Raw genomic sequence first — 72,089 nt, forward strand, 5'->3', positions numbered from 1 at the left:
CTCGTGCAAGTCACGATTAATTTTGGTGGCTGTCCGATGGATGGTATATCGTGACCCATGGGCATCCTCTAATATTGTTTCCCCTAGGCCATCAACATCTGGTACATAGAACCTTCCTTGGTGCCTAAGAACCCTATCTTCTCCTTGAGAGAATGTTTTTATAGCTTTGTTGAGAACCGACTCTTTTAGATCCATCAAGATAGGTTCAACATGTTTCTTAGACTTCACATCAACAATAACGAATGACTTGGAATTATGACGGATCATTACACCTCCTTTTGAAGAATCTTCTAGTCGGACACCCAACCGGGTTAGCCTATGTACATCACAAGCTAACTCCTTTTATCTTCTTACACATGCGACACACTAGCCATAGGTACACGACTCAAGGCATCCACAACCACATTGGCCTTTCCAGGGTGGTAAAGGAAACTCATGGCATAGTCTTTCAAGAGTTTCAACCACCTATTTTATCAGAGATTCAATTCTTTTTGGCTAAAAACATATGAAAATCTCTTATGGTCGAGAAAGCAAAAAACTACGACTACTAGTTCAAGGTCATTAGTTTAATAGGTCTTCTCATGCACCTTGAGTTGTTTTGAGGCATAAGTTATCACCTTACCATGTTGCATGAGGACAACAACCCAAACCCACTTGGGACGTGTCAAAATACACTACAAGTCGTTGGGTAACATCCGACAAGGTCAACATTGGAGCGGTAGTGAGTTTATTTTACAATAATTAGAACCTTTTTCACATAATTACGACATTTCGAACTTAGTTCTCTTTGGTCAAGGTCATTGATGCAGATGCGATAGATGAAAATCCTTCAATAAACCTCGTATAGTATCTGATCAAACCTAAGAAGCTTTGGATACCGATAGGATTCAAAGCTCTAAGCCAACTTTTAACCACATTCGTCTTCCTCAAATCGACCTCTACACCCACACTAGAGACAATGTGACCAAGGAACGTAACTTACCTTAGCCAAAACTCACACTTGCTAAACATAGGAAAAAGTTGTTGATCTTTGAGGACTTGAAAAACAACTCTCAAGTGACTCATGTAATCATTTGGTCTCATGGAGTATAATAAGATACAATCGATAAAGACAATCACAAAAGTGTCAAGATAATATCTTAACACACAATTCATAAGGTCCAAGAAAGCCATCTGGCCATTTGTGAGACCAAAGGACATCACTAAGAATACAAAATGACCATATCTTGTTTGAATGACCATTTTGGGATCATCTACACCTCTCACCCTAAGTTTGTGATAACCCAACCTCAAGTCAATTTTGAAAAGTAACTCGATCCTTAAAGTTGATCAAATAAGTCAAATATCCTAGGGAGTGGATACTTATTCTTTATAGTGACCTTGTTTAATTACCGATAGTAAATACACATAGGTTGAGACCCATATGTCTTCTTCATAAGTAACACTGGACCACCTCATAAAGATATACATGGTTGAATAAAACTCATATCTATAAAATCCTTAAGTTGGGCCTTCGATTCCTTCAACTCGGTCGGGGTCATCCGGTAAGGATGGATCAATATGGATTGTGTATCCGTCAATGAATCTACGCCAAAGTCTATTTTCCTTTCTACAGGAATTCCAGGCAAGTCATCGAGAAAGATTTCCGGAAATTCCTTCATAACGGGGACTGACTCTAAAGACTAAATCTCGAACTCAAGATCCTTGACACTCACAACATGATAGAGACAACCCTTAGAAATACACTTACAGGCCTTTAGACATGAACTGATCCTACCCCTAGGTATTCAATTACAACCCCCCTCCTTCAATTCAAAAAAGGTTTCATTAGGAAATTGAAATTTAACAATTTGAGTCCTACAATCTATGGACACAAAACAAACATGAACCCAATCCATACTTAAAATTACATCAAAGTCCAATATATAAAGCTCTACCAAATCAACCAATGTGACTCTATTGGGAAAATAAATGGGAAAACCCCTATATACTCTTCTAGCGACAATGGGATCACTTAGTTAGGTAGAAACCATAAAGCGTTCATGTAAGACATCGGGAAGCATATCATATTTCATAGCCACCAAAAGAGTTACAATAGACAAACTGGTACCAGGATCTTAAAATGCATAAATATTAAATAAAAATACTTCCAACATACCGGTAATAACATATGGAGAGTTCTTTTGATCACCTCAGGATTGGAAAGCATAGAAGTTTTTTTTGTTAAGAGAATCGGGATTTGGAGCACTTGCTTTTGCTTGTGCTTGAGATTTTTCCTTCCTTGATACCTTACCATAGGAAAATCCCTCTTCATGTCGCCACTCTTACTACAACAATTGCAAATACTCGTGCCAACTAGGCATTTGCCTTCAGGTTTACTTGAGGTTTCTTTTGTAGTAATAAGTGTAGCGCATTTCACACCCATGAACAAAATTCTACTCAAAGTGGTATTTTATGACATCAATCCTACATTATTCTCAACCTTATGCTTTGATAACAACTTAGTAACGACCCAAGAGAATCCTCTAGTCGTCACTGGCTTCGACCATAAAGAGGTCTTATAAAATCCATTAATGTCACACCCTGATACTACCCCCGAGATGCGGACACGGGACCTAAGACCACAAGTGATACCAAGCTAACCCTTATGACATGACCATGAACATACAAAAGAATATAAATTATTATGGAAGCTAAATCATACTTAAAATGAAAAAGATGAGGAATATTCATATGCTAAAACTAAGATAATGAAAATTGATGAGTTCAATACAAAGATAATATTAACTCAATACTATGATAAAACTATGTCTAAAAGTAGCCTCTAAACTGGACTAGAAATATTGGGACAAGCCCCAGCTAAGTCTAGCAAAAACTAAAACAAAATGACTAAAATACTGAAATGAAACTCATGATTGTTTTCCTCGGACTCACCACTAAATCTGCTGAACTGGAGATCGGGAGATCGATCTATACATGATCTGGATGCTGAGAACCTGAATATATATCACGAGATGATTTAGTGCACGTATACTCAGTACTTGAAAGGTAGTGAGCATGTAGGATAGAATACAACTGAAAAAAAACATAATTGAACAAGCACAAAATCAAGTATAATGATCTGAACATGATATACTAAATTTCTGAGCTAAGTGTAACATGTTGAAACTGAATAGCAAATATACTGACAAATGGTCAATGCAAGAGAGTCTGACTAAATTGTGGGAGATACTAATAACCGATAGTATAACCCTGACAGAGGTATAAAGGCATGCTAGAGTGATCACTAAGTTGATGCCCACAGTGGAGACTTACAACCTACTTGGCTAGTAGTTCTAGGACTAATTGGGTACGCTAAACCCTAGTCCAACTCAGTATTATGCTACTCCCATTAATTTATGTAGTTAACTGATTATGTTTGAATTTCTGTAAAATTAGATAGCTCAAAACTGATCATACAAACTGAGAATGCAACATTTAATCTGATAATGATGCATTAAAAACTAAGGCATGTATAATTGAATAACTAGAATATCTGACCTAGCATGTGTAATTAAGGAACCAAAGAAATGCAAATATAGGGTTTTGAAATTCATGCAATAAACTGAATAATAAATTTACAATCTGATTTGGAACATATATTTAATAAATTCATGAAGTTTTATCGAAGTTCTTGAAACCCTAGGTTTAATCATGATAAGAGGATCAAGAATCTGACTGAAAACTAGGGACCCAATGGGTGAAAGGAATCAAATAGTGAAATCCCACATACGTGGTGATGAAACTCACGGAGAAATACTTAGATTTTGGGTCTATAACTGATGGAACCTTGCTGCATTCTTAAACTAAGGTTCTTGACATTTTTTCCTTTCTTGCTTCTAATTTTCTAAGTTTTCATTAATGATTTGACTTAGGTAAGTTTTAGTTATGTGTCTAGTCTTAAACTGACTAAAATATGATGATTTAGGATCAACACAATGTCTCTTAGAGTTTACACAAAGTGGGAAAAGACCAAAAGACCCCTGAGCTAATTGCTTTTGAACCAAACAACGACCTGGACTGACGGTTTGTCATTCAATCAACGGTCCGTCATTTGGATCCATTCGACAGGTCTTTACTGAAATGGGCATAACATTTTACTCGGAGGTTTGATTTTGCTAGGTTGGTGTCTATGGAAAGCTAATTCAATTATATATCTGTTTATATGTCATGGACACCTAATTCATTTTGTGCTAAGCGTTATGATTAATTGAAGTTGACCCAACTGCATCCCCCCCCTAACTAACTGCTAATTCCAACCTACAGACCGTAGATCGAACCACGGTCCGTGTTGGGCAACAGTGGTTTATAGTAGAAAGTGGGTAAATGGGATGTTGATCGACGGACTCAGACTACGGGCCGTAGTGTGACCTACTAATCGTAGGTCTGTCTTTCGTTTGACACTAAGTCAAATTTTCTTGATAATTATTTTGGGGAGTTTCTGACTCAATTGATGGATTTGAAGGACGGACCGTAGGTTAGGCTAAGGTCCGTCGGTGGCAACCATCAATGCACGTGCAGATTTTTCTGAAAAAAGGTTGTTGTTCTATTTTGGGTACGGGTGTTACACTTAACATTCGTCATAGCATGTATCATAGACTAAAAATGCAAAAATTTTAAATTTTTTACTTTGGAAGTTCAACTTCACTTCATATATGAAATATAGAATCTAACTATGTCTCAACATACCATCTAGACAAAAAAGTATAGCAATTTGAGACTTAGCCCTTACATCAATAAGAAGTATATAAATAGGAAACTAAAATAATATCTTTCAACATAACAAAATAACTAAAAAGCTAGAACATAGGGTCTTGTCCTCGTACTTGAGGACACACCAACTTGGACAAGAAAATCAATGTGTCTTGAGAAATCGCCTTGAAATCTTCTCAAAGTGCCGAACCTTCATTGTTTGGGGAAAAGGGAATAAAATATGGGTTAGTATATCACATGTACCAACTATGACTATTGTGCATAAAAGCCATTCAAACATGCAAAAAAGGGCATTTTAGTTAAAGACATATTTTTTTATAAACTAAACCTAATGTGCATATAAAGTAAGGATCAGAAACCAACCAAGATAATATCATTCCAACATGAAAGCCCAAGCAATTCTAGTGCAATGAAAAGAATAAAATCTTATAACCCTATTCAAAGCTAAGTATCACATTAAGCAATCCACTTCATACATACATTCATAATATTAAATTTTATCACAACTGGCCATATTAACAATGATCATACATAGCTTACCATACATAAGCCATAACCAACATAGTCTTAAGAGAACACTACTACAACTATCTCTTAGAATCTCACAAGTGCAATGTATAAGAGAAATCTCGGACCCTCTCTTTTGCTATGTAGAACCTCTTAACAAAGCCCTAGTGTGAGTTCATACATTTCGTTCATTCATTTTATTTTTACGTTAGGGAAAATTCTGCAACAATTGACGTAGACCATGTGAGCTACATGGAATCCAATTTCCTACTACCACACCATACAATCGTAAGTGATGATTTGAGTTTTACGTGTCATAGGAAAACAATCGTAAGTAATGATTTGATTTTGAGAAATTTGAATTTCTCAAGTTTTGGTCAATGAGTAGGCAGGACGAGTCACAGGCGGTCCTACGAGCTGTAGATTAGGTTCCATACAGTTGATCGAGACTTCGTAAAATTTGGACTCAAACTTGGATTTTAACAGAACGGGTCAACAAACCAGATAGTGATGACAAATTATAGGATGGTTTCATGGAAATTGTATGAATTTTTAGGTCCTATAAGTGATTATACGGTTGATCAGAATGGTCTAGAGGAAGTCCTACCACCGAGGTCACTCCGACAATTTAAATTAAAGGGGTTTTGGTCTTTTTCCATCCACTGTATGCCTGAAATCTGGCATTTTTACACCTAAATAAATTTCTAAATAATAGTAATCAACTATGTTACTCTCATTTCAACTTCTCAATCTTAGGGAAAAGATCAAGAGGAGAAAGCTACGATTTTCAAGCGTTCTTCCAGTTTTGCCAAGAACTTTCTTTTTCTAGGTATGTAAGGATATTCATAGTGATGGACTAATTAATTTCATTCTCACTCCCTACATCTTAGTTTGGTCAGTAAAAGATAATTATAGGGTTATACCCTTAGTTTAGAGAATCTCTTATATGAGTCGAGTTATTGTTCATGAATTCTAAATTCTTGATTATAAGTTTCACTATATTGTGCTTTGATATCTTTGATTTATTATTCATGTTGATGATCCCACATGAATTCTAATTTCTGAGTTTTGATTCAGAATCTTTAAAATACGGATTTTCCTTAAATTGATTTTTGAGAAGTTAGCATGAGTTCAAGAGGAAGTTAAAGTATAAACTTCTATTTTGAAAAGAGTTTAAGGGAACTAAAGGATTCCCAAATGTGACATTTTTATGTTGAAAAGAGGTTTTATAGTTTACAAGAAATTGAGTACATAGTAGTTACCTCTTGAAGAGACCGTATTGATAACTTATTTCAACCTAGAGAGATTATTTTTAATTAAGCATGTAATTATATATTTGTGGAGTAGTATTTGGTAGAGGTGTCAAATGGTGGGGGGGTGAAATTGGATATATTTAAATGAGTTGAAATAGAAATTAGGTTGGTCATGACACACCCAACTTACTTTGTGCTCAAATGGGCTAAAAAACGGGTTGGTCTTGACCTGTCCAATTTGACCCAATTAGTCTCAACAATTTTAACATAGTAATATTTAACTTTTATAATCATAATTCGAAATTGAGATCAAGATTTTTTTTTAAAAAGTAACAAGTGGAAATATAAATCCTAAAAGATGTTAAATAGATAATAATTCATACATTAAAGAAAGGAACATACCTTAGTAAAGAGTTTTAAAACGGGTTGAAATTGGAGATTGAGTTGGGACCAATCGAGGATTCTCTTAAAATTGGTTAGTCATGAATTGGTTGAGATTGAACTCAATTCAAATTATCTTGAGCCCAACACATAAAATTATGTACGGTTTGAGAGGGTTACCAATGTTTGGGTTCATTTTTTACGCCCCTAGTATTGGGCATCGATAGGGAGAAGAGTTTAGACAACTCATATTTCCCATGACCACACATAGCCAATATGGGAAAGGATCGTACCAATATAAGGGTGAATTTTCATTGCCTTTAAGAGGCCTATTAGATGGATCCATTAGTTGAGTATTTTCTATACCCCAAAAAGGTATGAGACATTTCTGACAGCGTTGGTGAGAAATTGTATATCATCATGAATCTCATAATAATGGTTTTTAGTAATGTACCATGAGCTTAAGGTATTATTGATTCTTTATACTTGAAGTTTGTGCCCATCTTAGGCATTTTTGTTATAAAATTAAATGTTGTTTCATCATTACAGGAAAATATTTTTCAAGCAGTAGACATGAAAAGAGCTGATATAGTAGGACGTTGGCAACCCACGAGCTTAACCACGAGTCGTCACTCTACAAATGAGTCATAAATGGGAACCGTGGGTCAGTGGTACAAGTAATTCTAACTAGGTGTGAAATAACGGAGGCAACCTACAACCTATGCCGTATAACTCGAGTGAATGATCATCGGTAGAACCTGTCATTTGATTGAGATATAGGAGTTTCAGTTCTTGAACCACGAATGTGCAGGACGAATCGTGATTGGACCTACTGACCGTACGTGGAAACCGTCGATGAGAAGGCCAGGAATATTTTCCATTTGCTGAAATACGTATGGAGTTGACCCAAGAACCATTGGCTGATCCAAGATCTGTTGTTGGCCACTGTCGGTTGAAACTGTCAAAACTAGAATTTTCCTTATTCAATTTCCTATTTTGTTTAGGACTTGTGTACTATAAATACAAATTGTAAGTCACGTTTTTAGGGGATAGACATTTTTGGATACTAATTTTTCTTAGCTTTTTGAGTTATTTTGGGGGGGAAATTAGCGATCTAATTCGTGAAGTTCATTTATGAAATTTGCTTTCGATTTCAATTCAAGACTTTGATGTTCGTCTATTGTAATCGTAAGTTCATAATTTATTCTATTAATCCTAATATGAATTATGAATCCTCAAGAATGCGTAGCTAAATCCACAACTAGGGTTAAGGGAACCATGAATAATTAACAAAGTATGAATAATGAATAAGTAATTTCTAGGATAGTGTATGCATGTATTGTTACACTTTTCGTTTAAAATGCTTTTTAGCAGTGCACAACGTTACAACATGATCATTCCTACTTGATAGACCAATAAGGTAATGAATGAGAAGGAATCAAAATAGAGATTTAGTTAAGTTTAGTTGCTAATAATAGCTTGGCCTTAATCATTTATGCTGTGATGTTTAATTCGAAGTTAAAGGTAAGAGTTAGTAAAGCACAAATCCATAGACGGGCCAAGTTGCGCGGTAAAATTCCCTACTTAGAGGACCAATCACGTAGGGATATCTAACTTATCAACCTTGTATGCTAGCACTAAGTAGAGTTACTATTATTAGGATTACTGCTTTAAGAGTTTGTGGGGAACATATATGCACTAGTTCTCATCTCATATTGATATTTCAAATTGAAAATCCTGTTTATTTGTTACTAAGTAATATTAATATAAAAACTGTTGTTTTATTTTTAAAAAACTCCTTTGTTACTTTTCTCGAAAATAATTTTCCTAATCGTAGATAATTGTAAGTTAGCCTAAATCTGAACCATGTTTTTCGTGGGATCGACTCTCACCTCAAAGTTTGGTTTTTTACTTGATAACAATCACTTACACTTCTTTCGGGAGATATAATTTGAGCTTGTCAAATTTTGCCGCCGCTGTTGGAGAATGTGGCTGTAATAATTTCGTTATTGAACTTTAGTAAAATATTTTCTGATTTTAGGTTTTTGTCTCCTTTTGTCTTGACTCTTATGTATGGAAAGTACACTAAGTCGAGGCAAACCCTTGACCACCTACGATCCTGAATTGAGAAGAACTTTTAGAAGAATGCAGATCTTGGGGTACGAAATAATCCAATTGGAGAGGGTGCAAGGAGATGGATCTGGTGTGAAACCTTCTGAAGTAGTGAATGTGCCGGTTCGTGGTCACGATGGTCATCTAGTTGAAAATGCAGAAAAGGTGCATAACCAGTAGGCACCGAGAGATCGTGATAACTACAGGGTTGATTGTCATTTGGTAGAGTCAACTGGTGCTATCGTTCACCCTCCACTGCCTCAGGAACATTCTTTTGTGTTGACTAGTAGCCTAATTATCCAAATGCTTACAACGAGAGGGTTGTTTTCTGGGTTACCTTCAGAATATTCATATACTCACATGACCAAATTGACCAGTGTCTGTATGAGTAGCGTGGAATGACCAAACTTTGACATGAACATAATAGGTTTTAGAGTATTCCCACTCTCACTAACAGGAGATGATGTTGTATAGTTTTCTGAGATTACATACTATTCAATATATACATGAGCAAATTACACAAGGTATTCATAGCGAGATACTTTTTGGGTGTCCAAGAAGTTGAATCTTAAGGATAAACTGAATAATTTCATGGGTCTGCCGAGAGAGTTGGTGAGTAGTTCTTGGGATAAGTTCACTGAATTTATGAGAAGTGTGTCTAACCACCACATGAATGATGAATCATTGAAGAGTACTTATACAGAGAATAGGATTACAAAGGAAAGGTTGTGCTATATATGATTGCTAGAGGATGTTATGACGAATGCATTTTCGAGGAGATTGCTAGAGGATCATTCTGACATCTTGCTTCCTATATTATGTTAGTATGCATCCTTTGTAAAATTTTCATTACCATCTTGTAATTGTAAGAATCCTTACTGATTTATTTATTTATATTCATTATTATTTCATTCATATTCTATTTCTTTTTTTTTGTTGAGAAATATGTAATTTGTCATTTAGATGAAAATTCCCTCTAACACAAAATTGCAAGTAAATTTTTGCTTTTATATTTTAAAGTTTTTGAGATTTCAAATATAACATTGTAATTGGTTATTATATTTTAGTGTTATTCATTTAACCTTTAGGATATAAATATAATTAGCACTTTGAATTTATAGGAGTAAATGATGAAAGAAAGTTTAGAATTTTTTTAAAATTTTAAGATATGTATATAAAAACAAAAGAATTCTCCTTGTTATTGGTTGATTATTTAATCTTTTTTTAAAAAATTATTTGGATGTATTTTAATTAATCGGCAAAAAGGTCTTGTAACACCCCATATCCAAAATATACCAAAAACTAGCTTTTCAGAAAAATATTTGTAGGTGCAAACAACGGGGCCTTTAAGTCTGTAGAATGACACACGGTCCATCCCGCACATCCTTCACTGGGGTAAGAAACCCCCAAAATCTCAGCCCAACAAAATTTGGTTAAGTCATGATCGACAGACGGACCTACGATTCGTAGGTCAGACTATGGTCTGTACTCCGTGATCGTCGATCTACACCCCTTTCACCCACTATCTAACAAGAGCCACGGATGACCAGCACAGTCCGTAGGTGGACCCACAGTCTATAGGTCTGACCTAAGTGCGAATTAGCAGACAGTTAAGGAGGAAATGTAGTTAGGTCAACTTCAAATAGTCATAACTCTTAGCACAAAATGAGTTAGGGGTCATATGACCTACGCACAGATAGATAATTGAATTATATTTCCATAGCCGCCGATCTTGCTAAAATCAAACCTCCGAGTAAAATGTTATGCCTGTTTTAGTAAAGGCACGTCAGAGAGACGTAAACGACGGACCGTCGATTGAACGATGGTCTGTTAATCTGCTCGTCGTTTGGTCTAGCAACAACTAACTCACGGGTATTTTGGTATTTTTCACTTCGTTTAATCCCTAAAATACCTCGTTTTGACCCTAAATTATCAAATTATGTCAGTTTAAGCCTAGAAACATAACAAGAACTTACCTAAGTAAAAATCATAAATCAAAAAGTTAGAAAACTAGAAGCTATAGAGGAGACAAATCTCAAGAATGCATCAAGTTTCCAGCAGTTCCAAACCCAATATTTAAGTGTTTTCCGTGAATTTCGTCACCAGATATGTGGAATTTCACTAGTGGGTTCCATTCACCCATTGGGTCCCAAGTTTTCAGTTAGTTCTTGATTCTCTTATCATGATTCCTAGAATTACAGCATAACTTCATAATTTAGTTAAAATACATATTTTCCAAATTAGACTTTCATGTTATTAATAAGATTACCGCATGAATTTCAAAACCCAAGCTTTGTATTTCTTTAATTGAATTACACCTGCTATGTTAGATATTTCAATTATGCAGTTACACATGCTTCAATTTTTAATGCATCATTATCAGATTAAATGTTGCATTCCCAATTCGTATGTTATGTTTTGAGCTATCTAGTAATTACAGAAATTCAGACTAATCAGTTAACTACATAAATCAACGGGAGTAGCATAATACCGAGTTGGACTAGGATTCATAAAACCTAATAGTCCAGGAACTACTAGCCAAGTAGGTTATAAGTCCCCTCTGTGGTCAATCTATCTAGTGATCACGCCAGCATGCCTTATACCTTTGGCATGGTATATTGGGTCCTCTCGACAGGGCGTATACATCGGACTCCATATTTAGCTCGTGTGGTTTTATTATTGGTTATTAGTAGCTCCCACGGTTCAGTCAGACTCTCTTACATTTACAATTTATCAGTATATTTATTATTTAGTTTCAACATGTTATAAATTGGTCATTGCAGTTAGTTAACTCCGAAATTTAGTATATCATGTTCAGATCACTATGCTTGCTTTTGTGCTTGTTTAGTTATGTTTTATTTCAGTTTTATTCTATCCTACATGCTCATTACCTTTCAAGTACGGACGCATACATGCGATACATATTCTCATAATGTAGGTTCAGGTTCTCAGCATATAGATCACGTATGGATCAATTTTACGATCTCCAGTTCATCAAATTCAGTGGTGAGTCCTCATTCTTCGAGAATAGCAGTCATGAGTTTCATTTAGTCTTTAGTCATTTAATTTTAGTTTTGCTAGATTTAGATAGGAATTGTCCCAATATTTCTAATCTAGTTTAGAGGCTTATTTCAAGCATAGTTAGATTCATCTTAGTATTGAGTTAATATTTCTTTTGTATGAAACTTATTGTTTTAAAATATCTAAGTTATAGCGTATGTGTATTCCCCATCTTTTCAGTTTAAATTATGATTTAGCTTCTGCATTTAGTTTATTATCTTTAGTATGCTCATGATCATGCCAAAAAGGTTAGCTTGGGATCACTTGTGGTCCTAATTTACGTGTCTGCGTCTTGGGGGTAACTCGAAGCATGAAAAAACTTTGTATTTAAGCACTAGGTTCAAGAATCCTAGGATGTGTAAAAAGCCGCACTAAGTAGAGTCCTCTTTATGAGTGTGAAGTGCACCACATCTTATGAGAGGGAGGCTATGAAGTGTTTTAGGAAAACTTCACTTTGTTGTTACTCTTATCGTGTGTAAGGTATGATCTTATTTCATTCTAACTTGATGTTCTACGTTTCAGATCATGCCTCCTCGTAAAACTAATGCTAGGAATTTGAACGATAGGAATGCAAACACAGTTCCCCAAGTCCCAGATCAAGAAGTCTCAAATGATGAGCTTAGGAATGCCATAAATATGTTGGCTCAGAGTATGACTAACCAGAACAATCACGTTCATGCTCATATGAATGAAAATGGTGGATCAGTAGCAGCAAGGGTCCATCACTTTGTTGGGATGAATCCGCCTGAGTTCTTAGGATCGCAAGCTAATGACGATCCTAAGAATTTCTTGGATGATATCAAGAAAATCTTAGAGGTAATGCAAGTCAGTGGGAATGATCAGGATGAGTTGGAATCATACCAATTGAAAGATGTTGCTTATATTTTGTAAACTCAGTGGAAGGAGAGTAAGGGTGCAAATGTGAGTCCTATCAGTTGGGATTGCTTTAGTGAGACTTTTCTCGATAGGTTTTTTCCAATAGAATTGAGAGAGGCAAAGGCTCAGGAATTCATGAACTTGAGGTAGGGTAACATGACAGTCCAAGAGAATGGGTTGAAGTTTAACCAACTCTCCAGGTATGCTCCTCACATGGTTGCTGACTCCAGGCCTCAGATGAAAAAGTTCTTGTATGGAGTGTCAGATTTGGTGAAAACTAAGTGCAAAAATGCTATGTTAGGGTAATAATCTTATGGAACAGGCTAAGAAGAGTAAGAAGGCTAGGACCGGGAACTATGACTATTCCAAGCAGAAATCGGGTGATGGAAATTGATTGCACAATCAACAAAAGTTTTCAACTCCAGCCCCTTCGTCAGCTAGTATTCCATCCTCCAAGAACAGGTATGACAAGAAGGGTAGAGCATCAGGCTCTAAGTCTCGAGGAAGTGTTTTAGACACCAAAAATTATCCCACTTTCCCTAAGTGTGGTAAGAACCATCCACGCGAGTGTCTCTCAGGAAAAGAATGATGTTTTGGGTACGGTCAGCCTGGTCACAGGTTGAGGAATTGTCTTTCTAGACAGGGTCAAGGAGGTTTTAATGGTAGAGCTTAATCTACGACATCAGCAACACTAGCAAGTCGTCCGACTCAGCAGAGTAACTCATCCGGTACATGTGGCGGTCAGCGCTAGAACATTTTGTATTCTCTTCAGGATCTCCAATATTATGAAAGTTCTTCTGATGTAGTTACCGGTACATTACGTGTCTTTGACCTTAATGTTTATGCATTGTTAGATCTAGGGGATACTCTTTCCTTTGTAACTCCTTACATAGCAGTCCAATTCAGTGTCAGTCCCGAAACTCTCTCTGAACCTTCTTAGTCCCTACTCCAGTCGGTGACCCAGATATAGCTAGACATTTATACAGAAATTGCCCTATCAAAGTTTCTCAAAAAGTCACCTTAGCAGATCTAGTAGAGCAAGAATAGTAGACTTCGATGTTATTCTAGGCATGGATTGGTTACACTCTTGCTATGCCTCAATCGATTGTAGAACTAGGATTTTTCTTTTTTCAGTTTCAAGATGAACAATTCTAAGAATGGAAGGGTAGTAGCTTAGCGCCTATGGGTCGATTTATTTCTTACCTTAAGGCCAGAAAGATGATATCTAAGGGTTATCTCTATCATTTAATCCAGGTTAAGGATTCTAGATCTGAAATCCCAACTCTTAATTTAGTTCAAGTAGTTTGTGAGTTTCCAAAACTGTTTCCAAAAGATCTTCCTACAGTCCCTCTCGAAAGGAAAATCGACTCAGGAGTTGATCTCCTTCCAGATACCTAGCCTATTTCTATTCCTCCTTACAGAATTTCTCCAGCAGATCTTAAGGAACTGAAAGAGCAGTTGAAAGATCCTCTAGATAAGGGCTTCATAATACCAAGTATCTCACCATGGGGTGCACCAGTGTTGTTCGTAAAGAAAAAAGAAAGTTCTATGAGAATGTGCATTGACTATAGACAGTTGAACAAGGTCACAATCAAGAATAGGTATCCCATCCCCAGGATTGATGACTTATTTGACAAACTTCAATGTGCTAGCCATTTCTCAAAAATAGACCTCTGATAGTTATCATTAGCTTAAAGTCTGAGATAGTGACATTTCGAAAACATCTTTCAGAACTCGGTATAGTCATTAAGAATTTGTAGTTATATCATTTGGACTAACTAATGCTTCTACAACTTTCATGGATTTGATTCACAGAGTGTTCAAACAATACTTGGACTTATTCGTTGTCGTCTTTATTGATGATATCCACATTTACTCTAGGAGTGAGGAAGAACATGCAAGTCATTTGAGAGTTGTTCTGAAGTCTCTCAAAGATCTCCAATTATTAGCTAAGTTTGGTAAATGTGAGTTCTGGTTGCAATCCGTTGCTTTTTTGGTCTTATTGTATCTAGCAAAGGGATTCGAGTGGATTCGCAGAAGATAGAAGCAGTGAAATAATGGCCCAGACTTACCTCTACTACCGAGATCAGAAGTTTCTTAGGTCTAGCGGGTTATTACAGAAGGTTCGTGGAAGGATTTTCATCCATAGAATCAACATTGACTAGGTTGACTCAGAAGATGATCAAGTTTCAATGGTTAGATAATTTGGAAAAAAGCTTTGCAGAATTAAAAACTAGATTGACTACAGCTCCTGTCTTTACTCTACCAGAGGGTTCAGATGGTTATGTGATCTATTGTGATGCATCTAGATGTGGCCTAGATTATGTGGTGATGCAGCGAGATAAGGTTATAGCGTATGCTTCTAGACAACTTAAGGTGCATGACAAGAACTATCCAACTCATGACCTCGAGTTTGCAGCAGTGGTGTTTGCACTCAAGATATGGAGACACTACTTGTATGGTGTTCATGTAGATGTGTTGACTTACCATAAGATCCTTCAGTATGTGTTCACCCAGAAAGAGTTGAATATTCACAAGAGGAGATGACTTGAGTTCCTTAAGGATTAAGATATGAGTGTGCATTATCATATCGGTAAGGCGAATGTAGTAGCAGATTCTCTTAGTAGATTATCTATGGGTAGTGTAGCCCATGTTGAGGAAGAAAGGAAGGAGTTAGTGAAGGATGTTCACAAGCTTGATCGCTTGGCATTTCGCCTTATGAGCATATCATATAGTGGTCTAACAGTTCAGAATGGGGCAGAATCTTCTTTGGTGGTAGAGGTTAAGGAAAAGCAAGACAGTGATCCAATCTTTCTTGAACATAAGGGTGCAGTCCACAATCATAGAGTGGAGGTTTTCTCGCAAGGGGGAGATGGTGTACTTCGCTACCAGGGTAGATTGTGTGTTCCTGATGTGGGCAAGTTGAGACAGTATATTCTTGCAGAAGCCCATAACTCCAGGTATTATTTTCATCAAGGTGACACTAAGATGTATCAGGATCTGCGAGAAGTCTATTGGTGGAATATCATGGAGAGGGATATAGAGAATTTTGTGACCAAGTGCCCTAATTGCCAGCAAGTCAACGTAGAATATAAGAAACCAGGAGGTATCGAGATCGATATTCCTACAAGGAAGTGGGAAGTTATCAATATGGATTCATCACAGGGTTATCGTGTATCACAGACATCATGACTCCATTTGGGTGATAGTTGATAGGATGATTATGTCTTCTCGCTTTTTGGCAGTCAAGGCTACATATTCGGCAAAGGACTATGCCAAGATTACACTAATGCGATTGTGAGGTTACATGGGGTTCCTTTGTATATCATTTAAGATAGAGGTCCTCAGTTTACCTCTCATTTCTAAAAGTTATTTCAGAAGGGTATTGGTACTCAAGTTAACCTTAGCACAAAATTTCATTTGCAGACGGAAGGACAGGCAGAGCGTACCATTCGGACCCTATAGGATATGTTGAGGGATTGTGTGATCAATTTCAAAGGTAGTTGGGATTGTAACCTTCCTCTTATTGAGTTTGCCTAAAACAATAGCTACCATTCCAGCATTCAAATGGCCCCTTATGAGGCTTTATATGGGCGTAGATGTACATCTCCTGTTGGTTGGTTTGAAGTAGGTGAAGCAGCCTTGATAGGTCAGGATTCGATGCTTGATGCTTTGGAGAAAGTGCAACTCATTAGAGATAGACTTAAGAAAGCCCTAAGTCATCAGAAATCTTACGCAGATATAAGGAGAAGGGAACTAGAGTTCCAAGTTGATGATTGGGTTTTTCTGAAAGTCTCACTTATGAAAGGGGTGATGATATTTTAAAAACAAAGGGAAGCTCAGTCCTAGATATGTAGGATCTTACAAGATCTTCAAAAGGGTTGACAATGTGGCATATGAATTAGAGTTGCCAGCAGCATTGGCAGCAATGCATCCGGTCTTCCACGTCTCACTCTTGAAGAAATGCATGGGTGATCCAGTCTCTATAGTGCCATTAGAGAGTATGGTGGTGAAAGATAATCATTACTATAAGGACGAACCAGTTGAGATTCTTGACCGTCAGGTTAGAAGGTTGAGAAATAAAGAACTAGCTTCAGTCAAGGTTTTGTGGAGGAGTCAGTCTGTAGCAGCCATGAAAGCGAAGTATCCTAACCTCTTTCCTTCCGATCCTACTCCTGCTTGAGGTAATAGTTACTGTTCTGTTTTCCAGTCATGCATGCGTAAATTCATTCTTGATATCATGTTCCCTCAGTTTGTACTTGAATTTTCAGCGTATTTGCATGTTCTCGGAATTCAATTCAGTCAGAGACCCAGTTAGTAGTGCTTAGTAGTAGGGTTTGTAGCTCTCTCCCTCTATTCCAACTAGTTTAGTCTTCATTCGAGGACGAATGTTTCCAAGGGGGAGATAATGTAACACCCCATATCCAAAACAGACCAAAAACCAGCTTTTCAGAAAAAAAATCTGCAGGTGCAACCAGCGGGGCCATCGATGGACCGCATACTTACCCATGATCCATCCTGCAAATCCGTCAATGGGGTGAGAAACCCCCAAAATCTCAGCCCAACAAAAGTTTGGTAAGTCATGATCGACAGACGGACCTACAGTTCATAGGTCAGACTACGGTCTGTAGTCTGTGACCGTCGATCTACACCCCATTCACCTACTCTCTGACAAGAGTCACGGATGACAAGTACAGTCCGTAGGTGGATCCACGGTCCGTACGTCTGACCTAGGTGGAAATTAGCAGGCAATTAAGGAGGAAATGTAGTTAGGTCAACTTCAAATAGTTAGAACTCTTAGCCCATACTGAATTAGGTTTCATATGACCTACCCACAGATAGATAATTGAATTATATTTCCATAGCCACCGACCTTGCTAAAATCAGACCCCGAGTAAAACATTATGCCCGTTTTAGTAAAGGAATGTGAGAGAGATGTAAAAAATGGACCAAACGACGAACCGTCGATTGAACGACAGACTGTCATTGCCGGTCGTCGTTTGGTCCGACAAAAACTAACTCAGGGGTCTTTTGTTTTTTTCCCACTTCGTTTAAACCCTAAGATACATCATTTTTATCCAAAATCATCATATTTTAGTTAGTTTAAGCCTAGAAACATAACAAGTACTTACAAAAGTCAAAATCATAGATCAAAAAGTTAGAAAATTAGAATCAAGAGAGGAGAAAAAGCTCAAGAAACTGAGTTCAAGAACGCAACATGTTTACAGCAGTTCCAACCCCGAAACCTAATTTTTTTTAAGTGAATTTCATCACTTGGTATGTGGGATTTCACTAGTGGGTTCCTTTCACCCATTGGATCCCCAGTTTTTAGTCAGTTCTTGATTCTCTTATAATTATTAAACCTAGAGTTCCTAGAATTACAGCATAACTTCATGATTTAGTTAAAGTATATGTTCCAAATCAGATTATCATGTTATTACTCAGATTATCGCATGAATTTCAGAACCTAGCTTTGTATTTCTTTAGATCTTGAATTACACCTGGTAGGTCAAATATATTTCAATTATGTAGTTATATATGTTTCACTTTGTAATGCATCATTATTGGATTAAATGTCTCATTCCCAGTTTGCATGTTTAGTTTTGAGCTATACAGTAATTACAGAAATTCAGATATAATCAGTTAACTACATAAATCAATGGAAGTAGCATAATACCTCTATGGGCAATTTGTTTAATGATCACACCAGCATGCCTTTATACCTTTGGCATGGTATATTGGGTCCTCCTGATGTGGCATATACATCGGACACCACATTTAGCTCATGTGGTTTTATTATAGGTTATTAATAGCTCCCATAGTTCAGTCAGACTCTCTTGCATTGACCATTTCTCAGTATATTCAGTATTCAGTTTTAGTATGTTATAAATTGGTCATTACAGTCAGTTAGCTCTGAAATTTAGTATATCACGTTCAGATCATTATACTTGCTTTTGTGCTTGTTCAGTTATGTTTTATTTCAGCTTTATTCTATCCTACATGCTCATTACCTTTCAAGTACTGATGCATACGTGCTCCACATCTTCTCGTGATGTAGGTTCAGGTTCTCAACATCCAGATCATGCATAGATCGATTTCCCGATCTCCAGTCAGCAGATTCAGTTATAAGTCATCATTCTCCAAGGACAACAATATGAGTTTCATTTCACTCTTTAGTCATTTAGTTTTAGTTTTTCTAGATTTAGTTGGGGCTTGTCCCAGTATTTCTAGTTCAGTTTAGAGGCTTATTTCACACATAGTTAGATTCAGCTTAGTATTGAGTTAATCTTTCCTTTGCATTAAACTCAATGTTTTCAAATATCTCAGTCATAGCATATGGGTATTCCCCAGATTTTAAGTTTAAATTGTGATTTAGCTTCCACATTTAGTTTATTATCTTTATTATTCTCACGATCATGTCACCAGGGTTAGCTTGGGAGCACTTGTGGTTCTAGGTTCCGTGTCCTCGTCTCGGGGTAAGCTCGGGGCGTGACATGTCTGATATACCCTCCAACTTTGTTATTTAGAATTGAGATACCCTGGTTATGAAAGTGAATCATATATACCCTTACCGTTAGGGTATAGATGTGTCACTTTCATAACGAGGGGTATATCAACTCTAAATGATGATAAAGGTGTTTGAGTTGGTTTTGATTGAAAAGCACCATAATTTTTTCACTCACAGTAAAAAATTTATACAACACTAGGAGATAGACTTGCAACACACGTGTTTCAAACTAGTATAACTTAAATACCACCACACTCTAGGTTAGGGGTGTACAAAATCGAATCGAAAATCAAACTAAACCACAAACCGAGTCAAACTTGAAAAAAATCCCGACTAGTTATTTGGTTTGACTTGTTTTGGTGTTTAAAAAAAACCCAACTATATTTGGGTTGGTTTGGTTTCAACTAAAAGAAAACAACCCGACACCAAATCAATCCGACATTATATATATAATTTTAAGTTTTTATTTTATACGTAGAAAAACTTACTTTGATATAATTTTTAAATATGTTTTATACTTTTTCATAGTTTATATATTTTAATATATTTATTTCATGTTCGGAAGTTAGAAATCTTAATAATTTAATAAAGATTATACTCCTTACATGTTGGTAATTATAATAAAGTTCAAATAAAAATCAAATTAATACCAATAAACAAAGAAAATCAATTCAACACTAAGAATGACAATAATATTGAATATTTGTTTTTAATTTTATATAGATTTAGACAATTAAAACACATGATGTAATTTTGCTTTCTTTTAATATTTAGTCATGTAAGAAATACTTAGTAAACTTATTTTGGCATGATCTAGTACTTTAAATTGTGATCAATATCATTATGACTTATTAATTTGCAATATTTGTTTTACACGATTTTTTATAGGATATTTTAGTGTTATTTATCATATCATATTTTTTATTATTTTCTTGAGAAAAAACGTAGATAGGTGCATTTTGGTAGGACTAAAGAAATATTTGAAGTAAAAGTAAATTATATGTTTGTATGAATACTTTATTGAAAAAATCTCGAAAATCCAGAAAAAAAAAACGAAGTTAAAAAATCAGAGTTTAATTGATTTTTTTTGGTTTATAAATTCAAAAATTCGACAAAAATACTTTGGTTGTATATTTGAAAAATTGAAATCAACCCGGTCATGTACACCCTACTCTAGGTTATGATTTGAAAGATTATATGAATCTTTAACCTTTCCTTTTCCCTCCAACTTTGAAAATTACTCTTTCAATGACTAAAAAGTGTCAAAGTTGTATTTCTTTTTGCTACTCATGATGTCTACATATGTTCTTTGTGATACGAGCAAAATGGTTGAGTCTTCAAACCAAATTTTGTTTGATTATAGGAAAAATATATATACAAATCAAATTATGGACCACTATTGACAACTTAACTTTGCATTTGTTTATTAGTCCCTTTTTCTTTTAAATATGATTTTTATTTAGTCGAAGGGAGAACTTTGGAATAACAACTATGTTGTTTTCATGTGATCTATAGGTCACCTTCATAGTGTGGATCCACAAATTCTTGAATTGTAATAGAGTGTCTACGTCATACCTTTTAAAGTGTGATCCTTTTTTAAATTTTGTTAAGCAAAATGACCATCATATAACGCTTTTATGTTTTTCTATTCAGTCAAAATATTATTTAGTTTGTGTATGTGTATTCTGATGAGCCATTGCAAGCGATAGAAATGTCAAAATTGATGCAAATCCAGTACTTCTAAGATATCATATGAACATTTTGGGAAACTACTTAATGAACACCAACATTTTTTTTGGGGTAGAAAAGGTGGATTTAATAGCTATAGTTAGCTACGATGAAAATATTTTTTTATTAAAAAAGAAAATCATGAAAAAAGTTGAGCATATTTTTCCATCAAAAAGAAAAAACAGCTTCCTTATGAATGTGAAAGTCTTTTTTCTTGTAATAATCTTAAACTTCTAATTTTATATTACTTGCCTAATAAGCTCTTGAATGTCATTATTATAATCGGCCTTGAGTATTCAAGATATTCGTTAATATACTATTCAATTGGCTAATATAATTTATTATCAGTTTCTATTTAGGTTGAAAATTGAAAAGAAAAATCTTTTTCTGATCACTAAATATCCGAAAATAATTTTCATAAAAAAAAAGATATTTCCAAAACAATATTAGTATGAATACTGATTTGGTGACATAAAACACACTATAAATTTTAAAATGATTGGCCTCGGAAAGTTCTTATCGGTGGTCAATATCATAGTAGCTTAGAATAAAGTGATATGTTGCCTTTTTCAAATAATACTTTTTTTTTAAAAAAAAAAAGTAGGTGGGGACGAAATTGAAAACATAAAATAAAAGTGAATAGAATGGAAGCTCAACTTTTTTTTACTAGTATTTAATTTAGGAAAAATGGTCTGATATACCCCTCAACTTTGTGATTTAGAGTTGATATACCCCTCGTTATAAAAGTGGCTCATATATACCCCTACTTGTAACAAATGGCTCACATATACCCTTTTCTTCTAATGGAAATGAAAAAAAAAATTAATCCAAATTTTTAATTTTTTTTCTAAAAAATATAATCCCATATGAGTAAATTTAATCCTCGTCAAACATATTTTTTTTACTTTTTTGTTTTAATGACTAATTTATAATTATTATTTGGAAAAAGGGTCTGATATACCCCTCAACTTTGTCATTTACAGCTGATATACCCCTTGTTATGAAAGTGGCTCATATATACCCTACTTGTAAACAAATGACTCACATATACCCTTTTCCTCTAACGGAAAAGAAAAAAATAATAATTTTAATCTAAATTTTTATTTTTTTCTATAAAATATAATCCCATCTGAGTAAATTTAATCCTCGTCAAACATTTTTTTTTTGACTTTTTTTTGTTCCAATGACTTTTTAATTATATTTTGATAATCAAATTTATTTATGTTTCACTAATATTCTTGTAAAACTTATTGTAGATAACCAATTTTTTTCTTCGAATACGAAATTAAATTACAATACACACAAAAAATAGTTTAATTTTTTATTCTTTAAATTAATGAATGAAAGAAAAAATAAAATAAGAATAATAAAATAAAATAATTATAATAAAAGAAGTCAAAAAGTAATTTATGTATGAAAAAAATTAAAATATACCTTGAACTTTGATAAAAGAATCATATATATCCCTAAATAATTTTTTAAAAAAAATTAGAAGTAATATATATAAATTTAAAACTAATTTTTTAATTTCCGATAAATGAAGGGTATATGTGAGCCATTTTATAATGGCAGCGGTATATGTGAGTCGTTTGTATAACGGTAAGGGCATATATGAGCCACTTTTATAACGAGGGGTATATCAGCTCCAAATGACAAAGTTGAGGGGTATATCAGACCCTTTTCCCTTTAATTTATTTTTTGTGAAGTGGATTTCATACATCTACATCACTATGGAGTATTAGATAAGATTTGTCTAAATTCTTATTTATCAAAAAAAATGTTAAATCATAAGAAATCTACGATATCACATGTAATTTGATATTTGATATTTTTGTTGAAATTTAATTGTTTTAAATTAATATTTACTTTATGAAGTTTTTACTTTGAGAAATAAGAATAAAGCATTTACTATTAAAAAAAATTTCGTACTTAAAATTTAAATTCAAAATCGTTGATTAAAAATGAATGAGACAACAAATCAATATCAAACAAGGAATAAGAGAGAGAGAGAGAGAGAGAGAGGGAGAGGGAGAGAGAGAGAGAGCTAATAGATCTACGGTACGACTTAGAAAGCGAAGAAGTGAAGTTTCATAACGTCCTATAGCCTCTCGCTCATAGACGTATCGTAACTTACTCCGATAAACAAGACTCTACTAGACGTGGTTTAAGACCATTCCCAAAATCTTATGCTCTGGTACAAAGTTTATCACGACCCGAGAGCACCCTTAGTCATAACACGACATATTTGACCCCCGAAGGGGTATTATACTAGCCCGTAGAATATCATGAACATTAAAGGATATGAAAATAGCAAAAAATTAAAAAAAAATTCTTTACAAGGGAAATCTTTTTATATATGAAGAACAGTCTTTGACACTATTTCTCAAATCATCTATAGCATGGAATTACAATTCTTTTATACAACTAAGGACACGACCCTCATAAAAGTCTAAAGACATAAAGTAAAGATATTAATGGATAAGATGGGTTTGTCCTTGAACTATGAGTACTTCCCAAGTCTTCATCTCCAAACTCCTTAGAAACCTATCTTCCAAGTATAGAACATCACCTCTCCAAATCCTACACTTAGTAGAAAATGTAGAAAGAAGGGGTTAGCACGAAAACATACCAAGTCTGAAATTGATAGAACTTTTTTTCTCTTTGATATATTTACGATAAGAAACTTGAGTAATAAGAATTAGTTCATTTTTTTGGTATGACACATGAAATTTAAAAAAAAATCACTCTAATTATAAATTGTTTACCACAAAAGAAGAGAACATAACAGTTCCTCTCATAAGAAACAATAATATGCTTCATTTTATTCTCTATTAAATAAAATAAAGACTTAATCTTCTTTTATCATTAGTTTTATTTTATATCATTAAAATTAAGATGATTTTCATAAGATTATTTTTAAAAAAATAGTGAGGAGAGAGCAATAACTAGAAAAATGAGTTAAGAATTTAATTTCAACGAATACATGAGTACTGTAATAAAACCACAACTTATTTATATAAAAAATTAAGACACAAAATATAATATATTGATTACTTAAAAGGAACTAAAAGTTTATAGTAAGACTAAATTTGAAAATATTTTAAATAATTAAAATATTAAGTCGGATAAGTATATAATTAAGGACTTATTTTAGACATACTGTGATAGTTGAGAACCATTCATGGCTTTTCTCATACATTGGGAGTTTGGTTCCTTATATATAGAGTTATAAAAATAGGCTAACCCAACTCAACCCAACCCTAACAGTCTTGAAAGTTAAATGGGTCTGGACACGCTGACCCTTTTAATTAAAGGTTCTACAAAATAGAAGTACAACCCAACTTTAAGTGGGCCACGGGTTGGGACGGATTGACCCTTCAGCAAAAAAACGAATAATATTAATCTCTTAGAAAGAATATCTAAGAGTATTGAATGTTGATGTCTATGAACACGACATCAATAATACAAATTTTTATTTATTAATGGCATACTTCGGTGAATACTTACAAAAATACATTTATGAATCACACTTCGGTGATTCTTACAAAAATACATAATAGTCAACATAAGATTTAGCCAAATAATGTTGATCATGACACCATTCATCCCACAAAAAATAAGCTAGTTTAAACGACTTGTTTTTTTTAAGAATATTTATTGGTAAAAAATTTATAAATAAAACACTACTAAAATACATATATGTATAAAGTATTTTAAATATTCATAATCCATGGGCTGACCTCTAACAATTGCGGTTGGGTCTATGAGGCTAGCGGGCCAAATGAGACTGAGCTGAAAAACCTTATTCTTAAATTAGCCAACAAAATAGACCCAAACCCACTTTATTTAAGGGTTAGCTTTGGCCGGCCTACTGGACTAAACCCATTTTGGCAGTTGTACTTATATACACTCGGAATGACTTTTTAGAAATTTGACAACGTTGACACCGAGAAAACTGTAGTCAACGAAATATTGAAGCAAAAATTGTGATTTTCGATTGTCAATTAAGGAATTTTCGTCTGGAATTGATAGGAATTGGAATAATTCTAGGGTTTTTGAGGTTCATGAGGTGGTCATGGTAGCACAATGACTGCCGGAGCTATGGATTCGGTATTTGGCAGACTCTACTTATGTCTGATTTGCGTTAAAGGATGGACAACATGACGTAAGTTTTTTATATTTGTTTTTGTGACTTGTTCTTTAATTTGTTAAAGGATTTTGGAATTTTGAATTTTAGGTTTTATTTGTGTGTGTGTGTTTCTTCGTTTTCTCAAGTATTGATTAATCAATCTAATACATATTTTTTCATACTCTTTCTGTTTTATGAGAACTCAGTTCATCAGGTGAATTTTGGTGGTTTTTTTTATTGGTACCGAGTGAGTTTAATGGAAGTTTATGCCCTAGACCAATTTCGATAATCAATCAAGAGTAACATATATGTACATACTGACTCCACTCGTGAAATTATACTTTTGTGATTATACTAGGTATGTTATTGTTGTTGTGAGTAGGGCTAAGGGTGTTGTGGTGGTATCATTCAACGGACAAGTTTAAGTGGGAAAACCTATTTTTACTCACAGTGCTTTATGTTTTGCTTTAGATATGTCGAAATAGTAGGTTCGTGTTTCATATAATTACACTATAACTACTGATATTTGTTTAGAGGAAATAAGTTTGTATTTTGGAGCACGGTAACTGTTATGTCGAATTATTTTTAATACATTTGAGAAGCATTATGTAGATTGTGATCTTATCGAAGACTTTGTTCTTGATATGTGCAAATGACAGGTTACTGCTGGAACTAATTGTATTATAAGTACTAATATTTGTTTAGATGAAACAAATTTTAGTCTTTTATAGCAGAGGCATATAAAGTTGTTTTTAATATATTTGAGAAGTATTTATTAAGATTGTGCTGCTACTCAAAAGTTTATGGTGATCTTTTTTTATATGGTTGTATAGAAAGGAGACCTTAAAGAGGCATGTTTTGTCTCTTTGCTAGAAAGAGTACAGGAGCTTAAGGAAATTGTCGTGACGTTTCAAGAAAAGATAAATTTTGCCGCTAAAAGTCAGTTATGTAGTTTAAACTTGTTGCTATTTGTTCGAATTCTAAATCTAGCTCATGAGGGCGGGGGTAATTTCCAAGACCTTATAAGGAAACAACCCGTCCCTTTTTCATATTATGTGGGACTCTTGATGCATTTGTTCTCTTTGAAACCATCCATCCCTTTTTTATCCGATATGGGATTCTTCAAAATGAATGATGCAATTTGTTCTCCACTTCATTGATGTTATTTCTGCTTTTATAAACTTGCATTTATATTTCCCGTCATCTATACGCATTGTATTAGGGATGGAGAGATAAGCAGTACAGTGTGCTTGCGAGGAAAAACTGCAAAGATTTCAATCTCCCGCATGTATTATTATGTTTATGTTGAATTTCACACTTTTAAACAAACATATTAGTCACTATTTTAGAACTTTTACCAAGACATTGTTGTCATTTAAAAAAATGAAAAAATTTATGCACTTATATTTGCTCTCATGAATGTTCTTATAACAGGGAAATAGAAGAGTGTGATACTATATATCATTTCATCTTAAGGATGCGATCAGTAATTTTTATTGATTGATAAATTATATATGTAAAATAACTATTATGTGTTGATAATACCAAAAAACAGGGTTAATTTTGCATATTGTCATATTTTTCTCAGACGTAAATATTATAGCATATTAATTATAATTCCCCAATATCACTCATTATATATTTGTCAACACAAAATGGAAATAGTCAAGCTATATGGAATTAAATTAAATAATGTCATATTTGAGTAACCATCATAGATTCACAGAGTCGATTTTAACACTAAATTTTGAAACTGACCACCATATAAAAGTAATTATATCTAATTTTAATGTCTTTCTGTTGGATTTTAAAAAGGTGTGAATGGAAAATGAAGAATTGCGACTTTTATGAAGAGTTGTGACATTTATGAAAAGTTGCGACCTTTATGAAAAGTTGTGACTTTTATCAAAGGTGACGACCTTTCTGAAAGATTGTGACATTTCCAAAGGTTTGTGACATTTCCGGTAAGGCACAATAAAAACCTTTTCGCACTATCCTTTGTTTTCTTTAAATTGAGGAATTTCCTCTCATTTCAAACAGAATTTATGGACTTCTTCTTCAACTACTAAATCAAGTATTCTAAGTGTACTTTACTGCCGTTGAGTGGTTCGCTGACACCGGAGTTTTTCGTATCTATACTCTGGTGATTGAGATCATTTTACCTTGGGAGGTCATATTCCAAATCAAACCTCGGATACTAGAGAGGAATAATTTCCTTAAGGGGGCAGTGTGAATTCAGTGGACTTGATCTTTTTCCTATTAAAAAATTTTCAGATTCTGGTACGTGTTTTACAAACTTTAGATTTGTGAATTAATTTCAGTTCTTCTATTCTTTTGTTCTTCACTGGTTCATTAAACTTGGTAATTTCGTATTTCTGCAAAGTTTGTTGGAATCAGTAAGATTCTTTAGACACATATTAACAACATTTCTTCTTTAAGAAAAATATTTCGTATATTTTTTTTAAAAAAAATCTGTTTCTGATTCTAGTTTCGCTACTAGTTTTAATTTTCTAGTTGTGAAAATGTTCTTAAACTTTGTTTTCTTACAAAGATGTTTAAAGTTTTGTTCTAAGTATGTTTGGAATACAAGATGAACAATAATCTTAAGGAGATTATTATACTGTTAGTATTTTTTGTATTCTACTGATTGAGAGAATCTGATCATGGAAGTAGAAGATGAATGCATTACTTCTCCATAATTCGTTGCTTTGTTTTAGCAAAGTCGAAGTGAGAATGTAACAACTTTTTTTATGGTATTCCGTTTAAAGATTACCAGGTAACCTTCTTATTAAATTATCTAAGGAGGAAAATAGTATCTAAGAGTAATCATCTTTGATTTTTTTTTATGTGTATCTTTGGAAAAAGATTTGCAAATCATATGTTGTGGAATGAGTTTTACTTTGCAGATATTGTTGCTTTTAAAAAATTTTAGTTTGCAAAAATGAGAGATGCATATTTTTATTTGATAAAATAGTATTTCAAATTGTTATAGTTGGAAGACTATTTGATAAGAAAAATATTTCTTGGAAGACTATTTGATAAGAAAAACATTTCTATGTGATAAAGAATATGTGTTGTTCTTTTTGGATAAAAAAAAGATTTTTGTAGTTTTGTACTCCATGAGAAATGTTAGTGTGTCTGATAGACTAAAAAACTTTTGTGATTTTATACTCTGGATAAATTGGACTCTGCAATTGGTTTGAAGAATATGAAAACTTCACATAATATGTTAGTGTTGTACTTTTGATTTTCTATAAACTTCAATTTAACATAGAAATAAATTGTACAATTTTGTTTTTTCCTTATTGTTAATATTTAAAGTACTAAGTGAGATGGCTATTTATGATAGAGAAAAAATACCAGTAACTTAGAATTTGTGATTTTGTGTCTCTATGGAATGAACTTTGACATTGTGTAAACATTGTAAAAGAGAATTGCAGCACTATAATTCTTTCGTAGAATAATGTTTCCAACATTAAAATATGTGGAAAAACTATTTTCAAATACTTGAAAAATATTTTTGAGATCACATTTGAAATGTGGGGGTTATTTGCTTATGATTAGACTTGGTGTATAATTTAACTTTGGAACAAAAGATATGAAATTCAATGATACTTTTGCATTATGTTATACCCACAAAATTCTTGGGGTATATTTGGTATTGTGGTTGTTGAGTTTCTCTATTACTAGTATATAGTGTGACTAGCATGAAATATCCAAGTTATATGTATACTTGTTCAAAATAATTGTGTTCTTTTATGGAAAAAAAACACTTAAAATGTTGTAATTTTTCATGAAAAGATATGTCTATTATATTAAAAGTATTTGCATAGACCTAAATATTGGTGAATAGTCATTTGTTATATTTTTGTAAAAATAACAGTTGGACTATATTGTCTTTATTGAACCCGATGAAACTTTGTTCATTGGTAGTTCTATTAACAATCACATTGAAAGTTATGGAAATGTCCTTCTGAAAAGGATATTTGACAATCTAAACAATGTTTGTATCGCACAAAATTGTAAGAAATAGGAACAAAATATTAGTGAGGAAAAAGCTACCTCGCGAAGAGATTTTCAAATTCAATGTTTTTATTTGTTCTTACTTACTTGAGTCAATGTTTGTGACATGAACACTTGGGGCATGTCAATTAAGAAAAACTGATCAACTTAGATGTTTTGCCTAACTTTGAGTGCAATAAATAAAAATGTCATGTTTTTGTGGAATCTAATTATGTTGAGCATTCTTTTAAATCTGTTGAAAGTAATTCTAATCCCTTAGAATTGATTTACACTGACATTTATGATATGAAGTTAACACCATATCATGGTGGGAAAAAGTATTTGTTACTTTTATTGAGAATAACATTAGATATGACTATGTATATTTGCTAAATTGTAAGGATGAAGCAATAGAAATGTCTAGACAATGTAATATTGAAGTTGAAAATCAGTGTGAAAAAGTATATAAGAAGTGATTAGAATGGAGAGTATAAATCTCATTGTGCAGAAATATGTTTGAAAAGTGAAATATCAAACTACCGTCATATTCACCTCAATCAAATAAAAAATTGAACGTTGAAAGAAATGATGGATGCATTATTTATAAGTTTGGGTTTATACAAAACTTGTGTGGAGGAACTATCCTTACTGCAAAAGGGATCAACAAAAAGTTTTGTCCTTTTAAAAAGAAAGCGATTTTATTTGATCAGAATACAATCTTTTCCATATGAGAAATGGAAAGAAAGGAAATCCAACTTGAAATATTTCAAAGTGTGGGGGTATCTAGTCAAAGTCCAAGATCCTATTCCTAAAAGAACTAAAATAGGACCTATAACTCTGGACTGTAAAATTAGGCTTGAGTAGTCTAGAGAAGGATCTAAAATGCCTAGGAAATGAAAAGGATAATGTACTTAATAAAGAGATTCAGAGGCTTAGTAAAATGTTAATGGACATTTACTTCCTTCGAATATGATTTTGTAACATTTTCTGTGTCTTCTGTAAACTCATCCTTTGGAAAGATGGTGTCAATAAACAATATTGAAAGTTAATTGATCTTCTTCAAGAAAATAAACATTTGGGTTCAAAATGAATCTTTAGAAGGAAATATAACAGTTGATGGAACTGTTGAAAAATATAAAGCAAGACTTTGGGTCAAAGGCTTTAGAAAAAAATATAAGATTTGATCTTGTCAATATATATACTCGTTAGGAATTAGAATTACATCCATTCGGATGCAAAAATTATTACTGTGGTATATGACCTCCAAATTCATCAAATGAATGTGAAAAGAACTTTCTTAAATGTAGAATTGGAGGAAGAAATTTACATGGAACAACCCGAGGGTTTTGTGGTACCTGGTAAATAAAAGAAAGTATGTGAACTTTTTAAGTCACATTTTGGAAGCACCAAAACAATGACATAATTCAATTAAACCATGTCGGCAAATGGATTGAAGAATGATGGAAGTGATAAATGTGTTCACATTAAAATCATAAGGTTATTGTTTGTTTTTACATTGGTGATATGTTGATCATAAATATAGACACTAATGACATAAATGCTACTAAACGTATGCTATAAAGCAAGTGGAATGAAAATTATTGGAGTTGCTAATGCGATCTTAGATACAAGAATTTGTAGAACTCCACAATGTTTAGCATTTTCACGGTCTCATTGCATTGAAAAGGTACTTAACTAGTTCAAATATTTGAATGTCAACATTGTCAAGTGTCCAATAAATGTGAGCTTTGCATTTCAAAAGAGTGAAAACAAAAGTGACTCACAATTGGATTGTTCTAGAGTTTTGGGAAGCATGATGTATATCATATAGTGTGTGCGATCAGATATAGCATTTGCTATTTTAAACTGATTCGGTTCACAAGTGATCCCAAATAATTTCGTTAGATGACAATAAATAGAGTTTCGGAGTATTTAAAATAATACTTAAAATTATGTCTTGCATTATAACAATATCCAACAATATTGAAAGATATAGTGATGCAAATTGAATCATCGGAAGAATGAAGTAAAATTCACGAGTAGATATGTATTTACTATTGGTAGAGGAACAGTCTCTTAGAAATATTTCAAAAGAGACATGTATCGCTAGCTCTACAATGATCTTTGACATAGGTGCTCTAGATAAGGTCGGTGAATAAGTTAAAAGACTCCGGAATTTCTTAATAGATATTCTATTTTGGCCCAAACCATTGGCATTAGTACGCATACACTTTCACAATCAAGATGCAATAGGTAGGGCATGGAGCATGACGTATAACGGAAAGTCTCGTCATATATGACATAGACATGATACTGTTAGAAAACTACTCTCTAGTAGAATTACCAGAATTGACTATGTAAAGTCAAAGGATAATGTGTCGGATCCACTTACAAAAAGTCCTAACTAGAGAGAATGTTAAAAGATCATCTAAGGGAATGAATTTAAGGCTTAGGACAAGTCATCATGGCGGTAACTCTATCTAGCAAACTGGAGATCCCGAGAGCTAGATTCAAAGAGAAAAACAAAGTTGTGAATGATGGCTAGGCATTGTCAATAAACTCAATCCATTCTCATGATGAAGACAATGCTCAGGGATAAGGATACAAGATTAAGGCTTGTTAATGAGTTGATATAGCTTAATGGTTTTAATGATTTGCTAAGTTTGGCAGAGTTGACCAAATAGTGTATCTATGTGATAACACAGTTAGAAATCACCTATGTGAGTGTGAAGTGTAAGACGCTTCAAAGAAGATGATTGTCAAAAGTCCATCTCTCTATACACTCATGAAACTAGGAGGTGTTCATGGCTAAAATGAACACAATCGTAAGAACCATAAATGGTAAAGGGTTAATTGTGTGACATATGGTTGTCTAGGTATACACCAAAGTCCGATGGTTAAAAGAAATCGCATCTACCGATTGATCGAGTATATCCGACATATGTTCACTACAGAAGTTCAAGCGGAAACCTACTTATCCAGATGGAATTAATTCTTGCTTGTAAAGTACACATACTTGTCCGTTTCTTTGTCTTCGAGTCATTCCCCATTCATGCGGGGGATTGTTGGATTTTAAAAAGGTGTGAATGGAAAATGAAGAGTTGCGACTTTTATGAAGAGTTGTGACTTTTATGAAATGTTGTGACTTTTATGAAAAGTTGCTACTTTTATGAAAAGTTGTGACTTTTATGGAAAGTTGTGACTTTTATGGAAAGTTGTGACTTTTATGAAAGGTGACGACCTTTCTGAAAGATTGTGACTTTTCCAAAGGTTTGTGACATTTCCGGTAAGGCACAATAAGAACCTTTTCGCACTATCCTTTGTTTTCTATAAATTGAGGGATTTCCTCTCATTTAAAACAAAATTTATGGACTTCTTCAACTACTAAATCTAGTATTCTAAGTGTACTTTACTGCCATTGAGTGGTTCGCTGACACCGCAGTTTTTGGTATCTATACTCTGGTGATTGAGATCATTTTACCCTGGGAGGTCATATTCCAAATCAAACCTTGGATACTAGAAGGGAATAATTTCCTTAAGGGGACACTGTGAATTCAGTGGACTTGATATTTTTCCTATTAAAAATTTTCTAAATTCTGGTACGTGTTTTACAAACTTTAGATTTGTGAATTAATTTCAGTTCTTCTATTCTTTTGTTCTTCACTGGTTCATTAAACTTGGTAACTTCATGTTTCTGCAAAGTTTGTTGAAATCAGTAATATTCTTTAGACACATATTAACAACAATTCTTCTTTAAAAAAAATATTTCGCATATTTTTTTTTAAAAAAATCTGTTTCCGATTCTAGTTTCGCTACTAGTTTTAATTTTCTAGTTGTGAAAATGTTCTTAAACTTTGTTTTCTTACAAAGATGTTTAATGTTTTGTTCTAAGTATGTTTGGAATACAAGATGAACAACACTTTCCACACCCAAGGAACCGCCACAAAGTAGGTTTAAGGTCTGCGTATACTCTATCCTCCCCAGATTTGAGATGTTGTTGTTTGCGCTTTGCATGCCTAAAGAAGTTTAGTATTAAGAAAAATATTTCGTATATTTTTTTTAAAAAAATCTGTTTCTGATTCTAGTTTCGCTACTAGTTTTAATTTTCTAGTTGTGAAAATGTTCTTAAACTTTGTTTTCTTACAAAGATGTTTAAAGTTTTATTCTAAGTATGTTTGGAATACAAGATGAACAACACTTTCCACACCCAAGGAATACGCCACAAGGTAGGTTAAAGGTCTGCTTATACTCTTTCCTCCCCAGATTCGAGATGTTGTTGTTTGCGCTTTGCATGCCTAAAGAAGTTTAGTATTAAGGACTTAATTTATTTATTTCACTTTTTAAACTGCTATTTGTGAGATTTTTTACTTCATTTGAAGATTAGTGATTCTCCGTACATCAATCCTCCCCAGACCCATTTGTGGGGTTACATTTGCTATTTGGTAAGCCCGCTGCATCAGTTTTGTAAGAAAAAATTTGAACCTACCTTGCATAGGCTAACCCTGTTTGCCAACATGATGTTATATGTATTTAACTTGCATTTATCTAATATTGCAGCAAGATTATCTTCAATAGATATCTTCAAAGATGTTGACCTTGGAGACTAGTGCTCGAAATGGTATTCAGCCAAATCCTGCAAGTAGTGGTTGAATAAGGGTAGCAAACGCAAAAAATCAACTCTCCAGTGTTGATGATGAAGAATAGAACCTCTCAAAACCTCGACCTGAAGAGTATAATGGACGAGATTGATGATTTGATAACATCGACCTGAAAAGTATAATGGACGAGACTGATTATTTGCTAAGAAATGCTGATTTTTGCTTCGCTCCGGCTACAGAGAACCAAAACAGTGGCCGATCATCTAGCTATATTAGCTACAAGCGAAGCCAATTTTTTTGTAAGGTAATTTTATAGCCTTAAGATATGTGGAACGCAAAACAGTGTCGTGCATGTTTAATCATTCTCCTTCTGCCTGGATTGCCTTGTGGTAATCTCTTATGTATATACATCTCCAGGATCATAATCTCGGAGAAAAAAAAACATTTGACTAAGTTTTGATCACTTGAGCAGTATTCTCATTTCCCTTTTCATCTGATGAATGTTCTGATTCGATCAAGATGTTGTGTGAATTGTGCTTGTAGGGCTCTCCAAGTTATATTGTCAGTATGAGATAATTGGATCGGGTGAAGGGCCAAAACTTTGTAGTTAAGCGTGTATTCAAGGAAAAATGGTCTGAAACTCGTGGAAAGACACCAAGACTGTCATGAGGACACTACGAAAAGTTGAATGCCTCTATATGTTGTGAATTTGTGCAGAAATTTGATGGGGTTAGAATAGATCGAACTCACTGATAATCTTCTTCAGCTTTAAATGATGGAATTTACACCGAAAGGGAGGTCTTAGTAATGCTAAAATGAGTTTGCGTATTAGCAATGATTCTGTATGTGCCTCATAGAAAATCTCATATGTTGTATTTCTAATATTGAAATCTTTTCTGACAGATTGTTTTGTATAAACCTAATTACTTCATTCTGCTGTTGAAAATCTGCTCTCTGTAGCCACGAAGTGTACATGAAATTTTAGATGCTTGAACCATTGTGTTGATCTTAGATGACTAACCCTAATAAGTATTGTTTGTGCTCTACGTCAGAGTCCTAGCCTTGCTCTTTCTCTACATTCTTACTATTGTTTCTTATTAGCTATCCAAAATATAGGACAAAAGAAAATCTTATCATCACAGTTCTTCATACTGTTGTTTATTTGTGTAAAATAAGTAACTAATTAGTCAAAGTTATCTTTTGTTGGAGATAAGAAATTTCTTTTTTTGAGATAATAATCAAAAATATCTTTTGTTGAGGAGGAAGTCTCAAAATAGTTCGTTATCTTTGGATTAGGCTCAAATGATCCTATTTCTCTTGTGTGGAGTACTAGTTTAATCCTAACTTTAAAACCGTTTTATCCTTTAACAGAGACAAAATCTACCTGTTGTGGATGAAAGCAAGAATGTTGCAAATGTGCCTGAAATTTTCAATAAAGCTAGTCTGAACAAATGAGGTAAGTGTAGAATTTTAAGTGAAGTAATTTACAAGTAAATTTTTGTTCTAGTTCTATCTTTATAGATCTGTTCTTTTAAGTGGCTTCAATGGAAAGAGAGAACAAGACTTGGCAACCATGACAATCTATACGGATATTAGATACTAGATTAAGTCCCAAATGTGAGAAATGAAAAGGATGAAATAGTGTAAGCTGGGGAATAGGTGTTAAAATAGTTATTGTATATACACCGTCAGTTTCAACTTACTTGAGTAGCTTATATCAAACAATGAGAATGTTCAATATTTATGCTAATATTCATGGAAAGATAGTCTTATTAGTCATTTACATATATTAGGTTTGATATTCAAACTAATAAATGTTGATGCCAAAAACAGGAAGCCTATATACTATAAATTGTAATGATGTCAATTTTATTGGGCATTTATAAAGATCAAGGGGCATGCATTCTGCAACTAATTCATGCATTAATTTACAGTCACATGCATAATATTAATAATATGGGAAATTTTATCGCAACCATCTCAATTTATAACTTTTTACTTGTACTAGCTATTACATGGACAAAAGAATATGTTAGGAACACAGGCTCTCCTAACAACAGATCTGTAAACTTTCAAATGCAATATAGAAGTAAGAATAACACTTAAACTAGAATTTACTAACACCAACAAACAAAATAAATTTACAAATTGATAATAGAGAATAGTTCTAAAAACCAAGGTATTTAGAGGAACCTTAACCTCCAAATCTTTCAGAGAAAAAATCCTACCCGAAAGACTGACTGCTAATGGTGCTAGGCAACTACTAGAAATACATACACATAATAATTACTAAATAAAAATATACATTTAGGCCTTATTTAAACCCTTATTCTTGAGACTATAGACCCTACTAATAGTAAGTCTAAGAATATCCGCCCCAGCGAGTTTCACTTTATCCTCAAAAGGGAAATTGAGGAAACTTCGCATCAATGACTGCATAGGATTCCCAGGTGTACTCAAAATCTTCTGAATGTCTGGTAAGTTCTTCCACTGAATTCAACCCAAGGAATCAATCTTGGCCATTTTCATGCATGTGAACTTACAAAACAACGTAAATAAGTCTTGAAGGAGCGATTGACAACCTCAGTTTGACGATATATTGAGGGTGATAAGCTGAGCTCAATTTGAGGCTAGTACTAGACAACTTGAACAATTCTTGCAAAAACTGTCAGACAAAAATCCGATCTCGTTCAAACACAACAGATTTGGGAAAACCATTATGGAAACGTATAATCTCACAAACAAATAGTGCAGCCACATTCTTTGTAGTATATGTATGAGAGATAAGAGGAGAAAATAACTATATATAGTAAAATGGTCTACCAAAGCAAGTATAGTGTCATGTCCCATTGCTTTTGTAACCCGCTAATGAAATCCATAGAAATATCGTTCTAAACTTGAATAGGAATAGGCAACCCACTGATCAGTTCCATAGAAATATCATTCCAAACTTGAGAAATCGGCTATCGTTGCAGCAAGCTAGTGAGACTAAGGGCTTCATACTTGTTCTGCATGCAAACTGCACAACTAGCCACAAAGTATGTACATCCGTTTTGATTCTAGTCCAATAAAACACTTGAGAAATGCGCTTCCATGTCCGGAAAAATCCTGAATATCCAACAGTAGGTGAGGAGTGGAATTACGTTAGGAGCATGGGAATGTGTAATGACGAACTGGGAATCACCTTATGAAAATTAGGCAGCCATTTTTTAGAACATAATTCGGCCGTGAAGCTGTATCTTGAAGCAAAATTAGTGTTAATTGACAGAGGTTGATCATCCTGTTGAATTTCTTAGGAAAGATCATCTAAGGTATTGCTGCGTAAAACATAAAAAGCCATAAAATGAAAATTGTGGGATAAGGCATAAACGTCTTTATTTTCACAACCTAGGCGATATTGAATATCAAAATCAAATTCCATCAACTTGGTGATCCATTTTTGTTGCTGTTCTGCCATAGAATGCAGGCCCATGAGGGATTGGAGACTTTGTTGATCTGTGCATATCAAGAAATGCTGAGCCATCAAGTAATGGCACCACTTTTGTACAGCAAAAACAATGGCCATTAACTCCTTCTCATATATTGATTTAGATATAAAGTCCTCGACTTTCAAAAGAGATTCGATATCCTTGCATCAGAATAACTCTAACTCCTAATCCTAAAGCATCTGTTTCAACCACAAATACTTTGTTAAAATCTGGTAGTGCCAAAACCGGCAAAGTTACCATAGCCTCCTTAAGAGAATAAAAAGCTAATTGAGCTTCTCCATTCCAACGAAAAGCATTTTCATGACAAATTGTGTTAGTGGATGGGTTGTTTCCCATAGTTCTGAATAAATTTTCGATATTAACTAGTGATTCCTAAAAAAACCGCAAACCCTTAACATCTTTTGAAGTTGGCCAATTTTCGATACTAGTATTTTTTGCGGGATCCGATGAGACTCCACTTGCTGAAATAATATGTCCAAAATACTCTTGTTGTTGCTGACCAAAATGACACTTTCTTCAATTGACAACCAAGTTGTAAATTTTAAAAATGGTAATACCTCCTGCAAATGACCCAAGTGAATAGGAAAATCTGCACTATAAACTAATATGTCATAAAAAAACTAATACAAACTTAGGTAAGTATGCCTGAAATATTTCTTTCATCAAGGCTTGAAAAGTAGATCGAGCATTTGACAACCCAAGTGGTATGACCAAAAAGTCATAATGGCCTTCATGTGTATGATAAACTGTCTTTGGTACATCCTCCTCGCAAACCCAAATTTGATGGTACCCCGATCTTAGATCCAATTTCGAAAAGACAAAGGCACCCCAAGCTCATCCCGTAATTCATCGATTGCAGGAATTGGAAATTTATCAGAAACAATAATCTTATTAAGGACTAGATAATCTACACAAAATAGCCAACTTCTATTTTTTTGAGAAAGAGCAACACTAGATTGGAGAAAGGACTTGTACTTTCTTGAATGATACCAGCTACAAGCATTTCCAATATAGTCCGCTCAAACTCAATTTTCTGGTAATGGAGATAGAGATACAAACGAATATTAGGTGGATTAGATCCCTTGTTAAGTCGAAAAGCAGGATCATGACTCCTACTATGTGGCGGACCTTTTAGTTCCTCAAATAAAGTTCCAAATTAATTTTGCAATTGTAGCAAATCCGAATTCTCTTGTTCTTCCTTTGTTGATAACTCATTCAAGTCAACATAATATCCTTCTCTATCTATTTGCAATCCTTTAAACAAAATATTGAGTGAAGCCAGTAATTTGGACAATGAAAGGTTTGCTCGAACAACTTGTGTTTGACCCCCCCCCCTCTCCAAATCAAATTTAGCGTCAATGTTTTAAATTAACTTGTATATCCCCTAAAGTCTCTAACCACTCTAATCCCAACACTAAATAGGCACTTCCTTAATTAAAAAGGAAATAATCCTGCGTGATGCACAATTTGCCGATCCACAATTTCACCTTTTTGTAGCTTCCCTTACTTTTTTCTTGTTATTCGTTCTCTACTTCCACCAAAAGTGACTTAGTTTCTGTTTTTTTAACCCTAATTCTTCGGTCACTGTACAATAGATAAAATTCGTTGATGCTCCATCATAAATCAACACAACATCCTTCTTCCCCAATATGGTCCCCCATACCTTCAAAGACTTCTTTGAGGTAAATCGTGCAATAAAATACAAATACAATTCCATTAACTATTGAGACTCTGGGTGTTTTTGAATATTTAAATGATCCATCCCTGTATTTATTATTTTATCTAGGGAAAAGAGTCTGATATACCCCTCAACTTTGTCATTTGGAGCTAATATACCCCCCGTTATAAAAGTGGCTCATATATGCCCTTACCGTTATACAAACGGCTCACATATACCCCTCCCGTTACAAAATGGCTCATAAATACCCTTCATTTAACGGGAGTTAAAAAATTAGTTTTAAATTTAAAAAATTAGTTTTAAATTTATATTTATTACTTGTAATTTTTTTTAAAAAATTATTTAGGGGTATATATGATTCTTCTATTAAAGTTTAAGGTATATTTTAATTTTTTTCATATATAAATTATTTTTTTGACTTTTTTTTATTATAATTATTTGAGTTTCTTATTCTTATGTTTTTTCTTTCATTCCTTAGTTTAAAGAAAACAAATTTAAACTATTTTTTTTGTGTGTATTGTAATTTAATTTCGTATTCGAAGAAAAAATTTGGTCATCTACAATAAGTTTTACAAGAATATTAGTGAAACATAAATAAATATGATTATCAAAATAATAATTATAAATTAGTCATTGAAACAAAAATAGGTCAAAAAAATATGTTTGACGAGGATTAAATTTACTCATATGGGATTATATTTTTTAGAAAAAAATAATAAAAATTTAGATTAAAATTATTATTTTTTCCATTTCCGTTAGAGGAAAAGGGTATATGTGAGCCATTTGTTTACAAGTAGGGGTATATATGAGCCACTTTCATAACAAGGGGTATATCAGCTCTAAATGACAAAGTTGAGGGGTATATCGGACCCTTTTCCCTTTTATCTATAATGCTCTTCTATGTATCCCTCTTCACTGTCCTCTGCTGCTACAACAAGTAAATTTAACTATGTTGAATTGCACCGGTATGGGGGCATATTTTTCATAGCAGTAAAACAAAGTCCTCTTCTTAATTTTTCCTAATGTAGAGCATCATATTGTCTTTTGTGAGTTCCTCAACGCCTTGCAGAAGTTTTAGATCTTGACTGCACGAGTTCGCCTCGCTTTTTCTCTTGAAAATGATATTGTTCTATTGTAATTGTTGTACTGGTAGAGTGATAATGTGTTGTCGCTACACGTACGAGGGGACTTGTGACACTTCATGTTCTTCAGTCAAGGGAAAATATGTTGAACCCCTTGGAAGTGGCATAGGAATAAGTCTAGGCAAGTGGGCTTGGTTGAGAGACCAATTCTTTTCTTCAATACGCTAACTTTGGTCCATAATTTGGGTTAGATTTCCCAATCTTCTATGATGCAATTCTTCCCGTATCTCCCCTCTTAGTACATTGATAAAAATCTCCATCAAAACTGCATCATCGACATCTTTCAAAGGTACTGAAAACAATTCAAAATCTTCTCTATATTGGATTATGCTTCCAATTTGTTGCTATTATATCAAAACCTCATATAGTTCCCTACCTGGGATGGAGTGAATCGTTGGAGTATGGCTACTCGAAACACATCCCATGTGGCAATCGGCGTTCTTGTCTCCCACCATTGAAAACAATTTAGGGCTCTACGTTCAAGGCAAACAACAACAGCCTCCAATTTATCCCTGTCATCACTTCCATTGAAATAAAAATAATGATCGACTCTGTTAAACCATTCGTATAGATTATCACGAAAAAATAAGGGTAATTTCAATGTTCTAGGACGTGCTTCATCACAATATTATGGATGAAATTTACGGAATTCATCACCTCTGCGATTGTTCCTGTTCTCGCCATTACATTTGTGTCTTTAGTTGGACCTACCTGAACCACTGAGTTTTCTTTCATATGTTAAAAAATTTCAGCATCATGTTTATCTTTGTTTGCATAAAATCTCATAACTACCCAAGAAAATCACGTACTTAACCAATCTCTTCTTGTACTTCGTCCATTGTATTCTCTAATCCTTCAATCCTCCCTTCCATTATGGTTGAAACCATAAAAGGCTCGGATACAAATATTGTTAGGAACCCAGACTCTCTTAACAACAATTTTGTAAACTTTCAAATGCAATACAAAAATAAGAATAACACTTAAACTGAAATTTACTAACACCAACAAACATAATAAGTCTTACAAATAGCAAATAAAGAATAATTCTAACAACCTAGGTATTTCGAGGATCCTTAACCTCTAAATCTGTGAGAGAAAATCCTACCCAAAAGACTGATTGTCTTTTCTTCTTCCTACGACTAATTATTTTAAACAATAACTACGTAAATTGTTTGGTAACTACTAGAAACACATACATATAACAATTAATAAATAAAATAGTCATATTTAGGCCTTATTTCCCTCTTTTTCCTGCGACTATAGACCCTATTAATAGCAGGTCTAACAAAATCATTTTTATAAAAAGCTATCAAAGTAGTCAATAGAATTTCTACCCATCTAATAACATCATTGGGGGCATAGTGAACTTCGAAACATTCAGCTAGAAAATTACATACTAAGTAATTGTACTTGAGAAACCAATAGTCCTCAACTTGTTATGGAAGACTAGGAAGACCATGTTTATAAACATATAAAGTCCACAGACTAAAGAAAGTTTATACTATAAAAAGTTCTCTAGGAAATATAAAGAAAATGTTTCTATCTTTCTTCATATCACAACAAACCTTGTTGGTGTAATGAACTTTGAAACATTCAGCTAGAAATATATTTGCATACTAAGTAAATGTAGTTGATAAACAATAGTCTTCAACTTGTTAGGGAACACTAGGAAGACCATGATTATAAACATCTGAAGTCCAAAGACTGGAGAAATTTAATACTATGAAAAGTTTTCTAGGCAATTTAACCAGAACGTTTCTATCTTCCTTCATTCCATAACTCCTGTTAAAGTTCACTACGATTTATCTGGTTGAAAATCCATGAGCAGATCATGTGGAAGAAAACGATTTAAGGGAAGATCACGAACAACAAAAGATACAAACAAGGTTATTGTGAATCTTTAGTTCTACATGTATATGTTTTGCTACATGTGGTCTAAATTGAGAGGTAAGAGAAGAGTGAAGGTTAGAGATAAGGAGAAACACGTGAGAGGGTTATGAGTAAATTTTTTTTTTATGATGGTTAGGATTATGACCGAAAGTCCACCACTTTAACAAAGAATAACGATTATTAGTGCTCCCCGAAAAAAATAAGGTCATTTTAAGCCTAAGTCTAAAGATAGTTGACTATTTTGAGCCTTTTCTCGCATGTTGAGGAATAGTTGAGGAGAGATTAGAGAAAATTGAGGTGCTTATTTAAGAAAGGTGGAGACATTTTTGTCTACTAACAAAAAATGACTTATTCGGTGAAGATACAAAATGTTAAAGATTCTAGGAACATTAGACGTTCAGCTAAGTACGTGAACTCCCACATGGACAGGTTATGGTCGACAAAAGAGAAATCAAATTTTTGGTACTTATTCTTATTTCCTGCGACAATGGTTTATATCAGTCAAATATAGTGACCGAGGACTCGTTTTACATAAAATTGGAAACCCCTAATTCAATAATCAAACTTCAAAATTAATCTGATTGTGTTTTAGTGAATAGTGCTTCATGGATTTGTTATGGTTAAAAAATAAAATCATCACTAAACAAACAAGAGAATCAAAACTATAATTCCTCTTTTGACGGATAAAAATTGTTTGTTAAATCTATAAAGTTTCCTTCATTTTCAACACTACATGCACAAAACAATGTATTAATTTCATGCATCATCACAAAACTTCAGTGGTGATTAATGAAGTTTTTAAGAAAGTGAGTGTTGGTTTTTTCATCAATATAAACAAGTACAACAAACCCTGATATTGTTTTCTTTTAAAAAACTCAAAAGCAAGAAAATTCACTATTGTATTGTTCGTCAATGAATATTCATTAAGTTGATTAAGTTATTTCCTTTTATTTTATCACTACAAGTACTATGAACAAGTTTAGTAACTTGTAAGTCCTTCAAGCATTTTGAATCTTCAAGAATTTTCATATGAATATTGTCTAGTGACAATATCATGCGTTCAATGTGTGACATCCTTTGATGCCCGGACTTCTGTTCCAATTGGTTCACACTTATAAGATGCATGATGCATCATTTCACTTGATAATAATTTTTTAATTTTTTCAGGTGACAATATACCGTATTAACTGCATGACATCCTCTGATGGATGGATGTCTGGGTTGTCTGTCCAATAAGTTTACACTTATGAAGCTGCATGATGCATCATTTCATTTGGTAAGCATTTATATGTCAGCATGCTTAGATGTAGAATTTAGATTCTCACAATCTTTTACAATATTGTGCGCTATACTGTATCAAATATGTCATCGATGAGTTATCATTTTGTATCAATTCACAATGCAACATAACTTGCAAAGATCTCATCACTTTATTGTTTACAAGTACCTTAAGCTCTCATGAGGTTTAATAATAAGTCTTAGGCTTTTTAAGATCATATTTTCTCCTTATTTATAATTGCTTTCCCCTTTTCTTAGGATAATTGGAACCAAATGATTTACCATGCTTTATGCATGTTGTAGGCTTTGTCCTTTTGGGACATTCTGAAATATGAGTTAATTTCTGGTTAGCTAATGATTCTATCATTTGACTTGAATATCTTTTGAATGAGCATTGTACGGATAAGGTACTTGAAGCTCTCATAAGTCGTAGTCTCTTCAAGAGAAAGTTGCCTCTTTATTATGATCCTTTTTTCTTCCTTTTTATGGATTATTGCAATTGGAATAGATTGGTTTACTATGCTTCATGCATGTCCTGTAATCGGTTCTTCCAGTTGATTTTAAAGAAGAATTTGCAACCGAAATATATAATTAATTTTAGGTCAGCAAATGCTTCTGGAATTGACATGAATTTTCTTTTAAGTGTGTATCGTCTATGACAAACCTCTGTCACCTCTTCATTGGCGCGTCTATTAAACTCCTTTTCACATGTCCAAATCATCTCAGCACCATAGAGGTCACTCCCACCTTCATCCAATTAATTTCATAAATCGCATTCTAAAACCTATTAGATGGAAAATATTTGGTACATTTATGGAATCAACTGAGAGTGGGTAATTAGTCATAATTTGTTGGTCTGATGTATAGAATTGTTGTTGCATTCAATATCATACCTTTGACCAACAGACAAAGTTTTGTTCTCATAAGTAGTGGTTCATGTATTTATCAAAGGTGTTCAATATCAAATTAGCTTGCATATAAATCCTCATCATCACGATGAATTATCTTTGATTACACAATCGAAAAAATGTGCTAATAACTCAATAAAAGAACTTTGTGATTGTCAAATTGCATGTACATGTGGTCATCTTATAGATGCATCAATTTAAGATATCACATGATAGGTGAACATCTAGATATTGACCTTTTAAATTTTCAGGATTTACTGAATTCAACTCAAATGCCAGCTGGTTAACTTATCATGAGAACAGACAACATAAAAGAATTACGAAAGATCTTGTAGTTAAATATATTTTTGTATACTTAATATGCACATCTTCATTATTCCAATATTATTCATGATTAACATCTAAATATATTTTATCAAAGCGGTAATTTTATTTTATAATCACTTCCATTTAGGAAAGTGTATGAATTGTTATTTTGTTGAGGTATAATAAAACATACCTTAGAAAGCATTCAACAAGATTTATTTTCTTCCACCTTAAAATGATAGCTTTAATGAAGTCATTGAATTTTTTTGTATGTACAACATGTACATATTGCAATGACTTCCATACCATAAAAATAACATGTATATGCTTTGTTGTTTTATCTCTTCAGGAGACTAGTTGTGGTATTTTTTTCATTTATTTCGAAAAATAAATCCTGCTTATTTGAATATGATTGAAATACAACATTTATCAATATCTTACTCACTCCATCCCATTTTATCTAAGGTAGTTTGACATCACAAGACACGAAATTTAAGAAAGAAATGAAGACTTTTAAAACTTGTGGTTTAAAATGAATGATAAAATTTTTTGTTGCTATAAATCATTTCATAAAGGGAAAAATAGACATTCAAGCTTAAATTATTACTTAATATTGAAATGTGTCATTCTTTTTCCGATTAACTATAATGAAAAGTAAGCTACAAAATTTGGGACGCAGAGAGTATTATTTTTCCCAAGCACAATGAGACACTTCTTCTAATACAGACATTTTTCAATTTACTTTTCTGATGGAATGAATTTTGAAGTTTCACTATTTGAAGAATGTAAGTTCAAAATTTTACCACTTCTGGAGTGAATTTTAAAATTCTACTAATCCTAGATTAAAGTTCAAAGTTCTACTCCTTCAAGAGTAGATATAAAATTCTTACTACTTAGCGATTTGGTTGCAAAGTGTTCACTACTTATGGGAGAGAATTTTAGGTTTATGTCATGACATAAAATTAACCTAGACATGATTGGCACCCAACACAAACCACCAACTAGGTGAACATAATTTCGATACTTTAACCATTAATTCACAACATTTGATGAATTAATTAAATATTCAAACGATATGATAAATAAATATGAACACTTAGGGTCCATTTGGAATGCTACTAGGTAATTGTAATTCTTTTACCCCATGGAATATCTCTCCTATGTGGTTTGTGCGAAATTTTCACACCATAAACCCTAAGAAGAGTAGTATTTGTGCATTCCCTTGTCATAAATAAAAAAGAAAAGGAAATGATGAAGGGTAGCTCTGCGCCATTGACCAGGATTCTTGCCTATAAAAAAGGGTAAAATAGTGAACAACAACAATGGCATAGATGCTTTTATTTGATTGGACCACAATCAATTTTTTATTCATAGAAAGAGTACAACATATTTTGGTGTAATTCTACTAGTGGTGTGCTTGCGGTGTCGGCTCAAAAAAGTGGTATAGATTTGTAAAATTAATTGTAAGTAAAATATAATGCAACACCTATTGCACTTTTGAATCGCAACAAAATATATAGTGTTGCAGATTTAAACTTTTATAATAGTATGAAATAAAAAGATGGAAACACCTATTGCACTTTTGAATCGCAACAAAATATATAGTGTTGCAGATTTAAACTTTTATAATAGTATGAAATAAAAAGATGGAAATATTAACATATAACCAAATACCCAATCAATACCCTAGTGTAAAGTGGAAACTTTACTTTCTTAGACAAGTACATTTGGAGGGAAGTTAAAATGTATTAACATACCTAAAATATTTTAACATTGTCCCAAATTCGCCTGAAATTTTAATGATACTAGAAATCAATTTTTAAATATTTATGCTTTCCTATTTTTTGTTTGTTTGTAGAAACTTTACATTGTACAGTTCAGACCAAAATTGTAAATGGAGGTGACCGGCAGGAAGAAGTTTATGAAAAGGTATAGTTTGCAATGGTAGTTTTTTTATCTGCACAAGCTTTTGATAAAGAGTTGAAATTTGATGTAGATTTTGATAAACTGACTGGTTATAGAATTAAAGAAATAGTTGAATATTTTTAAAATATTGCCTATTGTTTTAGAGTAACAGAGGAGATTTACCATACCAAGTGTTTAGTTAAATTCATGGTCGTACCCCCCCCCCCCCGCAAGGTGCTTTATGTATTTTGTTTCTTATGAGGAACTAAAAAATTGAGCATGATAATAGGTAACTTGTTAAAAATGAGTATATTATCAATTGAGTAGTACAAATGCAACTACATCTCAATCCCAAGCAAGTTTAGGTTTCCTATATGAAGCTCACAGTAGACGACACTCTATTTAAGTTTGTCTTGGATCAATATTGCCAACAACAAAAAAATAGTTTCACAAACATTGGAATAATTGAGAAGTGAATTATTATTTGATAAACTAATTGATTAGAGAAAATTAGTTGTTGAATGTTGTGATCGTAATTAGCCAGTTTGAACCTGTGACACCCTTATAACCCATATGTCACAAATTCACTCTTACATCATTTTAAATAAAAATATTTTTATGACTAGGGAACCTGCACTTGCTATCCTTAGGGTTCGAAAAAAATAAAGAATCGTCCATATATTGCATAGGAGAGATAAACCACAATAAACAACCCTGTGCGACAAGCCTCATTGCGAAAGCATGCAGCTATAAGCCTGAGGCTTTTCTACGAATATGAAGTAGAAGTAGTAGGTAATTATCCAAACATATATGTTTGACGTTGGTGAGATTTTTGTCACATCACCTTCAATAGCCCCATGTACGGGTTCCATCGATGGATTAGTTGACCACAAGATATTGTGGTTGGTGAAGTTGCACGGAAGACTGAGGAAGCTGCTCCTCCACTTGAGAAGTAGGCTTTTCCTTCTGATTGGGACTAAAATTTTTTTTTATGTTATTCTCAACCGAAAGCATTTTCTTCTTGTAAATAAATTGAATATGATGTTTGTTAAGCCCCAAGAAACACAAAATCCGTTCTAATGTCATCTTGGGATATTTACAATTTGCTCACTTGCTTAAAACCAGATTCAGAAAATTAGTTATTTCATGCCCTTTGCAAATGTTTGAAATTCATTCTTCCAGTACCTCCCACAACAAAGAAAAGTTTTCAAAGGGCATGAATTAATTGATTTTTGTTTATAATTTAAGCATGACTCTTTATCAACATCTTACAAATGAGCAAATTGTAAAGCTCAACATGTCCAAGATGACATTGGAACACTTTCTGTGTTTCTTGGGACTTAATAAACATCATATCAAACTTACTGACAAGGAGAATATACTTTTGGTTAAGAAGCACATAGAGTTTTTTCTTAGTCCCAATCAAACAGAAAAACCTACTTCTCCTGTCCAGGAGCAACTTCTTGAGTATTTCGTGCAGCTTCAACAACCACAATCTCTTAAGGGTCAAATTAATCCATTGATGCAACTCATATAGGGGCCTTTGGAAGGATATGTGACAAAAATCTCACGAACTTCCGATATAACTGTTTGGATAATTCACCACTAATTCTACTTCACATTTGTAGGGAAGTCTTAGGATTAAAATGTTATTTCATGTTTTTGCAATCGATCTTGTCGCACATCGTTGTTTAGCGTGGTTTATTTCTCTTGTGTGGTATGTGGACGAGGTTTACATTGAGCAAATCCTAAGGATAGCGAGTGCAAGTTCCTTTATCATAAAAATATATTTTTAAAAAATGATGTAAGAGTGAATTTTTGACGTATGAGTAAGGGCATCACATGTTCAAACTTGTTATAGTCTGAAGTCGTTATTTAAGTAAGTTGATAAGGTTAGCGTGGACCCATTATAAGTTGATATTTTAGCTCTAGACCATTCGACTCACGATTTCTCAGCTATAAAAAATGGTAGAGAATAATGAACAACAACATACTTAGTATTATCTTACTGGTGAGGTTGGTGGAGAGTAACATGCTTGCATATTTTACCCTACCATTGTGGGGTACCAGGACCGCTCAAAAGAAAAGTATTAATTCTTAAAATTAATTGTAATTAGCGCGAGAATATAGGAAAAAATATTATTAAAGTGTTATGTTCACATTATTACACAAATACCCTATATATAGACACTACAATAGACATATTTTTCAACTAGGACACTGCAATACAATTCTTTTCTAAGTAGGAAAATATATATTATTATTATTATTTCTATTTCTATTCCACGTAGGGTTGTATATTCCTATAATTATTTTAACATTCCCCCTTTAAGCTAGTGCATACAAATCATATGTATCTAAGTTGTTACAAATATTATTAATCCAAGGACTGTTAAGGAGCTTCCTGAGATTTCTGCAAGTTGATCACTCGACTTCACAGAATTGAAATTCAACCTCAATGTGCATACTCTTCTCATTAAATACCGTATTCGATGCACAATATCGATAAAACACATAGTGATAAATTACAGTGTTTAACTTCTGAAACCAAGTTTGCACTGGCTATTTCAGACCATAGAGTGACTAACACAATCAACGTACACGATTACTAAACTCCCCTGAGCAACAAAAATAAGTGATTGCTCCATATAGACTTCTTAAAATGTAGAGGTCCTCAGAAGTGCTAAAAATCTAGTATAGAGTGTATGGATCATGTTGGAATTAACAAACGAGTCAATATTAAATGGGAGAGGCTAGGGTTTTAATTCTTGCTACATGTTTTCTCATTGGGGATTTTCTAGAGCAGTATCCGTCCAATGTGGTTTGTGGGAATGTTTTACTGCATCATCCATAAGAAGAGTAGTGTTTGAGGGTTCCCTTGTTATAGATAAAAAAAGAAAAGTTAATGATCAATCTAATGAGTTTCTAACTCTGCACCATTGACCATGGGGTTCTTGGCTATCAAAAAGGGTAAAAATAACGAACAACAACCATGACATAGATGCTTTTATTTTATTTGACCACTATTTAATTCATTATTTATGGAATGAGTATAACAACATACTTAGTGTAATTCTACTAGAGGTGCCTGCGATGTCGGCTCAAAGAAGTGTGTATGGATTTGTAAAATTAATTGTCATTACAATATTGTTCAACACAAAGTGCACTTTTGAATGATAACCAAAACTATTTTTTTTGGAGATTCGTACTTTTATAATAGTATAACATAAAAAGATGGACATATTGACATATAACTAAACACTCAATCAATACCCCAACGTAAAGTGGAAATTTAACTTTCTTAGACAAGTACATTTGGAGAGAAGTTAAAATGTATTGACATACCTAAAATATATAACATTGTCCCAAATTTTCCTAAAATTGTAATGATACAAGCAATAAAGTTCTTTAATATTTCAAGCTTTTCTCTTTTTTTTTTTGTAGCAACGTTTAGTTTTACAATTCTGACAGGAATTGCGAATGAAGGTGACCCGTGGACAGAGGTTTACGAAAAGGTATTCTTTGCAATAGTATTTTTTATCTGTACAAGATTATGAAAACTGTGGAAATTTGAAGTGGAATTTGATAAACTTGCAGGTTATAAAATTATAAGAAATAGCTGAATATTTTTGAAAAATTGCCTATAATTTTAGAGTAACTGAGGTGATTTATCATACCAAGTGTTTAGTTAAATTCATGGTCGTACTCCTATCCGCAGGGTGCTTTATGTAATTCATTTCTTAAGAGGAAATAAAAAATTGACCATGATAGTGGGTAACTTGTTAGAAACGACTATATTGTCAATTGAGGAGTACTAATGCAACTACATCTCAATCTCAAGTAAGTTGAGACTGCCTATATGAATCTCATTATAGATTAAGCTCTATTTAAGCTTGTCCTAGAATAGTTGAGAAGTGAATAATATATGATAAATTAACTAATTAGAGAAAAATTAGTTGTTGAATGTTGTGATCGTACTAGAAAGTTTGAATTTGTGACACCCCTCTAACCCATACGTCACAAATTTACTCTTACATCATTTAAAAAAATATTTTTTATGACTAGGGAACCTAAACTCGTTATCCTTAAGGTTCACATAAAGTAAACCTCGTCCTTATAGCACATAGGAGAGATAAACCACACTAAGCATCCTTGTGCGACAAGCTTGATTGAGAAAGCATGCAGGGACAACTAAGACCTCTCTACGAATATAAAGTAGAAGTAATAGTGAATTATCCAAATTATTATGTTGGAAGTTGGTAAGATTTTTGTCATATTACCTTTCATGGGCCCCTATACCGGTTTCATCGATGGATTAGTTTGACCATCAAGAGATTGTGGTTGCTGAAGATGCACAAAAGTCTGAGGAAGTTGCTCCTGCAGCTGAGAAGTAGGCTTTTCCTTTTGATTGGGACTAAGAAAAAAAATCTATGTGCTTCTCGACCAATAGCATATTCTTCTAGTGAGTAAGTTGAATATGATGTTTGTTAAGCTCCAAGAAACACAAAAAGTGTTCCAATGTCATATTGGATATCTTGAGTTGTACAATTAGCTCATATATAAGACGGTGATGAAGAGAGTCATGATTAAAATCAGAAACAAAAAATCAGTTATGTCATGCCCTATGAAAACTTTTCAAGTACCTCCCATGACAAAGAAAAGTTTTCAAAGTGCATGAAATAACTGACCTCAGGAACTCATTTTACGACATAAAACCCGATATCAAACTCAACAACACACTTGTTATGCTCTAGTTTCAACTACTCATATCAGCAAAGTAAGGCACAAATGGCAATTCACTGAAACAATTGTGTAAAGTAAAATCCATCGCCTAAAGTGACAAAAGACTAGACAAAATTAAAGGCTAAAATTGGAGATCAAGGTGATCAGCTGTGATTTACCAATGTGAAAGGTTGGCCCAATCGGTGAATTAATTTGCATTTTTTATTTCCTCATTGAATTCTAACTTTTTAGATCACTTCCTGTGAATTTCGATTCCAACTCCATTGTTGGGTATTTATATTGATGGCTATTTGTTACTCAGTTAATTGTTCTATTGTGAGTAATTTGAGCATTATAAAATATGGTGGCGCGAATGGTAGCTGTGAATTTAATTTTTGAAGTTAATTTTTAAACTTATTTGTTGGTAGTAGTTTACATTATTATTTGGTGTTGTTGTTGTGTCCCATTTGCAGGTGGAAATATGAGTATAAATGGAAGTGACGATGCTAGCCACTATGGGAAAAACAATAACTTGGATATATGGATGACATGCATGTTAATATCGTCGAGAGTACATGAGCAATCTGTTTTTTTACATGTTTAGATAACAAATCAAGTTAGGTCATCATCTTGATCATGTTCTCATCACGCTCTTGGTTCTTTTCCATATGTTCCTTGTTCATACTTAACAGTAGAGAAGACACTTAGTCCTCCCAATCATGTCATACTCGACTAATCTTGTTCATGTCATCAAGCTACACTGTTACCACATCAAATAGTTATAGCACTAACCCTCCTTAAATGAATTGGTCAACTAATCATTTGTTCATCGTCACAAGGCTACAATACAAATATTGCAACAACAAGTTATCTAAGACACCAGGTATCAAACATTGCAACAATAACTTTTCAAATCGCAACGAAATTTTAAGATAGGCTGACCATCCATTCTCTTGAAATTTTGGATGCTATCTCTAAGTTTCACCATCTTCAAAAGAGGGAAAAATCTTTTAAGAAACACATATGTTAGTTCTTCCCACGAAACTATTGAATTTTGTGGTAGTTCAGTCAACCACTTGTTGCTTATCCCGTTAAGTAAAAGGAAACCAACCTCAAATAAATGGATTCTTGAGAAATATTCTTGAAGGCAAAGGTCCACAAGCATCCACAAAGGTTCTAAGATGTTCATGGGGTATTAATGAGCAAGACCTCCAAATATCCCTAGCATTTGAATCATTGCAATATTGTTTTGGTTACATGAAACATGGCACCTTTAATGACGATTCAAATTAGTTATTCTACATTATTGAAGATTTTCATCAAATTTAAATATTAGGTCATTACTTATGTATATTGATTTCGTTATTATTACGAATTAAATACATAACGATTACTTAATTTATTGCAATTTATTTAATGAATGCAGGAAGTTTTTCTATAGACGGGGATCCCCCAAATAAAGAATAATTTTATGGGAAAAGATAGAGTATCGACCTATTTATAAGGTATGCCAATGTGGAATTTCATCTAAAGATTTTTCAGAGACAATTATTATGAAAATTAACCTGCAAGATTCTCTATTAAAATAACCATGAACCGTTAGATTTATTTCCATTCTACATTATCAATGATTTGTATCGGATTCTAATACCACATTATTTCTTAGTATAATGGTGTTATTGCGACGAATGACATATATGACGATCAGTTAATTTATTACAATTTCATAAATTAATAAATGCAGAAAATCCTCTATTAACGAGGAAACCACCAAATAAAGCATTATTTTATGAAAAAAAATATAGCAGTTGATCTCCTAATAAGAATTTACAATGAGAAATTGAATCAAAATGTTTTCTTGGAGAAAAGTAATATGAAAATTGAATTGCAAGTTTTTCAATTAAAATAATTGTGAATGCTATTATATGTGTATATTTTATTGTCATTCTACAGTACCAATATTTGCATAAACTTTGAATATTAGGTCATTGCTTATTCATTAGTGAAAGAAATTACGTATACGATTATCACTTTGTTTATTACAATTTAATTCATGATTGCCGGAACTTTCTCTATCAATGAGGGACGCCCAAGCTAAGGATAATTTCATGGATAAAAACAGAGTGGCCGGCATGCTAATAAGGATTGGCAATGAATCTTACCAAATCTTTTTTTTTGTCGACTAAATAATTTCCCCTTTATTTGCATTAGAAATAATCCAAGCAGCTGGATTCTTTTTATTTGGCCAATAAGGCACTATATATAACAAATAAAACTAACGACTCTAATATTTCAGTTACTATTGATAACCACTATACTATTCATTCATTTTGTACCAGTACATACACTTCACTCAAGAAAATCATGTATTTTAAACGAAATATATTTAATTCTCTGACAACTCAAGCAACGAGAAATTTATTACTTTCGTCTCTACTCAAATCATAAAAAACTAATTTTGAAACTACTAATATATTACGGAAAGCACGATTAAATTCACTATATTAAATATAAATTTTATTAAAATAGTGCGAAATAGTTCACTAGTGAATGGGCCAAAAACTTTGAGTCAATGACGGCTGAACACATAAGAGATAAACATGTTGGTGTAGTCAGATATTATTTATTATTACTCTATATGGATGAAGAATATTTGGACTTTGGGGGAGCAAACACCATAAATAGTCCCTGAACTATTGGACTAAGTCTAAAATAGTCCTTTCTGCATTATCATCTGTAATTATAAAGTTCGTTCTTTTATATACACTTAAAATTTTAGTCTCATAATTATACATTTACCGATTTTAGTCCTTAAAATATTCAAAAAACTATCATGTGTTATCTCTATCAATTTATTTTACACAAATAACTTAGATTTACACTTATGAACTCATACCTCCGTGAAACTCATACCAACTCAATTTACAACTTTTTACTTGCACTAGCTATCACATGGACAAGAGAATCTGTTAGGAACACAGACTCACCTAACAACAGATCTGTAAACTTTTAAATGCAATATAGAAGTAAGAATAACACTTAAACTTAAATTTAGTAACACCAACAAACAGAATAAGTCTTACAAATAGATAATAGAGAATAGTTCTAACAACCAAGGTATTTCGAGGAACCTTCACCTCCGAATCTACCAGAGAAAAAATCCAATCTAAAAGACTCAACCTCCAAATCTGCCAAAGAAAAAAATCTTATCCAGAAGACTGACTGTTATTATCAGCTAGGCAACTACTAGAACACATACACATAATAATTACAAAATAAAAAGATACATTTAGGCCTTATTTACACTCTTCTTCTTGCAGCTATACCCATACTAATAGTAGGTCTAATAATACCCGCCCTATCGAGTTTCACCTTGTCCTCAAAGGTGAAATTGAGGAAACTCTGCATCAATGACTGCATAGGATTCCCAGGTGTTCTCAAAGTCTTCTGAATGTTAGGTAAGCCCTTCCACTGAATTCAACCTAAGAAATCCATCTTGGCCATTTTTTTGCATGTGCCCCTACAAAACAACGTAAATAAGTCTCCTATGAGCGACTGAACAACCTCAGCTTGACGATCTATTCAGGGTGATAAGCTGAGATCAATTTGAGGCTAGTACTACACAACTTGAATAATTCTTGCAAAAATTGTCTGACAAAAACCCAATCTCATTCAGACATAATTTATATGGGAAAACCATGATGGAAATGTATAATCTCACAAATAACTGGTGCAGCAACACTCTTTGTTGTACATGGATGATTGATAAGAGGAGAAAATGACTATATTTAATAAAACGGTTTACCACAACAAGTATTGTTTCATGTCCCATTGCTTTTTGTAACCCGCTGATAAAATCCATAGAAATAACGTTCAGAACTTGAGTAGGAATAGGTAACCTGCTGATGAGATCCATAGAAATATCGTTCCAAACTTGAGTTGGAATAGGTAATGGTTGTAGCAAGACAATGGGACTAAGGGATTCATACTTGCTCTGCATGCAAACTCCACAACTAGCCACAAAGTTTTTACATCCGTTTTGATTCCCGTCCAATACAACACTTGAGAAATGCGCTTCCATGTCCGAAAAAATCCCTTGTTTCCACCTGTAGGTGAGGAATGGAATTCCCTTAGGAGCATGGGAATGTGTAGAGACGAACCGGAAATCACCTTATGAAAATTAGGCAAACATTTTTTAGAACATAATTCGGCCATTAAGATATATCTTGAAAGTGTCAATTGATGAAGTTGATCATACTGTTGGATTTCTATGGAAAGATCATCTAAGGTAGTACTGCGTAAAACATAAAAATCCATGAAATGAAAATGGTGGAATAAGACATCAACGTCTTTATTATCACAACCTAGGAGATATTGAATAGCAAAATCAAATCACATTAACTTGGTGATACATTTTTATTGCTACTCTGCCATAGCATGCTGGCCCATGAGGAATTGGAGTCTTCCTTCATCTGTTCATATAAAGAAATGCTGACCCATCAAGTAATGTTGCCACTTTTGTACAGCAAAAACAGTGGCCGTTCACTCCCTCTCATATATTCATTTAGATAGAAAGTCCTCGACTTAGAAAAGTGATTGGATGTCTTTGCATTAGAACAACTCTAACTACTAATCCTGAAGCATCTATTTCAACCACAAATACTTTGTTAAAATCTGGTAGTGCCAAGACCGGCAAAGTGACCATAGCCTCCTTAAGAGAATAAAAAGTTAATTGAGCTTCTCTATTCCAACGAAAAGCATTTTCTTGAGAAATTGTGTGAGTGGATGGGTTGTTTTACCATAGTTCTGAAAAATTTCCTATAGTAACTAGTGAGTTGTAAAAAAACCAGCAAAAAACCATAACATTTTTAGACTTGGCCAATTTACGATAGTTGTTATTTTGGCGGGATCCGATGAGAGTGCAATTTCTAAAATAATATGTCTGAAATACTCCAGCTGTTGCTATCCAAAATGGCACTTTTTTCTATTGACAACCAAGTTATGAAATTATAAAAATTGTAGCACCTCCCGCAAATGACCCAAGTGAGTATTCATTTAAGTCAACGTAATATCCTTCTCTATCCGTTTGCAAGGCTTTAAACAGAGTATTGTGTGAAGCCAGTGATTTGGACAATGAGGGGTCTCCTCAAACAACTTGTGCTCCCCCCCCCCCCCCCCACTCCAATTCAAATTTCATCATCAATATTTTGAAATTATCTTGAATATCACCTAAAGTCTCTAACCACTCTAATCCCAACACTAAATCGTCACTTCCTCAATTAAAAAGGAAATAATCCTGTGTGATGCACAATTTTTCAATCCACAATTTCACTTTTTTGTAGCTTCCCTGACTTTTTACTTGTCGTTTGTTACCTACTTCTACCACGAACAACTTAGTTTCTGTTTATTTTAAACCTAATTCTTCGGCCACTCTACGAGAGATAAAATTCATTGATCCTCCACTATCAATCAACACAACAACCTTCCTCCTCAATATGGTTCCCCATACCTTCAAAGACTTCTTTGAGGTAAATCCTGCAATACAATACAAATACAATTCCATTAACTTCTGAGACTCTGGGTGTTCTTGAATGTTTAAATGACACATTCCTGTATTTATTATTTTATTTGAATGCCCTTATATGTATCCCTCTTCACTGTCCTCTGCCGCTACAATAAGCAGAGTTAACTGTATTGAACTAAATGGTGATTGGGGCCATATTTTTCATCATAGCGAAAACAAAGTTCTCTTCTTAATTTTTCATTATTTAGAGCATATGATTATATTTTGTAAGCTCCTCAATGCCTTGAAGAAGTTTTAGATCTTGATTGTACGAGTTCGCCTCGCTTTTGCTCTTGAAAATGATATTGTTATGTTGTAAGATAAAGTGTTGTCGCTACACGTATGTGGGGACTTGTAACACTTCATGGTATGCTATTTTCAATCACGGGAATATATTGTTGAAACCCTAGGAAGTGGTGTAGGCATAAGTCTAGGCAAGTGAGCTTGGCTGAGAGACCAATTATTTTCTTTAATACGATGACTTTGGCCTATAATTTGGGTTAGATTTCCCAATCTTCTACGATGAAATTCTTCCTTGATCTCCCGTCTCTATCCATTAATGAAAATCCCCATCAAAACTGCATGATCGACATCTTCCAAAGTGCTAAAAGCAATTCAAAATCTTCTCTATATTAGGCTATAATTCCAATTTGTTGCTATCCTATCAAAACCTTATATAAGTTCCCTAACTGTGATGGAGTGGATCATTGGAGTATGGCTACTCAAAATACATCCCATGTGGAAATCGACTTTCTTGTCTCCCACCATTGAAAACAATTTAGGGCTCTACCTTCAAGGCAAAAAACAAAAGCCTATAATTCATCATTTTCATCAATTCCATTGAAACAAAAATAGCGATCAACTCTGTTGAACCATCCGTATGAATTATCACTAGAAAATAAGGGTAGTTTCAATCTTGTAGGATGTGTTTCCATCACAATCTATGGGTGAAATTCACGAAATTTATCTCCTCTGCGATTGTTCCTGTTCTCGGCCATCACATCTATGTCTTTAATTGGTCATGCCTAAACCACTGAGTTTTCTTTCTTATGTTGAAAAATTTCAAAATCATGTTTATCTTTGTTTGCATCCAATATCAGAACTGCCCGAAAAAATAACGTACTTTACCAATCTCTTCTTTTACTTTGTCCATTGTCTTCTCTAATCCTTCAATCCTTCCCTCCATTATGGTTGAAACCATAAAAGGCTCTGATACCAAAATTGTTTGGAACACAGACTCTCTTAACAACAAATCTTTAAAATGTAAAATGCAATATAGAAATTAGAATAACACTTAAACTGAAATTTACTAACACCAACAAACATAATAAGTATTACAAATAGAAAATAGAGAATTGTTCTAACAACCTAGGTATTTCGAAAAAACCTTAACCTCTAAATCTGCAAGAGAAAATCCTACCCAAAAGACTGGTCTTTTCTTCTTCCTAGTACTAATTATTATTACAAAATAACTACCTAAATTGCTTGGTAATTACTAGAAATACATACACATAACAATTAATAAATAAAACAGTCACATTTAGGCCTTATTTTCACTCCTTTTCCTGCAACTATAGACCCTATTAATAGCAGGTCTAACAGAATCATTGTTATAAAAATCTAACAAAGTAGTCAATAGAATATCTACCCATCTAACAACAAGCCTTGCGGGTATAGTGAACTTCAAAACATTCAGGTAGAATATATTTACATACTAAGTAATTGTTGTTGAGAAACCTATTGTCCTCAACTTGTTATGGAAGAATAGGAAGACCATGTTTATAAATATATAAAGTCGAAACACTAAAGAAACGTAATACAATAAAAAGTTCTCTAGTCAATATAAAGAAATTATTTCTATCTTTCTTCATTACAAATAAAACCTTGTCGGTATAATGGACTTTGAAACATTCAGCTAGAAAATATATTTACATACTAAGTAAGTTTAGTTGAGAAACCAATAGTCCTCAACTTGTTATGGAAGACTAGGAAGACCATGTTTATAAACATCTGAAGTTCAAAGACTGAAGAAACGTAATACTATAAAAAGTTCTCTATGCAATTTAACAAGAATGTTTCTATCTTCCTTCATTACATAACTATTGCAAAAGTTCACTAAGATTTTTCGGGTTGAAAATCCATTAGCATATCATGTGGAAGAAAACAATTTAAGGGAAGATCAAGAACAATAAAAAATACAAATAGGATTGTCGTGTGACATCCTTTGATTCCTGGACTGGTTGTCCAATTAGCTCAGACTTATACGATGCATGATGCATCATTTCACTTGATAATCATTTCTAATTTTGTCAAGTGACAATATCCAGTATTAAATGCATGACATCCTCTGATGAATGGATGTCTCGATTGTTGGTACAATAAGTTTACACTTATGAAGCTCCATGATGCATCATTTCATTTGATGAACATTTCTATGTAAGTATGCTTAGATGTAGGATTCATATTCTCACAATCTTTTATAATATTGTGCGCTAGTACTGCATCAAATATGTCGTCGATGAGTTATCATTTTGTATCAATTCACAATGCAACATAACTTACTAAGATCTTGTCACTTTATTGTTTACAAGTACCTTAGGCTCTCATGAGGTTTCATAATAAGTCGTACACTCTTTAAGAACATATTGTCTCTTTATTATAATTGTTTTCCCCTTTTCTTAGGATAATTCGAACCGACTGATTTACCATGCTTTATGCATGCGGTAGTCTTTGTCCTTTTGTTACATTCTAAAATATGAGTTAATTTTTGGTTAGCTAATAATTTTTACTAGCATTTGACTTGAATATCCTTTGAATGAGTATTGTACAAATAAGGTACTTGAAGCTCTCAAGTAGTAGGCTCTTCAAGAGCACGTTGCTTCTTTATTATGATCCTTTTTATTGCTCTTTAAGGATTATTGCCAATTGGAATAGATTGGTTTACCATGCTTTATGCATGTCGTGAACTTTGTTCTTCAAGTTGATTTTAAAAGAGGATTTGCAACCGAAATATAAAATTAATTTTAGGTCAGCAAATGCTTCTGGCATTTGACTTGAATTGTAGAGTACCCTCTATGACCAACCTCTGTCACCTCCTCATTAGCGCGTCTATTCAACTCATCTTCACATGTCCAAATCATCTCAGCACAATAAAGGTCACTCCACCTTCATCCAAATATTTTCATAAATCCCACTCCAAAACCTATTAGATGGAAAATATTTGGTACATATCTCGAATCAACCAGAGAGGGTAATTAGTCATAATTTGTTGGTCAGATGTATAGAAATGTTGTTGCATAGAATATATCATACCTGTGACCAACAGACAAAGTTTTGTTCTCATAAGCAGTGGTTCAAGTATATATTAAAGGTATTCAATATCAAATTATATAGGATATAAATCATCATCAACAAAATGAATTATCTTTAATTACAGTATGAAAAATGTGCTCTTAACTCAAGAAAAGAACTTAGTGATTGTCCATGTAAAAGTGGTCATCTTATAGATGCATCAATTTAAGATATCACATGATAGGTAAACATGTAGATATTGACCTTTTAAATTTTCAGGATTTAGTGAATTCAACTCAAATGCTAGCTGGTCTATCAACTTATCATGAGAATAGACAACATAAAAGAATTTTGAAAGATCTTCTAGTTCAATATATTTTGCATAGATAATATGCATATCTTCATGATTCCAATATTATTCATGATTAACATCAAAATATATTTAATCAAAGCGGTAATTTTATATTATAATCACTTCCTTTTAGGAAAGTGTATGAATTATTATTTTGTTCAGATAAATTATTAAAACATACTGCACAAAGCATCCAACAATATTTATTTATTTCCACCTTGAAATGATAACTTTAATAAAATCATTCAACATGTTTCTATGTACAACATGTACATATTGCAATGACTTCCATACCACAGAAATAACATGTATATGTTTTGTTGTTTTATCTCTTCAGGAGACTAGTTGTGGTATTTCTTTCATTCATTTCGAAAATAAATCCTAATTGTTTGAATATGCTTGAAATACAACATTATCAATAGCTTACTCCCTCCGTCTCAATTTATCTAAGGTAGTTTGACACGAAGTGTAAGAAAGAAATAAAGACTTCTAAAATTTATGGTTCAAAATGAATGATAGAAATTTGTGTGGCTCTAAATTATTTCATAAAGGGTAAAATAGACATTTAGGGTTAAATTTTTACTTAATATTGAAATGATTCATTCTTTCTGCAATTTTTCAATATAGAATTTGCTTTTTTTGATGGAAAGAATTTTAGAGTTTTACTATTTGAAGAATGTACCACTTTCGGAGTAAGTTTAGAAATTCTATTAATCCAGGAGTAATGTTCAAAGTTCTACTCCTTCAGGAGTAGATATCAGATTCTTTCTCTTAGAGAGTTGGCTTCAAAGTGTTCATTACTTATGGGAGAGAATTTTAAGTTAATGTCACGTCATAAACTAAACCTAGACATGATTGGCACCCAACACAAACTACCAACCAGGTGAACCTAATCTCGATACGTTAACCATTAATTTACAACATTTGATGAATCAATTAGATATTCAAACAATATGATAAATAAATATGAACACTTAGGGTCTATTTATTGGAAAGCCACTAGGTAGTTGAAATTGGTTTACATTACTCATTATTAGAGTAGTACATCCAGCCTAGTAATACATAGACTAGTAATTACATAACCTAGTAATTACATTGATCTGTTTGTCAATCTTCTATTGATTAGCTTAGAAATAATCTTGTACACCACTCTAATTTAGTTGATTGATTTAAAATCTTTTAATTCCATTGTGTCATGCCTTGTTGACCAATATCAATTTGAAAGGCGTACAAATTAAGATTGGTAGTACCTGAAGCTTTTCTTTTGAATTTGTTAAGGAAAATGATGCTACTTGCTTGTACTCTCCCGTTTCTAATTCCTTTAACAAAATTATAATTATTAAGGTTTTGGCCAATAACAACAAATTAAAGTATTTCTCCAATCTTGCAATAGTATCATTTTACTATTTTGGGAGGAAAATTAAGATTTACTACATTGAAAGTAAATTTCAAATATTCCTTTGTAATTCTTTTACCCAGTTTGGAACCGTGTGGTGACAACTTCACAACCAACATTCTTCTATTAGTGTGGCAATTATCATAATCATTGTGTAAACATCAACGTGTGTAAAAGATAATCAAGTTATGCTTGATGATATTCATATTTTAATGAATTCATTACACTCATCCATAGATTAAATATTATGATATCAAGTTCTTCGATTCATAATATTTATCAATGATGGCAGAGTATCGTATTTATATTAAATGGGAGAGTCCTAGGTTTGTCTTGCAACATGTTTTCTCATCGAGGATTGTCTAGTGTAATATCTCTTCTATGTGGTTTGTGGGAAAGTTTCACTCTTTAAACCGTAAGAAGAGTAGTGTTTGTGGGTTCCCTTGTCATAAATAAAAAAGAAAAAGAAATGATGAAGGGTAGCTCTGCGCCATTGACCAGGATTCTTGCCTATAAAAAAGGGTAAAAATAGTGAACAACAACAATAACGTAGATGCTTTTATTTGATTGGACCACTATCAATTCTTTATTCATAGAAAGAGTACAAAATATTTAGTGTAGTTCTATAAGTAGTGTGCTTGCGGTGTCGGCTTAATGAAGTGGTATAGATTTGTAAAATTAATTGTAATTACAATATTATCCAACACATATTGCACTTTTGAAAAGCAACAAAAAGTTATACTTTAATAATAGTACGAAACAAATAGATGGAAATTTTAAAATATAACCAAATACCCAATCAATACCCCAGTGTAAATTGGAAACTTAACTTTCTTAGACAAGTACATTTGGAGGGAAGTTAAAATTTATTAACATACCTAAAATATTTAACATTGTCCCGAATTCGCCTGAAATTTTAATGATACAAGAAAACAATTATTTAGATATTTGTGCTTTCCTTAAAAAAAACTTTGAGCAACTTTACGTTCTACAGTTCAGACCAAAATTGTAAGTGGAGGTGACCGGCAGGAAGAAGTTTACAAAAAGGTATAGTTTGCAATGGTATTTCTTATCTACACAAGATTTTGATAAACTGTGAAACTTTTGTGTGGATTTTGATAAACTGGATGGTTATAAAATTAAAGAAATAGTTGAATATTTTCTAATATTGCCTATGTTTATAGAGTAACAGAGGAGATTTACCATACCAAGTGTTTAGTTAAATTCATGGTCGTACCCCTCACTGCAAGCTGCTTTATGTATTCTATTTCTTAAGAGGAAATACAAAATTTATTATGATAATAGGGAACTTGTTAGAAATGAGTATATTATCAATTTAGGAGTATTAATGAAACTACATCTCAATCCCAAGCAAGTTGAGGTTTCCTATATGAATCTCATTGTAGACGACGCTCTATTTACGCTTGTCTTGGTTCAATATTGTCAACAAAAAAAAAATTCACAAACATTGGAATAACTGAGAAGTTAAGTATTATTTGATAAATTAATTTATTAGAGAAATTTAGTTGTAAAATGTTGTGATCATATTAGAAGGTTTTGAACCTGTGAAACCCCTCTAATCACAAATTCACTCTTACATCATTTGAAAAAAATATTTTTATGACTAGAGAACCTGCACTCGCTATCCTTAGGGTTCGAAGAAAAACAAAACATCAGCCCCATATTACATAGGAGAGATAAACTACACTAAATAACCCTGTGCGACAAGCCCGGTTGAGAAAGCATGCAGCGACATTATAAACCTGAGGCTTTTCTACGAATAGGAAGTACAAGTAGTAGTGAATTATCCAAACAATTATGTTTGATGTTGGTGAGATTTTTTTCATATCACCTTCAATAGCCATATGTACGGGTTGTATCGAGGGATTAGTTTACCATCAGGAAATTTGACTGCTGAAGTTGCACGGAAGACTAAGGAAGTTGCTCCTGCACTTGAGAAGTAGACTTGTCCTTCTTATTGGGACTAAGAAAAAAAATTATGTTCTTCTCAACCAAAAGCATTTTCTTCATGTGAATAAGTTGAATATGATGTTTGTTAAGACCCAAGAAACACAAAATCCGTTCTAATGTCATCTTGGACATCTTGATCTTTACAATTTGCTCATTTGCTTAAAACCAGATTCAAAAAATTAGTTATTTCATGCCCTTAAAAAACGTTTCAAATTCATTCTTCCAATACATCCCAAAACAAAGAAAAGTTTTCAAAGGGCATGAATTAACTGATTTTTGTTTATAATTTAAGCATGACTCTTTATCAACATCTTAAAAATTAACAAATTATAAAGCTCCTCATGTCTAAGATGACATTGGAACGCATTCTATGTTTCATGGGGCTTAACAAACATCATATCAAACTTGCCGACAAGGAGAAAATACTTTTGTTTGAGAAGCACATTGAGTTTTTTCTTAGTCCCAATCAAATGTAAAAGCCTACTTCTCCTATACAGGAACTTTCTGAGTCTTTGGTGCAGCTTCAGCAACCACAATCTTTTAATGGTCAAACTAATCCATTGATGCAACTCGTATAGGGGCCTTTGGAGGGATATGTGACAAAAATCTCACGAACTTCGAATATAATTGTTTGGATAATTCACTACTACTTATACTTCATATTCGTAGGGAAGTCTTAGGTTTAAAATTTTCTTGCATGCTTTCCCAATCGGGCTTGTCGCACAACATTGTTTAGTGTAGTTTATATCTCTTATGTGGTATGTGGACAAGGTTTACTTTGTACGAATCGTAAGGATAGCGAGTGTAGGTTCCCTAATCATAGAAAAATATTTTTAAAAATGATATAAGAGTGAATTTGTGACGTATGGATAATGGTGTCACATGTTCAAACTTGCTATAGTCTGAAGCCGTTATTTAAGTGAGTGGATAAGGGTAGCGTGGACCCATTATTAGTCAATATTCTAGATGTCCACCATTTGAGTAAGGATTTCTCAGATGTAAAAAAGGTAAAGAATAATGAACAACAACATACTTAATATTATCTCACTAATGGGGTTCGGGGAGGGTAACATGCTTGCATATTTTACCCTACCTTTGTAGGGTAGCTGGACCGCTCAAAGAAGTGTATTAATTCTTAAAATTAATTCTAATTAGTGTGAGAATATAGGAAAAATGTTATTGAATTGTTTATGTTTACATTATTACAAAAATACTCTATTTATAGACACTACAATAAACATATTTTTAAACTAGGACACTGCAATACGATTCTTTTCTCAGTAGGAAAATATATATTACTACTATTTCTACTTCTATTCCAAGTAGGATTGTATATTCCTATAACTATTCTAACACTCCCCCTTTAAGCTAGTGCATACAAATAATATGTATCTAACTCTTTATAAATATTATTAATCCAAGGAATGTTCAATCTCAATGTGCATGCTCTTCTCTTGAAGTACCGTATTTGTTTCACAATGCTGATAAAGCACATAGTGATAAATTACAGTGTTGGACTTCCTAAACCAAGTTTGCACTGGCTATTTTAGACCATAGAGTGACTAACACAATCGACATACAAGACTGCTAAACTCCCCTGAGCAACAACAACAAGTGGTTGCTCCATACAGACTTCTTCAAATGTACAGGTCGTCAGAAGTGCTAAAAATCTAGTATAGTGTAATGACCCGAAAGGTCATTCTTATTAAATTTTGATTATTCTTTTAACTTGAGTTAATTAATTAATGAGTAATTGTAGATAATTGACTTAATTGATAATTAATGGGCTAAAGTGATAATTTATTTAACACCTTATAATATTTTATCCATATTTATCAAAATTAAAATACTAGGGTTTTTCACATATAATACATAATTATTTTAATCAGATAAAATAAAGAAAAAGAGAGAAGAGACGAAAACTTACCTGGCCAGACGAAAGGCACGAGGAGAAACAAAAGAGAAAGAGCAATACCATAATGAGGTAAATTAACTAGGAACAAGTCTTTTTTTAATGGTGTATATTGATTGAGTGATATTAATATTAATATATAGTTTAGAGAATGGAAGTGCAAAATTAAGTTTTTGCAATTGTATTGCTTCACTGTTTCGATTTTTCTTATTATATAAAAGAAAACGTTGGTGGCCAATGATTCACAAAAGGAATAGCTAATGCTTGTTTCATAATGCAGAATGCTAAATTTATATAGATTCATATTATTATAATATATTATTATAATGATTAAGGTTACATAAAAGTGGAATTGAAATGAGGTTTAGGGTTATATGCCACTGCTGCGCCAGTGGCTTATAATTCCTAAGATTATTATTTATTTTCCAATTATCAATCAAATTTTGATATATTAATGTAGGTAATTAAATATTAAGGGTGTTGTATTATATGATATTATTAAATTTATAATATTTGTGTAATTAGAACTTAACCCTAGACTTGAAATTTGGAGACTATGAGAAATGGGTATGTAATTGGTATTAAGGTTAGAAGTTTGATTATAAATTTGGAATGAGTTTTTGGTTCTAAACTAGACACATGATTATATGAGTGTTTTGAATTTCAAAATCTTTAGTATGATTACTTATTTGAATAGATTGCTTTGAGTTGAAAGTTCAACGACAAGGGAAGGATCGATCAAGTCCCAGAGTTATTGTTCTACTATTTGAGGCAAGTGGATTTCTAAACTCTGGTTAAGTGTATGAAATGTGTGTATTTCCTTGTGGTATATGTTTGGGAGTAACGAAATTGGTGATGGGTTGACTTGTCCACATTGATTAATTCTAATGATGAAAAAAATGGGGATAAGAAAAGGCAATGTGATTAATTGTTTATGTGTGTTGTGTTGAGAAAGGGTTGAAGGCTTGTTGAATCATTGTTGATGTAACTTCATGTTTTTGTGGTTGTGAATTGTGCGATGTTATGAAAATGATCATCTCCTCATTATTTGTGTGAACTTGTCATCTGCATTATTCTGAGGCATTGGTTGTGACAAGTGTTATGTGCATTGAGAAAGAATGGGTACTTAAGAGGATGTACCACTTCGAGGGACGTATCGCGCGCCGCGATGGATTCTATATTTCGAGGGACGTATCGGGCGCCACGATGGATACTATATTTCGAGGGTCGTGTCGTGCGCCGCGACAGATGCATGGACAGATATGTCCCCCATGGGTCCCGGACTGAGAGACAGCGGGTGTGTATCACTAGGTCAGACATGCATCATTATACTTGACATTGCATTCCATTACATTGCACATACATATCATTAGTGAACTTGATATTGTGTTTTGCTGATTTAGTGATTGCCTTTTTGCGGAACTTGTCATTGTTGAATACTGAGCTAGTTATTGAGGATATATAATTTGTTGAAGTGTTGTTGTTGAGGATATGTAATTTGTTGAAGTGTGTTATTGAAGATATGTAAATTTGTGGAAGTGTTGCTATTGAGGATATTTAATTTGTTTAAGTGTTGATGTTGAGGATATATAATTTGTTAAAGTGTTGTTGTGGAGGATATGTAATTTGTTAAAGTGTTATTGTGGAGGATATGTAATTTGTCTAAATGTTTTTGTTGAGTTACGTTCTATGCAAACTGTGAGTTGTTAGGTTGGGCTGTTGTTTATGCAGGTTGTAGTTGTGGAGGTTCGGTTGGGGCTGGTAGGAGTACCCGTATTTCATTCCCTTAGCTTGTGTTTAGACGTTTACTTGCTGAGTACCGTGTGGTTTGGTACTCACCCCTTGCTTCTACAAATTTTTGTAGGTTATGAGCCTGGATTTTTGTTGTACTTGTCATTCTCTTCTTTTCCGAGGCTTCTTGGAGATTTGTGAGGTAGCTGTTTCCATCTCAGCAGACTTTTTTCTCCATAATTATGACCTTGTTCTATTCTAAAATCAAGTTCATTTGAGACTTGAGTTTTTCTTTTGAATCAATTGTAATACTTTAGAGGCTTGTACACGTGACTACTAGGTTTTGGGGGTTTTATTAAGTTACTTATATTTTACTTCCGCACTTTATTGTAATGGTTGAGTTTTAGGCTGACTTGTCTTGGTGGGATAAGACGAGTGCCATCACGCCCATTTTTGGATTGTGACATATAGGTTGTATGAATCATGTTGGAATTAATAGATGAGTCAATATTAAAAGGGAGAGACTAGAGTTTGAAATCTTGCTACATGTTTTCTCATTGGGGATTGTCTAGAGCAATATCTCTCCTATGTGGTTTGTGGGAAATTTTTACTCCATCAACCCTAAGAAGAGTAGTGTTTGAGGGTTACCTAGTCAATAATAAAAAATAAAAGTTAATGATCAAGGGTATAGGGTGGAACTATGATCTCACAAGTTTCTAACACTGCACCATAGACCATGGGGTTCTTGGCTATCAAAAATGGTAAAAATAGTGAACAACAACATTGTTATAGATGCTTTTATTTTATTGGACCACTATAAATTCATCATTCATGGTAAGAGTATAACAACATACTTAGTTTAATTCTACTACTGGGGCCTGCGGTGTCGTCTCAAAGAAGTGGTATGGATTTGTAAAATGAATTGAAATTACAATATTATTCAACACTGAGTGAAATTTTATATGATGATCAAAAATATTGTTCTGGAGATTCTTACTTTCATACTAGTATAAGATAAAAAGATGGACATACTGACATATAACTAAATACCAAATCAATACCCCAGTGTATAGTGGAAACTTAACTTTCTTAAACATGTACATTTGCAGAGAAGTTAAAATGTATTCTACATACCTAAAATATATAACACTGTCCAAAATTTTCCTGAAATTGTAATCATACAACCAATCAAGTTCTTTCATGTTTGTGCTTTTCTCAATTTTTTTGTTTTGTTTGTAGAACTTTTAGTTTTACAATTCAGAACGGAATTGCAAATGGATGTGACCCGTGGGAAGATGTTTAAGAAAACGTATTGTTTGCAATGGTATTTTTTATCTGCACAAGATTTTGAAAACTATGGAAATTTGATGTGGATTTTGCCAAACTAGCAAGTTATAACATTATAAGAAATAGCTGAATATTTTTGAAATATTGCCTATGATTTTAGAGTAACAGAGGAGATTTTATCATACCAAATGTTTAGTTAAATTCATGGTCGTACTCCTGCACACAAGGTGCTTTATGTATTTCATTTCTTAAGAGGAAATAAAAAATTGACCATGGTAATGACTTAGTTGTTAGAAACGAGTATATTGTCAATTGAGGAGTATTAATGCAACTACATCTCAATCCCAAGCAAGTTAAGGTTGCCTATATGAATCTCATTGTAGACGACGCTCTATTTAAGCTTGTGTTGGTTCAATATTTCAACAACAAAAAACTAGTTTCACAAGCACTAGAATAATTAAGAAGAGACTTATTGTTTGACAAATTAATTAAATAGAGAAAAATTAGTTGTTGAATGTTGTGATCATACTAGCAAGTTTGAACTTGTGACACCTCTCTAACCCATACATCACAAATTAACTTTTACATCATTTTAAAAAAAGAAAATTTATGACTAGGGAACTACACTCCCTATCCTTAAGGTTCACACAAAGTAAACCTCGTCCTCATACCATATAGGAGAGATAAACTGCATTAAACAACCTTGTGAGACAAGCCTGATTGAGAAAGCATGCAGGGACATCTTAAACTTAAGACTTTTCCACGAATATGAAGTAGAAGTAGTAGTGAATTATCCAAACAATTATGTTGGAAGTTGGTATGAATTTTTTCATATCACCTTCCATGGGCCCCTATACGGGTTTCATCGATGGATTAGTTTGACCATCAAGAGATTGTGGTTGCTGAAACTGCACAAAAGACTGAGGAAGTTCCTCTTGCACTTGAGAGGTAGGCTTTTCTTTCTTTTTGGAACTAAGAAAAAATCTATGTTCTTCTCAACCAAAATCATTTTCTTCTTATGATGTTTGTTAATCCCCAAGAAACACAAAATATATTCCAATGTCATATTGGACATCTTGAGTTGTACAATTAGCTCATTTGTAAGACGCTGATGAAGAGAGTCATGATTAAAATCATAAACAAAAAATCAGTTATGTCATGCCCTATGAAAACTTTTCAAGTACCTCCCATGACAAACAAAAGTTTTCAAAGTGCATGAAATAACTGATTTTTGTTTATAATTTTAAGCATGACTATCTTTATCATCATCTTACAAATGAGCAAATTGTAAAGCTCAACATGTCCAAGATAACATTGAACACATTCAGTGTTTCTTGTGGCTTAACAATCAATTAATAGAACTTACTTACAAGGAGAAAATGCTTTCTGTTTAGAAGAACATAAATTTCTTTATTAGTCCTAATCATACAAAAAAAACCCTACATCTCCATCGTAGGAGAAACTTCCTCAGTCTTCTGTTCATCTTCAGCAATCACAATCGCTTGATGGTCAAACTAATTCAACGATGAAACACGTATAGGGTCCCATGGAAGGTTATGTGAGAAAAATCTCACCAACTTCCAACAATTTACCACTTAGTCCCTCACTTTGCCGAGATTGGACAAACTCACAGTACTCACGAAAGCCCACCCACAGACTGTGGGTGGGTCCATGAGCCAACTTGCAACTCTTGGTTTGTTTCAGAGACTCCTCATCAAGAGATATTGACCTACGACCAAGCCCTACGCGGCGTGGATGGACCTACTAGGTGTAGGTCCCATTCATAGGTCCTATAATTTTGATAACTTTTTTATCCTTGGGGTTAGACTTTAGGGTCCTCCGAAGGACCATTATTTGATCCTTGGGGAGTCGTACCTTGAAATTTAACCCCTCAAACTAACCTCAGGAACTCATTTTACAACATAAAACCCCATATCAAACTCAACAACACACTCGTCAAGCTCTAGTTTCACCTACTAGGTTTTCGAGTTGTAACAATAATATTTAACGCACGTTAGCAAAGTAACGCACAAATGGCAATTCATAGAAACAATTGGGTAAAGTAAAATCTACCGCCTAAAGTGACAAAAGACTAGACATAATTAAAGGCTAAAATTGGAGATCAAGGTGATCATCAGTGATTTACCAATGTGAAAGGTTGACCCAATCGGTGAATTAATTTGCATTTTTTTATTTCCTCATTGAATTCTAACTTTTTAGATCACTTCCTGTGAATTTCGATTCCGACTCTATTGTTGGGTATTTATATTGTTGGCGATTTGTGACTCAGTCAATTGTTCTTTTGTGAGTAATTTGAGCATTATAAAATATGGTGGCGCGAGTGGTAGCTGTGAATTCAATTTTTGAAGTTAATTTTTAAACTTATTTGTTGGTAGTAGTTTACATATTTATTTGGTGTTGTTGTTGTGTCCCATTTGCAGGTGGAAATATGAATATAAATGGAAATGACGATGCTAGCCACTATGGGAAAAACAATAACATTGGATATAGGACGACATGCATGTTAATATCGTCGATAGTACATGAGCAATCCGGGTACCTCTTATTATTGAAGGTGCTATGTTTCATGTAACAAAAACGATATTGCAATCGATCCAAATGCTAGGGATATTAGGAGGTCTTGCTCATGAATACCCCATGAACATCTTAGAAACTTTGTGGATGCTTTTGGACCTTTTCCTTCAAGAATATTTCTCAAGAATCCATTTGTTTGAGGTTGGTTTCCTTTTACTTTACGGGATAAGCAACAAGTGGTTGACTGGACTACCATAAAATTCAATAGATTCGTGGTAAAAACTAACATATGTGTTTCTTTAAAGATTTTTCCCTCTTTTGATGATGGTGAAACTTAGAGATAGCATCCAAAATTTCAAGAGAATGGGTGGTCACCCTATCTTAAAACTTCATTGCGATTTGGAAAGTTATTGTTGCAATGTTTGACACATGATGTCTTAGATAACTAGTTCTTGCAATATCTCTATCGCAGCCTTGATAAAATGAACACATGATTAGTTGACAAATTCATTTAAGGAGGGTTAATGCTACAACCATTTGATGTGGTAACAGTGTAGCTTGATCACATGACAATAATTACTCGAGCATGACATAATAGGGAGGACCAAGTGTCTTCTCTACTTTTAGGTATGAGCAAGGAACAAATGGAAAAGAACCAAGAGCGTGTTGAGGACAGGATCTAGATGATGACGTAACTTGATTTGTTATTTAAACATGTCATGGGGTGGATTCAAATTAGTTACTCTACATTATTGAAGATTTGCATCAAAGTTAAATACAATAAAACCTCTATGAATTAATATTCGGTAAATTAATAATCTCTCTAAA

General features: G+C 33.2%; 3 protein-coding genes and 1 long non-coding RNA gene across 4 annotated transcripts; all 4 read left to right on the plus strand.

The window, feature by feature from the left end:
- The first annotated feature begins 9,038 nt into the window (after positions 1 to 9,038).
- LOC138347943 (uncharacterized) lies at positions 9,039 to 15,488 on the plus strand. Its single transcript, XM_069296552.1, has 8 exons — positions 9,039 to 9,170; positions 12,588 to 12,881; positions 12,963 to 13,087; positions 13,142 to 13,243; positions 14,363 to 14,542; positions 14,757 to 14,838; positions 14,954 to 15,064; positions 15,213 to 15,488. Exons 1-8 carry the CDS (start codon positions 9,039 to 9,041, stop codon positions 15,486 to 15,488), a joined length of 1,302 nt encoding a protein of 433 aa, XP_069152653.1.
- Positions 15,489 to 15,512: 24 nt separating this feature from the next.
- On the plus strand, positions 15,513 to 16,133 carry LOC138347944 (uncharacterized). The gene is made up of 2 exons (XM_069296553.1): positions 15,513 to 15,722; positions 15,834 to 16,133. Exons 1-2 carry the CDS (start codon positions 15,513 to 15,515, stop codon positions 16,131 to 16,133), a joined length of 510 nt encoding a protein of 169 aa, XP_069152654.1.
- A 375-nt stretch (positions 16,134 to 16,508) lies between these two features.
- Positions 16,509 to 17,124, plus strand: LOC138347945 (uncharacterized). The gene is made up of 2 exons (XM_069296554.1): positions 16,509 to 16,721; positions 16,810 to 17,124. Exons 1-2 carry the CDS (start codon positions 16,509 to 16,511, stop codon positions 17,122 to 17,124), a joined length of 528 nt encoding a protein of 175 aa, XP_069152655.1.
- A 7,827-nt stretch (positions 17,125 to 24,951) lies between these two features.
- LOC104646656 (uncharacterized) lies at positions 24,952 to 34,210 on the plus strand. Its single transcript, XR_011220580.1, has 4 exons — positions 24,952 to 25,342; positions 27,122 to 27,270; positions 27,347 to 27,586; positions 33,866 to 34,210. It is a non-coding gene; the product is annotated as an uncharacterized lncRNA (long non-coding RNA).
- The last annotated feature ends 37,879 nt before the right edge of the window (positions 34,211 to 72,089 follow it).

Source organism: Solanum lycopersicum, chromosome 4 (genome assembly GCF_036512215.1).
Source record: "Solanum lycopersicum chromosome 4, SLM_r2.1".
Taxonomy (NCBI): domain Eukaryota; kingdom Viridiplantae; phylum Streptophyta; class Magnoliopsida; order Solanales; family Solanaceae; genus Solanum; species Solanum lycopersicum.

Coding starts and splice junctions, on each gene's coding strand:
- LOC138347945 (XM_069296554.1), top strand. CDS start 16,509: ATGGCCCCTTATGAGGCTTTATATGGGCGTAGATGTACATCTCCTGTT. Junction 16,722..16,809: donor AGTTCCAAGTTGATGATTGG/GTTTTTCTGAAA, acceptor GGATCTTACAAG/ATCTTCAAAAGGGTTGACAA.
- LOC138347943 (XM_069296552.1), top strand. CDS start 9,039: ATGCAGATCTTGGGGTACGAAATAATCCAATTGGAGAGGGTGCAAGGA. Junction 9,171..12,587: donor TAGTTGAAAATGCAGAAAAG/GTGCATAACCAG, acceptor TCTACGTTTCAG/ATCATGCCTCCTCGTAAAAC. Junction 15,065..15,212: donor CTAGCGGGTTATTACAGAAG/GTTCGTGGAAGG, acceptor ACTCTACCAGAG/GGTTCAGATGGTTATGTGAT.
- LOC138347944 (XM_069296553.1), top strand. CDS start 15,513: ATGAGTGTGCATTATCATATCGGTAAGGCGAATGTAGTAGCAGATTCT. Junction 15,723..15,833: donor AATCTTCTTTGGTGGTAGAG/GTTAAGGAAAAG, acceptor CTTCGCTACCAG/GGTAGATTGTGTGTTCCTGA.